Genomic DNA, 71562 nt, shown 5'->3' on the forward strand with positions numbered 1-71562 from the left:
CACTTTCGATCAATTTAATGATCCTTGTTGAATAAAAATATTAATTTCATTAAACAAATCTTACTGACGTCAAAATTTTTAACCGTTATGTAAACTTTTAATTTGTTTATTGCAAAATAACTCTCGATTGTTTCTCTGTCATCAAGGCTTCGTTTCCCAGAGACAGAAGAATTTTTCAACTTAGAAGGTTTTTTTACACACTGAATTGCGTTCTAAATTAATAAAAATTACTGGTAAAAAACACACACACATTTGGATCGATATTTTTATGTGAGGATCGATCCTTTTCGATACCACGTCAGTATCGAAAGTATCGATACTTCAGGATTGATCCGCCCACCTCTAACGCACACACATATACTTTACTGGTCGGTTTCCAGTCCTCCGCGAAGGTACAGCAACCATGGCGACGAGACGACACATCTCCGTTCCCTCCTCAGGAGGGAATTGCAGTTGAAATTCTGCAGCAGAGCGATGACATCTCAGATCATTATCTAGTCTCCTGTAAATTACATTTAGCCAAGGCTGCAAAGCCGACTCCGTGTTATAAGTATGTTAGACCTATCACTTCTGCCACTAAAGATTGCTTTATCAATAATCTTCCTGATCAGTTTCATCGTCTCAGCATCCCGGATAGCTTTGAAGAACTTGATATTGCAACAGAAACTTTTAACTCTCTATCTTTTCAGCACTTTAGACAGAGTTGCTCCGTTGCGCTTCAAGAAGATTAAAGAAAACAGTCCAACGCCGTGGTACAACGAGCACACCCGGGCCCTTAAGAGAACAGCCAGAAAAATGGAGCGCAACTGGAAGAAAACAAAAATGAGAGGTATTTCGGATTTCATGGAAAGAGAGCTCGATTGCTTACAAAAGCTTTAAAAGCTTTAAAAGCTGCTAGATCTTCTTATTTTTCAACCCTGTTAGAAGAAAATAAACATAATCGTAGGTATTATTTGAAACAGTGGCTAATCTAACGAAAAAGAAAGCTTCAAACACAGAAGTTTCCAAGCAACACAGCAGTAATGACTTTATGAACTTCTTCACTTATAAGATTGATAATATCACCGACAAAATTATAACTATGCAACCGTCTACTACAGTATCGCATCAGGAAGTGCACTGTGGTCTTCCTGAGGAAAAATTTTATTCATTTATTGCTATAGTAGAGGAAGAATTGTGAAAATTCGTTAAATCATCTAAATCGACAACTTGTAGGTTAGACCCTATGCCGACTAAGCTATTGAAAGAGATGCTTCCAGATGTCATAGATCCTCTTCTTAATATCATTAATTCATCTTTGTCTCTAGGATACGTACCAAAAACCTTTAAGCTGGCAATGATTAAACCGCTTGTTAAAAAAAAAAACGCAACTTGATCCTACAGAATTAGTCAATTACAGGCCGATCTCGAATCTGCCTTTTCTGTCAAAGATATTAGAAAAGGCAGTATCCTAACAACTGTGTTCCTTTCTTGAAAGAAATTATATCTGCGAGGATTTTCAGTCAGGATTTAGACCGTATCATAGTACCGAGACAGCTCTCATCAGAGTCACAAATGATTTGCTCTTATCATCCGATCATGGTTGTATCTCGCTATTAGTGTTACTCGATCTTAGTGCTGCATTTGACACCATTGACCACAACATTCTATTAAATAGACTAGAAAACTATGTTGGCATTAGTGGAATTGCACTAGCATGGTTTAAATCATACTTATCTGACCGCTATCAGTTTGTAGCAGTAAATGAAGAGATGTCTTATCGATCACAAGTTCAGTATGGCGTACCACAAGGTTCAGTACTAGGACCGCTGCTGTTCACTCTGTACATGCTACCCTTAGGAGATATCATTAGGAAACATGGAATTAGCTTTCACTGTTATGCTGATGATACTCAGCTCTATATTTCTTCAAAACCTAACGAAACTTACCAATTCACAAAATTAACTGAATGCATGGCTGATATAAAAAACTGGATGACTAGTAATTTACTACTAAATTCTGAAAAAACAGAGATTCTAATTATTGGACAAAAACTTCCACACATAATAACCTAGAATACTCTCTAACACTTGATGGCTGCTCTGTTAAGTCCTCGTCGTCAGTTAGGAACCTGGGTGGGGTCTTTGATACCAATCTCTCATTTGAAAGTCACGTGTCTAGTATCTGGAAAAGCGAATTTTTCCATCTTAAACATATATCTAAATTACGTCATATGCGCTCATTGTCAAATGCGGAACAATTAGTTAATGCGTTCATGACCTCAAGGCTAGATTATTGTAATGCTCTACTGGGTGGTTGCCCTGCACGCTTAATAAACAAACTACAGCTAGTTCAAAACGCAGCAGCTCGAGTTCTTACCAGAACCAGGAAATATGACCATATTTGCCCGGTTCTGTCAACACTGCCTTGGCCCCCTATTAAACATCGTACACATTTTAAAATATTGCTGATTACTTACAAATCACTAAATGGTTTAGCTCTGCAGTACTTGAGCGATCTCTTAACGCATTATAGTCCTTCACGTCTATTGCGATCTCAAGATTCCGGCCATTTGATAATGCCTAGAATATCAAAATCGACTGCTGGCGGTAGATCCTTTTCCTATTTAGCAGCAAAACTTCCTAACATTGTCCGGGAAGCAGACACACTCAAAGCTAGACTAAAAAAAACATCTCTTTGACCTAGCATTCACATAATACATGATCGACTTCTATAACTCAATGTTAGGCTGCATAGATTAGGTCAGCCGGAACTGGGAACACTTCCCTTAAATCCTGATGTACTCGTTACATCATAAGATGAATGGCATCTACTGTGCACACTATACATACTACATACTGCAGAATTAGTAGGCCACGCTCCCTGCTGCCCCTTGTACTGCTGTTGTTTGTCTTCACAGTCGAGCGGTTTGGCCTCAGCTTTGATCGCTGGCATTATTAGAGGTTTGCCCACAAACACATCCTTGCACTCGGCCAATTCCCTACTTTATACTACTCGTGACTTCTTTCATAGGTTTTTTCTCAATTATGGCTCAGACACGTGAGCTGAACTGAAGTGGAATTGGCAGAAAGGAAAAAAACAAAAAGCCCTTGTGCTTCCCACCATTAATCTAAGGGGCTGAACAAATTGTTTTTTAAGCTCGCAAGGCATTGCTTCCACATTACGCAGAACTGCTGTGTATACTCTACAAGTATACTGAACTATCCAGCAAACCAGATTCACCCATTCAAACCCTGCTGCTGGAGATCTAAGATGGTTTTGAAAGTGTGTGAAATTCAATTGTTGTTCAATTATTGTCTTTTGAGTGATTGCTAGGCAGTTGATTGAGTGTTTTGGCTGGTTGTTAGGCAGTTTCTAAAGTGCTTTAACTGGTTACCAGGCAGTTGCTAGAGTGCTTTGGCTGGTTGCTAGGTTATTCTACGTAATTTCATGAGTGTTTTGTTGCTTGGCAGTTGCTAGAGTGTTTTGGATGGTTGCTGGGCAGTTACAAGACTGTTTGACCTGTTGCCAGGCAGTTGCTAGAGTGTTTTGGCTGGTTGTTAAGGCTGGTTGTAAGGAAGTTCTTAGAGTGTTTTGGCTGGTTGTTAGGCAGTTGCTAGAGTGTTTTGGATGGTTGCTGGGCAGTTACAAGACTGTTTGGCCTGTTGCCAGGCAGTTGCTAGAGTGTTTTGGCTGGTTGTTAAGGCTGGTTGTAAGGCAGTTCTTAGAGTGTTTTGGCTGGTTGTTAGGCAGTTGCTAGAGTGTTTTGGCTGGTTGCCAAGCAGTTGCTAGTGTTTTTGGTTGGTTGTTAGGCAGCTTATAGAGTATTTTGGCTGGTTGTTAGGCAGTCTCTAGAATATTTTGGCTGGTTGCCAGGCAGTAGCTAGTGTTTTTTGGTTGGTTGTTAGGCAGCTTATAGAGCGTTTTGGCTGGTTGTTAGGCAGTCTCTAGAGTGTTTTGGCTGGTTGCTATAGGCAGTTGCTAGAGAGGTTGGCAGGTTTCTATTTAAATTACATTGATAAATTACATTGAAGTTATTTAATTAGTTTAAAAAGCAGAGAGAATGTGATTTGCATTATGAAGCCAAATTCGGCTGGCATTATGGAAACAGTGAATACATTATGTACAACATTATGGCCTTCCATAATATTTTTGATGTTTACATTGGCTTTTAGCCACATGTTAATGCCCTGCAGTCTGGGAAAATATGCATATTAAAAGCCAAATAAAGCAATCCACTTTACAGGACTGTCATTAGATGGAACAAATGACCTGTGCAAACCAATGTTGTGTGTGTGTGTGCTGTTGACAATATGCTTAAGAGATGTTTTCAACAATTAATGAACATAATGTTGTTTTCCTCCTTTTGGAATCCCCTCTGCTATGAAAACAGACAGTAGATGGATTGTAAGGAGCGAGACAGACAATGACGGACATTCCTCTCTTAATTGACACTGTTTTTGAGAGTTTCTAAACACCCGTCAGTCATTTTCTTGGCAGAAACACTAAACAGGAAAAGGGAAAAAATATGTGCCAATGAGACTTTGGATTTCAGCAAAACCATGACATTGCTTGATCTTTAGAAAATTCTCACAGTCAACACACACAACTAGATAGTGTCGGATATTCATCTAATCGTCGGTAGGGGGAGTCTATACTGGTGTTAGTGCAAAGCAAAAGCACCTTACATTCAGCATGATGTTTCCTTTCCTCCCTGATGGAGAGAAAGACGGGGGAGACGCTGCTTCTGCTGCTGAAATCTCCCGTTTCTCTGGCGTTTTCATGGATTCTCGCGACTCTGGGATAATTTCTTGAATGCAGGACCAGTTTTATTCGTGGACGCTCCTAACAGACTAAAAAACAGAGGTCGATGTTGTGGATGAGAGTTGATGTCGTCGATACGGTCGCGCGCATTCCTACGAATTCGCCGGAAGAATCTGCGCGAGGGATTGTTTTTATTTCGATGTAGCGCGATCATGACGATGGATGCTGTTTATATCGAAGAAAGGGAATACTATTATTAATAACAACTAAAAAAAACGTATAAAGACGCTTTGAAGAGGCCTGTGTCCTGCCTTAACCGATATCTATCATCACCTCTCATCATTGAAGCATGTAGGCTACTGTAATGACTTAAAAAAATATTATAATAACCAATAAGGACAACTTTCTTCATTGTTTTCTTTATAACATATAGCCTACTGAACGTCCTTATAGTGTCTTATAATATGAAAGAGCCGAAACGTCTGTCAAGTGCAGTCAGTGCAGACCTTTTTTGTATTTCTTTTTAATATTACAGTAATAAATCGCAAATAATTAATGATTTTGTCGAATTTACCGTATTTTTTAAATTAATAACCCAGTTGATAGATTTACATTTTTTTACGATTAATATGTGGTAGCTATAGTTTATTGCGATTTAGTCTGATTTGTTGTAAATATTCGGCCCGAAAACTATGATCGACTAATCTTTTTGGAATCGTGACTTCATAGAGGCCGTTTAATCCCCTCGCAGGGCTAAAATAAAATGTAGAAAATACGTTTCTCATAACATATTTGATCTATTTTATTTAAACCCAGCTGTCAGAGTGATGCATTCATCACATAGCAATCGCTCAAAATTGACATTTTAAAGCACTTAAAGCAAAAAAAAACAAAAAAAAAACTATTCTGGCATTATTAATTATATAGAGTTTGTGAAAAGTATTTTCCCAGCTACTGCTGACTGAATTATCTGTGTCATCGGTAGATGGTTTATCTGCTGTAGCCTAATAATTTAGCAGCCTTTTATGACTTTCTCCTCATACTGTGTCAATAGGGTAGAGGAACTTGTTAATCAGTGGATTTGGCGGCAGGACTTCTGGCTTCCTCCTGGAGTCACATGGAAAGATATCTCAGACGGGACATCAGATGGAAGTCGACATCCCGTACCCCGTGACCTGCTCATCTGCCTGCCCTTGGCCCTGGGTTTCATCGCCCTGCGCTTTGTTTTTGAAAGGTCGATATCAATATCATGTCTTCACTGAATTATGTTTAAATTTATTACATTACTGTAGAACATAGTGCTCTGTAGCTTTAAATCCAAGCAGACTTAAAGCTTGCTTCTACGCATACGCAAGTATGTGTTATGGTGATGAAGTTTCATGCTTTTGCATGTTGAACTCCTGCATCTCCACCAGTAAAGATATAAGTTGTTAAACGAATCTTTGCCTTGCCGCTCGTCATTCAACAATTACATTAATGCAGAGTATTGTCTAAATAGGCACAAACTCTGATTGGTCCTTCATAAATACATTATTTATTTATCTATCTATTGTTAATGAGAATTAAGCACATTTCCCACCCAATACTCATCAAAGTAATGCAAAAAAATATTACTACACAACAATTATAAAATAATACTGTCCATAATAATATATAATTTTTAATAATATAACATTTTTAACCAGACGCAATGTGACGCATTGACGCAATGTCAACCAATCAGATGATATTTCATGTTAAATGCATATTTATGAGAAGCAATATTTTGGACCAATGAGTTTTGCCGTGGGCGGGGCAAACAAGCATTATGCAAATCAACAAAATGTTGCTTGTCTACACAAAATTGAATTGAACAAAATATGCTAGACACATTTTTTTAATTGATTTCCTTTGATTATGAGGTGAAGGACTCATGTATGCTCAAGGACAGTTACATTCACAATTACGATAGAGTTGTCAAGTTTGTTTGCCAGTATGTCTGGATGAGCGGCTCAAGTGTAGACGTGTAGAAAGGGTGCGACTCTTTCCAGGTTACAAAGACAGCTGTTCCTTACGTCTTCCTGAAACGAAATCTTCACCTTTATTTATCAGATCGTCCCCAATATCTGGGTCTACACCATCTTGAGTTTGAGTAAAGATCTTGAGTTACAGACAGCATCAGCTGTCAAAAGTGTATCTTTTGCGTTTGCTGTGAACCGCGTCGCTCTCTTAAAAAAAGCCATTGTGTGTGTGTCTCGTATAGGGTTGTGGCGTTGCCGCTCAGCCGATGGTTGGGAGTCAGTGACAGGGTTTGGGCTCATGTCACGCCTGTCCCGAAGCTGGAGGCGTTTTACCTGCAGAAGAAGAAGCAGCCGTCACAGGTTAGTGAGTCACATGTGCACCTGTGTGTGCCAAGAATGATATTTAATTCTGTTTATCAACATCAGAGGCTCTGATGTCACTGTTACATCATACATAGGCAGCTGATGAAGAGCATAAGCACAAGCATTTTTAATTTTTAAAAATTTTATTTTTAATTAAATATAATATCTGTTTTATCAATATTTTCAGTATTAAACAAAAAATATTAAAATTCTTTTTTTATTTTATTTTTTTGCATTTTCGTTTTTGCATTTTGTTGCATTTTGAATTAGACATTCATTGCTGACTTAGATTTTGGCCAAAATGATGTGCAGGCAGCAAAACAGTAGAATGTAATATTAAACATTTATAAATTATTAATAATTTATAAATAAAAATATAAATAAGTTTTTAGTCATTGTTAATGATTATAAAGCATGTGTAATAAGATAATTAATAATCTAAGATAATTATATTATAGTATATTAACAAAATAATCAAAAATATTTCATTAAATAGATTTTTAAATAAATCATTAATTACACTAAATAGTTAATAAAAAACATCGAAAATCATTACATTTTAATAATTTTTAAATCAAACAGATTAATACATGTCTGTGGTATATTGTATATATTATATACAGTATTTCTTTGAATAGTTCCTTTAATTTTAGGGTAAAAAATTAGCAAGGTTTGGGGGAGGGCCCTTTTAGTTTTACTGTGTCTGTGTTTTTCTTCAGAATGATTTGTTGGTTCTGGAGAAACACTGTGGACTCACTCAGCGCCAAATCCAGAGCTGGCTGCGTCAGCGCCGGAACCAGGACAGACCCAGCAACACCAGGAAGTTCTGCGAAGCTTCGTACGCTCACATATTTTCTGCCTAAAAATAGGCCACATCATAATTTGTGATTGGTTTGCATTTGATTAGCGTGGTCTTTTTTTTGTCTGGTTTCTCAGGTGGAGATTTGTCTTTTATCTCATTGCGTTCTCAGCTGGTCTCATTTCCCTGATTAATGTGAGTATCTCCAATGACTTTCACTGTTGTGATTTCTAAAGCATCTTACCAATTCTTTCCTCAGAATCGATCGACCCCCTCATGATCACCTTTGCAAGTAAATATAATGAAATATCGAGATGTTCTCGGAAACAATGTGCCATTTGTGCCTGACTATTTTAGAAAATGTTTTTATTTTTAGCATTTCATTTGAAAACCTTTTTCTTCACTTCCAAGAATTTTCCCATCATTTGTGAAATAATTTTGTAGTATTTTTTGTTATTATGAAAAATGTTTTCTTTAAATTAAGACACTACATGCACTATTGTGCTTCCATAAGTTGTTTTCTTTTAGACTTGTGGAAAGAAAACATCCCAAATACACATTTAAGTGTTTATTTTACTGCACTGTATCTATTTGCGTCTGTAGATTCCGGTTACAATACATATCTTTAAAGGCCGTTATCTCATAATGAGTTTTTTCTCCACTTCAGTAGCACTTATACACACCAAACTTTACAGTTTTATTCCCTTCTATATTCTGAAGGGTTTTACTGAGGGGTTTGTTGATACAGTATAATTCACCCGATTTATATAACATTTAACCCCCCAAAATATGGAGAAAATGTATTTTTTCTGGCTGTTGACAGTATTTTCTGATTTCTGGACTGATAAAAGGAGAAATCCAAAATCTCTTCTATAAAAACCTTTACATGTCAACATAATCAAACAATAATTTTGAACCTGGCTTTATCCAGTGTTTAGATTAATGTTCTGGAAATGTATGCAAATTAGTCCATATTGAATTATATAATTCATCATTTGCATATTTAAACAAAAAATAAAACCTTGAATTAAAAAAAATCTTAATGTACTCTGATTAATAAACTGGGGAAAGTATGGTGGTATCTAATAGTTAAAATAGTTACCCTATTTGGGATGTCTTTCCTTGAGAATATCTATCTATCTATCTATCTATCTATCTATCTATCTATCTATCTATCTATCTATCTATCTATCTATCTATCTATCTATCTATCTATCTATCTATCTATCTATCTATCTACAGTATCTATCTATCTATATTAAAAATTTAGTACAGCTAATTAAAATAATTTTATTTCTTGATAATCTCTAAATTGGTGATCCCTTTATGAACAATAAATTGGTGCATGTTACTCCAAAAAGTGTTTTTGTAATCAAAACTTTGCTTTTGCACATTTTCATTTAATAATTTTTGTCAAATTTTGTTCTTCAGACCCCATGGTTTTGGGATCATCGGGAATGCTGGCACGGATACCCAAGACAGGTCCGTAACAAACGGCTCTCAACACACGCTCACTTCCTGTGAACAATCCCAGGAACTTTATTCACGCCTCTTTGAAGGAGATTAGGCAGAAATCAGAGGAACTAGTCAGCACCGCACCCTACAATACCATAAAAACAATCATGATTCATCTTACAAGAGCCAGAAATATATTGAATCTCCTTAATGAACATAAAAATCTATCGTTTTCAGAAATGAAGGATAAAATGTTTCTGTTAACTTGCAACTTTTTACCTTTCACTTGTTTGTGTTAATCTAAAACTAGATAAAACATTTTTTTGTCAAGACAAACTTTGATGTTGGCTTGATAAAGGCTGGCGAAAAATTTAAGTAGTTTTAAAATTTTTAAGTTTAAATCTTTTAATTCCGAAATAGTTTTATGTTCGAAGTAGGCAAGGCAAGGCAAGGCAAGTTTATTTATATAGCACATTTCATACACAATGGTAATTCAAAGTGCTTTACATAGCAGAAATTAAAATAATCAAAAGAAATCAGAATAATTAAAACAGTTTAGAATAAAAGATAAAATACAGAAATAATCAAATGAAATCAGAATAATTAAAACATAAAATAAAACACAGTACAAACAGTCGGACGAACAGTGGCACAGTGCTCATTCAGTAAATGCACAGTTAAACAGATGTGTTTTGAGTCTGGATTTGAATGTGACTACTGTAGGAGCACATCTGATCTCTTCTGGAAGCTGGTTCCAGCTGCGGCTGGCATAGTAGCTAAAAGCAGACTCGCCATGCTTAGAGTGAACCCTTGGTATTTCTAGCCGATGTGATCCTAATGTTCTGAGTGATCTGTTGGGTTTGTATTCAGTGAGCATATCTGCAATGTATTGAGGTCCTAGGCCATTGAATGATTTATATACCAGTAGTAATACTTTAAAATCAATCCTAAATGTAACTGGCAGCCAGTGTAAAGACCTGAGGACTGGTGTGATGTGTTCATATTTTCTGGTTCTGCTCAGAATCCTAGCAGCAGCGTTCTGTATGAGCTGCAACTGTCTTATGGTCTTTTTGGGAAGGCCAGTGAGAAGTCCATTACAATAATCCACCCTGCTGGTGATGAAAGCATGCACAAGTTTTTCTAAGTCTTGACTGGAAACAAAGCATCTAATTCTTGCAATATTTTTCAGGTGATAATATGCTGATTTAGTTATTGTTTTGACATGACTACTGAAACTAAGGTCTGACTCTAGAGACACACCCAGATTCCTGACTTGATTTTTAGTTGTTTGACCCCTAGACTGAAGGTATGCGTTCACCTTGAGAACTTCATCTTTGTTTCCAAACGCAATGACTTCAGTTTTGTCTTTGTTTAACTGAAGAAAGTTTTGGCACATCCAATTGTTTACTTCATCAATGCATTGGCAAAGGGAGTCAATGGGGCTGTAATCGTTAGGCGATAGGGATAAGTAGAGCTGTGTGTCGTCTGCATAGCTATGGTAAGCGATTTGGTTCTTTCTCATTATTTGGCTCATTGGGAGCATGTACAGGTTGAATAGGAGTGGCGCAAGAATTGAGCCTTGCGGGACTCCGCATGTCATGGATGTCCACTCAGACTTATGGTCTCCTATACTCACATAATAACCTCTGCCTCCTAAGTATGACCTGAACCATTTTAGGACTATCCCAGAAAGCCAGACCCAGTTTTCCAGCCTGTCAAGAAGTATTTTGTGATCGACAGTGTCAAATGCGGCACTGAGGTCGAGTAGTACCAGCACTGATAATTTGCCTGTATCAGTATTTAAGCGAATATCATTTATTATCTTTATGAGTGCGGTCTCTGTACTGTGGTGCGGTCGGAAACCAGATTGAAAATGGTCAAAGTATCCATTCGAGCTTAAGAATTTGTTCAGCTGATTGAAGACAACTTTTTCAATGATCTTGCCTATGAAAGGAAGATTTGAGATCGGTCTATAGTTGTTTAATATGGTCTTATCCAGATTGCTCTTTTTCAGGAGGGGCTTGACAACAGCAGTTTTCAGGGAGGTCGGAAAACTCCCAGAGAGAAGTGAGGCATTTACCACTTCTAGGAGATCTGCTTCTAAGCTGTGTAACACATTTTTGAAAAAAGATGTGGGAAGTGCATCAAGGGCGCAGGTTGATGTTTTTAGGTGCTGTACGGTTTCTTCCAAAATTTTGCCATCAATTTCTTCGAAATCAGACATAGTGGCTACTTTCTCGTGCTGTTGTCTGATCTGCCTGACCCCAGCGCAACTCAAGGATGAGCTGATCACCTTTCTGATATTATTGATTTTCTCAGAGAAGAAAGAAGCAAACTCACTGCACTTTCTCACTGAGAGCATTTCACTGGGAATCTGGCTTGGGGGGTTTGTCAGTCTCTCTACAGTAGCAAAAAGAGTGCGCGTGTTGTTTATATTGCTGTTTATAATATTCGAGAAAAAAGTCTGTCTAGCTTTGCTTAGTTCCTTATTGAAAGCATGGATGCTGTCTTTGTAGATGTTATAATGGACTACAAGTTTTGTCTTCCGCCACATGCGCTCTGCTTTTCTGCATTGTCTTTTCATATTTTGCACTGCTGTTGAGTTTCTCCAAGGTGCTTTTTGTCTGCCACTCTTCTTCCTGACTTTCACAGGAGCAATATCATCAATTACACTCTTAACTTTTGAGTTAAAAGAATCAAGGAGAAAATCAACAGAGTCAGCAGATATGCTTGGTGTTAAAGTAGATTTAAAAAGTAGGCTTTAAGGCCAGAAAGAAAGATTTTATACATAGATGATGGATGGATGGATGGATGGATGGATAGATAGATAGATAGATAGATAGATAGATAGATAGATAGATAGATAGATAGACATCTTTTTTATTATGTTAAGCCAACATAATAAGTTGAATAAAATTCATAGTTATGCTTTTCCAGATCATATTGTCATATTATTTCTGATTTATTCTGTAGGCCGTAGCAGAAGCTCAGTACTGGTATTACATTATGGAGTTGTCCTTCTACCTCTCGCTTCTGCTCTGCGTGTCTGTGGACATAAAGCGCAAAGTAAGTTTGACTCCTTCAACATAAACTTATAAGGATCTTATAACAGATAAATTGTGTTTATGTGTTTTTTTTCTGGTTGTGTAGGACTTCAAAGAGCAAATCATTCACCACATTGCCACCATTTTCCTCATCGCATTCTCGTACTGTGCGAATTATGTACGAGTAGGAACCCTGGTGATGCTCGTCCACGACTCCTCGGACTTCCTGCTGGAGGTAAATCGCTGAATTTGATTGGCTGATCTGTGAGTCTCAGTCTTAGGATACATTGGTGAATAGTGATACAATTGACCTTTCGCCGGCCCCTCCCCCAAAACGGCCATTGTCCAATCATACATCATAGTAACCGTTACTATGTGAGTAGGTCCGTCAAAAATTGACTCCAAGCAAGATGGTGAAGCGGTGCGCCCACGGCGTTTGTAAATCGGACACTAGGTACCCCGAGAGATTGTCTGGAGGAGTTGTGTTCTTTCCGTTTCCAAAGCCGAAAACACAACGTGAGCGGTGGACAATGGACAAAAACAGTGTGGATGGCCCCACTGCCAGTTAAATGTGAGACTGAGACACTGAGATTAGTCAAAGAAACATGGTGAAAGCAGATCAAGAGGATCCACAAAAGAATTACGTTTTCTAAAGGGTTGTTGTTAACATGTAGCAGTGCAGCAACCGTAGACTACAGTTTTGAGTGCACGTTCGCAACGGGGAAAGCATGAAGCTTACTTGACAACATCAGTTCATATATCAATATCGTAACCAATAGAAATAACCTTAAATAATGTATGGTTATCTGCATCTTTCCGTCATGTATAGTTACTTTTAAAACACGAAAATCGCATTCAGCATGACACGCAAGCGGTTGGCGTGGTAATGAACAACCTGCTTGTTAAAGCGAATGTATAATCCTGTATCTGAGGCAAAATTACTAAATATGCAGTGCGAGTTATATATTTCTAACTCAAAACAATTAGCCACTGAACCAGCTTATAAAATCTTCTTCAAGGCTGTTCTGGTTGCATTTGAGGTACAGGTCATGGGGTTTCTCAGATTTCGCTTGAGACCGGTATAAGCATTAGCCTCGATAGTAGTCGTGTCTCCTTCATTGCGTATTTTTATATTTTTAATATATCCCTCCACTGCATACTGTAACCCCTTTTGCCTCGATCTGGAGGATATCGCGGAGGTATTGCTCCAAAAAAGGTCATTGACACGCACGTGTATACCTCTTCCCGTCATGGCAATCTGTGGCGCTGGTCGTGTTTGACCATTTGTTTGACGGGCGTAGTGACAATAACTAGGGGGCTTTTGCGAACGGTCAATTGAAACAATAGTTTTATGGTCCCAACTGGCACTTAATTCGGACTTGTGTTCATTCAAATGTCCACAAATTTCATCGCAGAAGTTTTTAAAATATCGCCAAGGCTGATAATATCGGCCGATATTTGGCATTTTTTAAATATCGGCCATGGCCGATAAGTTTTTCTGATTGGCTGATGTGTTGGAAGCGGGACTTTTATTTTGTCGGCGATCTGGACTTTTATTTTGATGGGCGGCGCTGAGAACACCAGCGCCTGAGAAGAGAACGGCAGCGTCTGATCACACAGCGCTCACTCACATTCTCCATCTTCATTAGTTTACGATCTCCGTCAGTCATATCTAATACTTTCTTAGACAGAACTGGTAAACAAAGAAAGTAAATGATATGCGAAAAAGTAAAGGCTAAAATCATACATGAAAATCACTCACCTTTCGGCGAAATTCGCCGTTTTGAAACCAAAATAGGTGACCTACGTGAATCGTGTAGATTCGATGAGAAAATGTTTAGAGGGGGAGGGGGGGTTGAGGGGGAAGGTATACTATACTATATGAAGCCATACTATAGTATAATGTGAGATAGAAATAAATATTTAAGTCGTTAAATTCAAGTTCACGTAAACTTTAACCTCCGCTGCGGCTGTCAATCATTCTCCATTCAGCATTCAAACAGCGCGTCGCGTTCGTTACGACAGTCAACGATGAAACTCTCTCCAAGATGATTCAATGTTACTGTTATTATGCTTTATCTGTAGATAAAGCTCTATGGTTTCGCATAAAATGACTTTATCTTGCTGTACCTTAATCATGTTCCTTTCTACCGTGTGTCTGTTAGATCGCAACACTGGAGAGCACTATAATTGTTCTTCACGCGCACAGTAACTGAAATTTAAAACTGTTAAAAGAAAAGGCTCAATAAACTATTGCATAGATAGATAGATACTGTATAATACACTATGCATTGATATGTCTTTCCTTTGTGCTTTGAACTTTTCTGCGCGCTGTGACTCCGCGTTGCTTCAAGCGCATCATTCTGCGCTCGGGATGCACATAAGCGCTTTGAGCCGCACTGTATTGGAGTCTTTCATAATCATATCATAATACTTTTGCGCAATGAAAGATTATTAATAGCCTTTTTTGTTCTGTTCTGTCCTATCTATCACATGTTGCTGGCTCATTAAACAGCTGTGCTATACATTTAAAAAATGTCTTAATTTTAAGGTAGACTATATATATAATAATTGATCTTTCTGATTTTTATCTTGTTTTTCATGAATGTATTTTACAACAATACAAAGAGCAATGTGTAACGTTTTACCAGACTTAGTGCTACACTTATTGTCTCTTTGTTCCCCAATAAATAATGTTTTTTTCACTAAATGTTCAGATTTTATGCAATTATTGTTTTTCTAGACTAAATTTTACTGAGTTATCCACTAATCTAGTTTATAATATAATTTTTGTCATAGATTATGATCATATTTTTTTTGATTTGTTGTTTTTCTTTATAATGAAGTTGTCTGTATTAAGTATATTGTGTTTAACACACAAAAGAGTGATTATCAGTTCAACACACAGAGTTATAGAAATTCTACTTGATTTAAAAAAAACTGCGCTGGTATTGTATCGGTATCGGTCGATACTCCGAATTCTTGGTATCGGATTGGATGGGTTCAGAAAAAATGGTATCGGGACATCCCTGATATTTTCTCGTAGGCTATATCTAAGTTACCCAGGAGCTCTGTTGACATAGGCTTAGCTTGATGAATTGAGTCGTTGAACACAGCAGGAGAGAACGCAACGTTAGCCAGCTAGCTAAAGCTCCGGTGGAAAATTATTAGCTAACGCTACGGAGGCCATAATATTTTTGACTCATGGCTGAAGTTAAGTTTCTCCAGCTCTCCCCAGGTTGGCAAAAAATGCATCTCAAAATGCATCAGATTGATGCTTTAAAATATGGAATATTTAAAATTGTCTTCCGGGGGTGCATGTCCCCGAACCCCCCTAGAGGGGTAATATCCTTCTCACCTTTTTCACCCCTGACCCGTTTTCATGCCTGTAAAATACTTTCTCATTTACCGGCGTCAACATTCAGCAAATGCGCATCTACATCATTTAAACAAATATCTGAATATCTAATAAACATTTAATTTCACAAACCTTGCAGATGTAATCGATCACAATTATATCTTGTGAAGTGTGCATTTGTAGCCGGCATAAACGTGTTAATGCGAGTGACGGTCGGTCCGTGTGAAGTGAGTGAATGCGAACAGTTACAGTGTTTACTTCCTTTTTATTAACATATTTATATATTTTTAAACAATTAATTTATTTGTGAAAAATAGTGTTATAGGATTGCAGATTCAAGAAGTTGCCATCTAAATTATAAGCATGTTTATTTTAAAGATTTGTTTTCTAATTTATTAAATATTGATTAAAATACATATAAAGTATATATATATACTGTATATATATATATAAAAATATCGGCTTTATATCGGCCATCGGCCACCTGCTCTCTAAGATATCGACATCGGCCATCAAAAAAACAATATCGGTCAACCACTAGTTTTACTGTAAAAATATGATGTTTTGATCTTGTCAGATGTATTTTAGTTCCCTTTCGTTGTCACTCCGAGTTACGTCGGATGACGACGAATGGGGTTTCGCTTAGAAAGCCTATCAACTTCGAGTATTACAAAACGAGCCAATGGCAAAGAAATGCCATGGGTCTGCGGAATTTGCATGACGTAACTCCGCCCCACCTCGTGGGTATAAAAGGAGGACGCCAGCAACAGGCAGATATGTTTTCGCTTCGGAGCCAAGTGTAATTCTTCACTCCTTAAGCTATCTCTGATTGTCAGCTTCTTACGAGACGAGCAACTCTCCAGTGTTGGTGTGACGGCGATCTCCCGGCGAGTGCACACTTCCTGCTTATCTGAGCGTGGTTTGCCAGCGAGTGTGTTCTCCGCGGGCGCTTCAGCACTGAGTTTCTCTCACAAAAAGAGCTTGCACGCGGCACGTCTTTTTAAAGATGCCTCGCCCGTGCACTTCTGGTTGCGGTCGACTGGTGTCTGACTCTGATGGGCACGAGCGCTGCTTGGTGTGTTTGGGCTTTGATCACGCTAAAGCAGCGCTCGTGGATGAGTCATGTTCTTTCTGTGGGAACATGACCATCGCAACACTTAGATCGAGACTCAAGGATCTCGCAAGAGTGAGAGTCCCCTCATCCACACCCCGATCTAGCGCCTCCTCGAGAGGCTCTACTTCGGCTGGTGGCCAGGGTGATCTTAGGGTGACTGTGTGGAACAAAGCGCCGACTATGTGTCCGTGCCCCGCAGCACCTTCTCCAGTGTTGCAACCCGCGAGTGTTCAGGGGATCATCGCGGGACCGTCCTTTGAGGTCCCGCGAGTGTCCTTTGGCGCTCCAGAGGAAGATGCGATGTCGATCGCAGCATCACTAGGCGGGTCTGATTCGTCTGGAAGTGACGACTCGTCACAGCTGCCACCCTCGGGTGTGAATACGGCTGTGGCTCAGTCTGATCCATAGATGACGGCCATGCTTTCCCGGGCGGCCGCGAGCATCGGTTTGGAGTGGAACCCTCCACCCTGTCCTGAGCGCTCGCGGCTGGACGATTGGTTTTTGGGTGCAGCTGCGGCTTCCCGTCCTCAGCCTGCCCCAATACCTTTCTTCCCGGACGTGCATGATGAAATCTCGAAGTCCTGGAAGACTCCCATGTCTTCCCGCGACCGCTCGTTGATTTCATCCGCCTTTCCTCCCCTCGATGGGGCAGCTGCCCGTGGGTACTCTGGGCTCCCCCCGGTTGAGCGTTCTGTTGCGATGCAGTTGTGTCCTCAGAGTGCCTCTTCTCGCGGCGAGCCTAAGCACCCATCCAAGGCCTGTAGGTTCTCGTCTACCCTAGTGGCGAAGTCCTACAGAGCGGCGGGACAGGCGGCTGCCTCTTTGCATGCCATGGCCACTCTGCAGGTCTATCAGGCGCAGATGCTAAGGGACATGCACGAGGGTAGGACGGACCCAGGGCTCTTCGATGAGCTGCGCGCCGCCACCGACCTCGCCCTCCGGGCGACGAAGGTGACCGCACGCTCCCTGGGTCTGGTGATGTCCACAGCTGTGGTCCAGGAGAGACACTTGTGGCTGAACCTGGCTGACATGCGGGACGCTGAGCGCTCTCGCCTGCTCGACTCCCCCATGTCCCAGGCCGGCCTATTCGGCGGTGCGGTGGAGGATTTCGCCCAACAGTTCTCCACCGCCCAGAAACAGACTGAGGCCATTAGGCACATTCTGCCCCGACGGCCCGCTGCTGCCTCCACCCAGCCGACCGGGCAGATCCCTCAGTCTGTTCGCCGCCGAGGGCGCCCTCCTGCGGCTCCCGCCCCTCCCGCCCGGCCAAAGCAGCAGCCTCCACCCAGGCCCGGTCGCGGAGGAAGCCGTAAGAAGGCGCCCCAGCCCTCTCCAGCCCCGCCCCCCGCTAAACGCCGGGCCAAGCGGCGCTCCTGAGACGGGCTGCTCAGGGATGTTGAAAATTACTTCTCAGGAGATGGTAGCAGGACCACTCCTTCCCCCGGTGGAGGGCCGGGGGAGAATCTTTTGTTCTCCACTCCCCGCTGCTCACCCACGGGTGGGCAGCACCCTAATGTGGTTAAAGAAAGAAGTAACATTTCCATCCCTGAGCACACAGAGTTCTCGGACGACACGGTGCGCCGCCTCCGAGCCGTGCACCCCTCGTCCCCCTCTGTCCCAGAGCCGGCTGGCAGTGCGCGCCGTCCCCGGACCGTGCCGCTCCCTTCCGCCTCTGTCGCCAGCCCCCGGGCAGAGCAGACCCCCGTGGAACGTTCTTCCTTCCCTGGTCTCCTCTGTCAGGGCGCGGTTAATGACTGTGCCCCCACACCGGGCCGCTATGCCGTCCACGTCCGGGCCAGTCATTCCGCCCTGCTGCACCATCGGTGGGAAGTCTGTGGTCCGTATGACCCCGCTGGTACAGTTTTTGGGAGCCTGGCTAGAGCTCCCCCTCCTGTCCCGCTGGGTCGCACGGACGATCAGGCTCGGCTACGCGATTCAGTTCGCGCGGTCTCCTCCCCGCTTCAGGGGAGTCCGCTCCACTTTGGTCGGTGGCAACGCCCCTATCATGAGAGCCGAGATCGCCACCCTGCTGGCGAAGGGTGCGATCGAGACCGTCCCTCCGGCCGAGATGAGGACCGGCTTCTACAGCCCGTACTTCATTGTCCCCAAGAAAACCGGTGGGTTACGACCAATCCTGGACCTGCGTGTGCTGAACCGTTCCCTTCACAGGCTGCCGTTCAAGATGCTCACTGCCAAACACATTCTCGGATGTGTGCGGCCCCAGGATTGGTTTGCAGCAATCGACCTGAAGGACGCCTACTTTCATGTCTCCATTCTCCCTCGACACAGACCGTTCCTTCGGTTTGCCTTCGAGGGGCAGGCATACCAGTACGCGGTTCTCCCTTTCGGGCTAGCCCTGTCTCCTCGCGTCTTCACGAAGGTCGTCGAGGCTGCCCTTGTTCCCCTTCGGGAACACGGGGTTCGTATCCTGAACTACATCGACGACTGGCTGATCCTAGCTCACTCTCGAGACCAGGTATGCGAACACTGGGACCTAGTGCTCCGGCACCTAGCTCGTCTGGGCCTTCGGGTCAACTGGGAAAAGAGCAAACTTTGCCCAGTGCAGAGGATCTCTTTTCTCGGTATGGACATCGACTCGGTCGCCATGTCCGCGCAGCTTACGAGCGAGCGCGCGCAGTCACTGCTGACTTGCCTGAGACAGTTCAAGGGCAAGAGTGCGGTTCCACTGAAACTCTTTCAGAGGCTCCTGGGGCATATGGCATCTGCAGCCGTGGCAACACCGCTCGGATTGCTTCATATGAGACCGCTTCAGCTTTGGCTTCGCGACCGAGTCCCGAGGTGGGCATGGCAACACGGCACCTTCCGAGTAACTGTTACTCCGTCCTGCCGTCAGACCTTCACCCCGTGGTCGGACCTCAGTTTTCTACGGGCCGGAGTGCCCCTGGAACGAGCTTCGCGGCATGTTGTTGTAACGACAGATGCCTCCTCCACGGGCTGGGGTGCCATGTGCAATGGACGTGCCGCCGCGGGCTCCTGGACAGGACCCCGCCGCCTCTGGCACATCAATTGCCTCGAGTTGCTGGCCGTACGTCTTGCTCTGCGCCGCTTCCGGGCCGTGCTCAAGAACCAACACGTACTAGTCCGTTCAGACAATACCGCCACTGTAGCGTACATCAACCATCAAGGTGGTCTACGCTCCCGCCGTATGTCGCAACTCGCCCGCCACCTCCTCATATGGAGTCAGAAGCATCTGAGGTCGCTTCATGCCATTTACATCCCCGGAGCCCTGAACTGTGCAGCCGACGAGCTCTCACGGCTTCAGCCCCTCCCGGGAGATTGGCGACTCCATCCCCAGTCGGTTCAGCTGATTTGGGACCAGTTCGGGGACGCACAGATAGATCTGTTTGCCTCTCACGACTCGACCCATTGCGCCCTGTACTATTCCCTGACCGAGGGCACGCTCGGCACGGATGCACTGGCGCACAGCTGGCCGCGGGGCCGCAAATATGCGTTTCCCCCAGTGAGCCTTCTTGCGCAGACCCTGCGCAAGGTCAGGGAGGACGAGGAGCAGGTCATTCTGGTCGCGCCATACTGGCCCGCCCGGACCTGGTTCTCCGAACTAGTACTCCTCGCGACAGCACCTCCCTGGCCGATTCCCCTGAGGAAGGACCTCCTTTCTCAGGGACGGGGCACCCTATGGCACCCTCGTCCCGATCTTTGGAACCTCCACGTGTGGCTCCTGGACGGGACGAAGCAGGTTTGAGTACCCTTCCACCTACGGTGGCGGCTACCATCACTTCCGCTAGAGCGTCGTCCACGAGACACGTCTACGCGTTGAAGTGGAACCTCTTCGTCAACTGGTGCTCTTCTCTTCTAGAAGACCCCCGGAGATGTTCGATTAGTGTCGTGCTTTCCTTCCTTCAAGATAGGCTGGAGCGAAGGCTGTCTCCCTCCACCCTGAAAGTCTATGTTGCCGCCATTGCCGCACACCATGACCCAGTCGAAGGTAAGTCTGTTGGAAGGCACGACCTGATCATCAGGTTCCTGAGAGGAGCGAGGAGACTGAATCCTCCTCGTCCTCCTCTCGTTCCCTCTTGGGACCTCTCAGTGGTTCTAACTGCCCTGCGGAGTGCTCCCTTTGAGCCTTTGCAATCAGTGGAGCTTAAGTTCCTGTCTATGAAGACAGCGCTCCTGGTTGCATTGGCCTCCATCAAGAGGGTGGGGGACTTGCATGCATTCTCCGTTGACGAAGCGTGCCTGGAATTTGGGCCGGCTTACTCTCACGTGATCCTGAGACCCCGGCCTGGATATGTGCCCAAGGTTCCTACCACTCCCTTCCGGGACCAGGTGGTGAACCTGCAAGCGCTGCCCCCGGAGGAGGCAGACCCAGCCTTGGCACTGCTCTGTCCAGTACGCGCCCTCCGCGCCTATGTAGACAGGACGCAGTGTTTCAGGACCTCAGACCAGCTCTTTGTCTGTTATGGTGGGAAGCTGAAGGGAAAGGCTCTCTCCAAGCAAAGGTTGTCTCACTGGATAGTGGACGCCATTGCCTTGGCATACCAGCAGCAAGGTCGACCGTGCCCCCTTGGTGTGACCGCCCACTCCACCCGGAGTGTGGCATCCTCTTGGGCTCTAGCGCATGGCGCCTCGCTAACAGACATCTGCAGAGCTGCAGGCTGGGCGACACCTAACACATTCGCCAGATTCTACAATCTCCGAGTGGAGCCAGTGTCCTCTCATGTACTCGCTTCAACCAGCTAGTACTGGACCCGCTCAGGTGTCTTCGCTTGCTCGCCATTCCACTCCACGGACTGGATACGTGCGATATTCTCCTCAGGTGAGCCCCCCCCAAAAAGCCCTGAGTTCCTCCAGCACTCCTGACGTTGGCGCCAGTGTCTATTGCCTGTGCGTCGGCTAGGTGCCTCCCGTGTGCATGGTCCCTCCTCTGAGCGACCCCCACATGTGTATTTCCACTGTAAGCCTCTCTGAGCGTGTGTCTTTCCCTTGGCAAGCCACCTTGCCACCCCTGGGGTTGAAATATTCCACCTGCGGCTGGACACCCCAGTGTTCTCCATATGTCTCCTTCGGGTCATATGTGTATTCTCTAAGTCCCCCCCCCCTCTGGGTTGGCAGTAATTGCATATTTCCCCTGAACTTTGGGATATGCTCCCCAGTGTACCTTGGTATTCCTGTGCTAAATAGGAGTCCTTCGTCCGTGCCAGTCTCACGACAGGGATCTCAGATTTACGCAGGGCACTGGAAGACAGCTGAGAAGGTGGCGTGATTAGACTGGTAACCCCATTCGTCGTCATCCGACGTAACTCGGAGTGACAACGAAAGGGAACGTCTCGGTTACGTATGTAACCCTCGTTCCCTGAGTAGGGAACGGAGACGTTACGTCTGCCTGCCACTTTCCGCTGTACCGCGGGGATCGCCTGAGCTCAGTCTTGGCTCCTCAGCGAAGAAACATATCTGCCTGTTGCTGGCGTCCTCCTTTTATACCCACGAGGTGGGGCGGAGTTACGTCATGCAAATTCCGCAGACCCATGGCATTTCTTTGCCATTGGCTCGTTTTGTAATACTCGAAGTTGATAGGCTTTCTAAGCGAAACCCCATTCGTCGTCATCCGACGTAACGTCTCCGTTCCCTACTCAGGGAACGAGGGTTACATACGTAACCGAGACGTTTCAGGTTCTTATTGCTTCAGGGGTAAATAAATACCAGGAAATACATTATAGATTAACAAATTGCCCTTATTGAAAATATTATGTTTTCCTTAATAGTAACAGAATGAAGCACATAAACGACCTGGACTTCCATCAGTTTATCGCTCACATAAATAACCAATGTTAATTGTTGATTTGCAGTCTGCCAAAATGTTCAATTACGCTGGATGGAGGAAGACCTGCGATGCCCTGTTTGTCATTTTCGCCGCGGTTTTCCTGCTAACTCGCCTCGTGGTTTTCCCGTGCAGGTAATAACTTCATTGCATCATGTATGAAGGCACATTTAATTTGAAACGCTGATTTTGAATACATTCTTCTCAAGTATAAGATGTCCAGATGGCTTAAAATATTACTTATAAACGTCATTTCCAGAGTTATCTATACAGCTGTGGTGGATTCATTGGACGTCTTTCTTCCGTACTCTGGTTATTATTTCTTAAACGGCCTATTGCTGGTTCTTCAAGCACTGCACATCTTCTGGGCTTGGTTGATTCTTCGAATGCTTCATAAATTTGTCTTTTTAGGCAAAGTAAGTATCAAAGTTGCTATCTCTTTAACTTTTTTCTAAGTGTTACGGAATAGTCATTTAAAAAACGTCAACGTGTTTTTAAGGTGGAGCGCGATGAACGGAGTGATGAAGAGAGTGAGGTGGATGAAGATGAAGTTGGAGAAGAAGAGTGCAGCAGGGAGCAGAAAAAGGGTGCATTTAACTCAAAATTGGCATCATTGGCCAATAACTGTGTTTTAAACAATTTGACCAATCAAAGACAAAAAATTAATAGTAGAACGCCAAAAGCCAGATAGTAAAGCTACTTTATGTATTTTTTGTTTAAACATGTTAAATCATCTCCACTCCTCTTGGCTTATCTTGTTTGTCAAGGTCTAGCTTTGATTTCAGATTAACAATGTTTTGGTTGTGTGATATGGAGAACCTAATGCACTGATTGCGTAGAACAAATACTACTAGTTTTTTGTATTATTACATTACCATTAGAGTATATTTGATATGGGTTCAAAGCGCTGTCTTTAGATTGGGTTCATAAACACTTATTGAACTGTTGTTTAAATTAGGTTGCTAATGTGCTGCAACTGTTCGTTATGGAACAGTGATAAGTAAACACAAGTCAGCTCTTCTGATGAGAGATACCTACAATATTTAGGGGCATTCTTTTTAAGTACTTTTCATAGAACAAAACATGGATATTTCAGTCTTCTAAGTTCTCTGAAAGTGTGAGCTTTCAGCAGTGGCTCTTGTTTTTCTAAATGGGCATTTGTGGACCACTTAGAAAAGACTTAGAGCGCCATCTATTGGTTAAATATCCAATTGTCTTTGTGATTTTGCTACTGTTGCAAGGAACTACTGTGGCTTGTTGTTTTGTAAGATAGTACTTTTTGTTGTGCATTGCCTAACCAAACAAGAAATGCGATGATTTGTGCATAGAAATCTTAAAAGTAAAAGTGGGTAGTGGGATTTGAGGACTCCTATGTAGACCCCTTAATTTCTTGATTATTGAATCTGCTCCAAGGGCTAAATGTTTTTGTTGTTCTGCATAGGGCTGGAAATGTATTCATGTTTAGAATACATTCACACACCTAGCATAAGTTGTTTATTTGCACCATAGCCATAAACTTAGCCTTTGTCCTAAATCTGTGCATGTGTCCTACACTGTTTCACTTTTGTTTTAAAATGACCTGTGATTTTTTTTGTATGTTTAGTTATTTGGATTTTACTGTGCACTGATTTCATTAATACTAACATACTGCACATGTTATTTAACTTGTAACGGTGACAGAAGAGGGATATATTATGAAATAAAAACTTCATCTTCGATACTGTGTTATAATTGCATACTTGTTTCTCACTCCACCATTTTCTCTGTGACCTTTTGTGTTAAGATCTAAAAATGTTAAGAACAATGATATTCCTCATATAATTAATTATCCCCAACCTTGCTCAACAAAATGTTTCTGTATTTGGTTAATTGTATGTCATTTGGCTGAAAGAAAGAACCGTGTTAACATGGCTTCAGAAGGGATTCACATGCATTGTGACACAACCTCTTATGGGAAGAGGACAGGGTATTTTATCATCAATTTCTAAGCAAGTGTCAATGTAAGGGTCCAGTAGGATCATGTTTGGTAATGTTTTGTTAATCTTCCTCTCGCTCAGTATGTAAATCTGCCCGTTTACTGTGGCACAGCCTGTAAAGAATTTGTTGTCCAGACAGTCCTCTTGAAGAATGGTCCACTCGTCTGTGTCGATGTCTAAGCGCAGAGCCTGTCCTCCCAGCAGATAGAGAGCACCATTGAGCTCTGTTGCAAGAAGGTCGTAACTGGAAAAGAAGTACATGTGTACAGAACTGATACAGGACTGGTTGAAGTGGCATCTGTGCATTGCCTTAAAACAGGAGTGGGAAACTCTGGCCCTCGAGGTCCATTGTACTGCTAAGTTTAGCTTCAATCCTAATCAAGCACACCTGCCAGTAGTTTTCAAGTAATCATGATTTTTCAGACTTGTTTGATTTGTGTTGGAGCTCAACTCTGCAGGGCAGTGGACCGTGAGAGCCAGAGTTGCCCAACTCTTCCCTAAAACAAGTTGGAGACAATTCGTTAACTCACCGTGGGAATGGAGAATATGACACCACGTCCCATTGGTCAACCTCTGGCCTGTACCTCTGAATCCCACTGTAAACTTCTCCATTCTCATCCAGACCACAGGCCACGTAAATACAAGTCCCCAAACTGACAATAGCCGCCCTTTCCACAGCCCTCACCATGGGACTGACGGTGTCCCATTCTTCTGCACCCAGAACCAACCTCTCAACGTCAGCCACAGGTCCCTCATCCGTGCTGCCGCCAAATACAAACAGCTTGAACTCCAGAGCCGTTGAGCAGTGGCAGTGTCTGGACTTCTGCATCACCGGGCCATCCACCCACTGCTCATTGGCACATTGATAAATGCTCACCCAATCCACGTTGAACCACAACACATCCCGGAAGTAGCCTCCAGTCACTACTATGCTGTCCCCTTAGAGAAAAAAATAGCATTTTAGATGGTGAGGACAGTAAGATGCAAAAGATGCTTTCCAACAGGTTTTATCTTAGTTTTTGGAAGAATGTCCGGTTGTGAGGCGTTGGAAAAATAGGTCCACAGTTTTACAACGAATGGTAAAACACCTGTTGGAAAGCATCTTTTGCAGCGAATTTTGCGTGAGCATATCAGTGAACACCCGAGACCACTCGGTGAGTTTCACGCCTTTGTAAACTAAAGTTTAATGCGTTTATATGAATGATTGTTCCAGTGCCCCTATGAAACCATTGTATAGGTGAGGGGGTGCTAACACAAAAACCTAAAATTCTCCGGACAGCAGCATGTGTCCAAATTTTAATCTTAACCGTTCGATTTCATCAGAAAAGATCTTAAAACAGGGCTTTACTTGTAAAACACCAAACTTACCCTTTAATGCAAAGTTCCCAAATCAAACACCTAAACAAGCTCATTAAGATCAGGAACACTCCATAGTTACAAAACAGGGGTACTGGAGCAGGGTTGCAACTGAACTCTTCTGAAAGAAAGTCTTCTTTTGTAGGGATGGATGGGATTGGCACCATCCACTGTAGGGGTAAAACTGATACTACAACTGCATTTCTTTCTTATGCGGTCCACAGAGAACAAATAAAGTTGTTTAACTTCAAGTATGACTGCACAATAATTGGTAATAGTTCTGGTTGGCTATTCATATCACAAAGCATTTTGGTTATATGCTGTTCTTTGCTCACCCTCTTGCACAAGTGTAGCACTTTAAATTCGATAGATCTACAAGAACAGGTTTGGGCACTCTTGACATAAAAAGCTTATAGGCTATTGGGAAAGGCATGCAATACTTGATCAACCAATATTCAGATAGGTCATTATGCTAACAACTTGTGGCAGGTTAAAATGTATAGGGCCAGATGAGGTTGTTACCTATTGCAGCCACGGAGTACTGTGTGAGACACTTCTTTTGCAGGGGTGGATGAGATTGCCACCTTCCACTGTAGGGATGGAACTGGTACAGCAATTGCTCTTCTTGCTCATGCGGCCCACCAAGAACAAACAGAGTTTCCCTTGAACGAGTTCTAGGCATAGACCTGCCCCTAGTCCAACTACTGGGCAAGTTATCATTCAGTCTACAAATGAGCTTAGCACGTGGGTCTGAACTGTTTATCTTGGTCAGAAGATCAGTAATGTAGGGAAGACTTAAGCACTCAGGCCTAACCAGGCCCACTAGTTCCATGAAGTCTTCTTCCCGACTTGGGGCAAAAGCTGCCCAGCGAAGGGCCACGTCAAGGACCAGGTCTTCCCTGGGAATGCTTAAGTTGTCACTAGCAAGGAGGTCGGCAATGCTTTCCTTTGAAAGGAACATAAAGTCCTGCTCGGAAGCTATAGCAGGTAGATGGGTCAGGGCTACTTCCCTTGCTGCGGCGTAGAGGTCCAGACAGCCAAGCTGCCAAGCATATGCCATCATTCCCAAACAGTTACTAAGATGCAATTGCCTTTCCAAGAACTTACAGCAGAGTAGCCGAGCCCTGTCCAACTGAAGGAAGTCGGCGGCCTCCAGAATATCAAGGACGTTCTTTCTGTCAAGGGTCAGCTTTAAGTTCTTTGTGAACTCCATTAGGGTGTGAAACTGTCGCAGTCCAACTCCCTTAATCTCAATGTGCTTCCTTGTGCTCTCCCGACCGCCGCCGAAGAACAAGGCTCGGAAGTAGGGACTCAGCTGGGCCAAATGCTTGCGGTTCACAAAGAATAACTCTCCCTCCACCTGGAGCACTACATCAGGAGCGACAATGACAGCATGCTGGTCCTCCTCAATGAAATCTTTCTCAGTTTCTGGGCTCCGAACATTGGTACCTACTTCTTGGTTTCCACAAGCCATGATTGTGCACTCACCCTCCCACCACTTGCTTCTCTGCTGAAGCCAATCATGTGACATTTATAGCCTTGCCCTAGCCTGTCACATACTCTCCATGGGAATGGGGTCAGCAAGCAAAGGAATACAAGGGCTAAATATATCTTGGGTACAGTGCTAGCAATGCCTGATTTCAAAAAGCACACAAAATGCTTTTGTGAATATATTAAAGGACATCTTTTTCGAGGATTATTATACACTGCAAGGCTGAAGTCAGTCTCCACATCAAGGTTTGAAATGTGTACTATGCAAGATTTTAGTCAATACCACAAGGGGTAGATTTTGGACCAAACGGCTCTAACCCATATGAGGATTTTACTTTGGGAAATATTGATGAATTTTATAATTGTTTTTGTTTTAAATATCTATATAGGTCAAGAAATAAATGCCTTTAGAGAATACACTACATGGAGGGTTTCATGTATTTTCAATAAGTATGCATTAAACTTTTAGCATTTTGAGATATGATCTTGTCACCATTTTATAGCGTCAACGGACTCTTAAAAGCATAAAGTCATTTAAACAACTGCACAATTGTAGCCAACCCTAAATCTTGGATACATCCTAACATTTATTCGTTTGATTTCACTGCAATGTTTCAATACAAGAATAATGCAATTCAATGTTCATACATTAAACTTCAAGTATAATTGCACAAGAACTGTACAAAGAGTACAAATCACAAGCGTAATTTAGTTTTTTGAAACTCAAATTTTCCTTACCTGATAAAAATGAAATAGATTGTCAAAAGTTTGCCATCTCCCCGTCGGGGAATCGAACCCCGGTCTCCCGCGTGACAGGCGGGGATACTTACCACTATACTAACGAGGAGCAAGCCACTATTACATAACATTTGAACTATGACTTAAATACTATATATGAACTCCCAATACCATAGTATCAACCAAAGTATTGTAGTTCATTGTGTAAGGGTTTTAAACCATATTGTCAGTTTGATTATGGATCATTTCTAATGAACGAGCAGTATCCAACTGGAAACTCCAATGAAGCTTTTTAAAAGCAATTTATTTCACACACCACTAAAACAATACATTCATAAACCACTCAGCAAACCATTTTGTGCTTAAGACCAAACTCTTCCATGTTTTAGTTCAACACACATCAGATCCTTTGAGAAAAAAAAAGGAATACAAAACGCTGAAATAAAAACTCAAAACTGCATCTCATAGTGTAAACAGGACTCTTGCCTGTACCTGCTAGAACACACATTTTTCAACCAACTAAATAAAAATAACACCCTTCCAGCACTTTAAACTCTATACAAAGCAAACCCATAGGAGCAAAGCAGGACACATCATTCATATAAAAATATATGCATTCTGCATCCACTTCAAGCACTGCACTGTAATTTCTTCCATTTTCAGTTTCTAATTTCGTTTGGCACTGTCTTAAGTGTACAACAGAGACCAAGACAACACTCTTTTTTCTCCTTCACTCAAATATGTACAAATATTTAAATTACATGTATGCATATTTTCATGAGGTTTTAGAGACGCGCTGAGACACTCGATCACATTCAGTTGCTTCACTACATAAAATACCTACGATTGTTGCAGCATTTCGGGCTCCGATCAAAACCACTGCACGCGTTTGTACTGCACACCGGACTGGTTTTATGTTGGAACTTTACACTGTAAACATAACAGAAATAAAAATCTAGTTAAGTAGCCGACTGAATTCTCAACCATCAATGCTGTTTTTTAACATGGGTTTAAAAACACCAACATCCCCATACAGTGGGTTTATTTCTAATATAAACGTAGGAGAACTGCAAAGCAGTTTGGTGGCATCCATTGAATGAAAGCTGGACAGGAATTTAAACCTTAAAAATTATATAAAATGGCAGTTAGAGAAGTTAGAGTAGACGCCATATTTAATTTGACAGACTGTGAGGTGGACTAGAAAATATCTTCCAGTAGAGAAACTCAACAAAAATGGCCTCAAAGCCTTGTTTTCATTGCCGACAAACTAAATTTGGCATCTACCCTGACTGAATCGCCTATTTATTAATACTGCAATTGAAAAACTCTGATGTCAAAAAATGAAGCTTAAGAGAGTTTTTTGGCTGGGTTTTAACGCACACAGCAGTGATAGCAGCAGAAACCAGACAGACAACAGACACCCCATCGTGGAGGATCGGCTATATCTATCAAAATAAAACGCTGTGCTGATATATAACCTCACATCATGGCTTCAGTTTAAACTCCATGAAAATCATCATGGAAGATCAGTCGACTTCCTATTCGCTTCAGCGCACACATTCACACACAACGCACAACATGCGCACGCTAGCATCCTCTCCGCCGTCGTCCTCAACGGTCACTCATCGTCAAAGTTCTGCTGGAGCAGGAAGTTTGCGGCGAGGTTCTCGTTCTTCTCGCAGGCGAAGTAGGCTTGGATGACGAGTCCCTCGGGAAAACCCAGAGCTTTTAACTACAAAACAGAACGAGATTTTAAGATTCTGCAAAAAATGTATAACTATTATAAATGAAAAGCACGTGGATTATGATACATTTTTAAAATACATTATTTTAATTGTTTTAGTTCTGCTTTTTCACAAAAGAACTCCATGACCATTAGTATATATGGATACATGCATTTTTAGTAATAATAATCTCATGTTTATTTACATAATCTTAAATTTAATTTTAGTATTAGTTAATTAGTAATAGTTACTCATTATCATTAGTATTGTTATACAAAATATATATATAGTGCTATCAAATCAATTAATTGCATATAAGTTTAAAATAAATGTGTGTGTATATATATACACACACATTGGAAATCTTTTGGAAGTTGATCTTAATGCCTTAAATAAAAAAATGAGGAAAAATCCAACCTTTAAGGACACCAGTTTTCTTTGTGAATGAATAATGTATCGTAAGTAAATAAATGTTCTTCTTTAAAATACAGCGTGCGTAAGTCAGTACACTTTTATATATATACAATTATTATATATATAGTGCTGTCAAATCGTATTAATGTTAATTTCATTTTCGATTTAGAAGTATTGCTGTAACTAGTGTAGTTAACTAATGTTTTTAACTAATGTTAACATAAGGGACCTTACTGTAAAGTGTTAAACCAAAAACTTAATTTATTTCAGCTAGTTGCCAAAGTAACATTTCAAAAAAAAAATTTTTTTGGTGAAAATTCCACGACACCAGCCGAACCAAATGTTTAACTAGTCACATAAATGTGACAATTTCCCTATTGGTGTCAGTAGTACGGCAGACAAGAAAAGCGCTGGTAGTGTTGTTAGCGCACCCTCTCGATGGCTTCCTTCTCCTGCGGCGTGACCTGGATGTAGTTCCTATGTGGTTCGCTGGGCGCTTCGGCGGCTCCGGCGGCTCCGGCCTCGACAGCGTGCGGCTCGTTCAACATCTGCACGAACCGCTCCTGATGCTGCGTGATTTGCTGCAAACACACATGAAAAATGCTACAGTCTGAGCACAACAGTCTGTTTCCGGACATAAAAACTTAAATAGTTCAACTGATTTTTAACAATAACTTATAAACCTTTCATTATTAATTATTTCTAACCCTCTGGTGCTCCTTGTTCAGGGTCACGCTCATACACCTCAAAGGTAACTTTTTTCCAGTAAAATCAATGTAATATATGTTCGTTCAATAATATTTTTTATTTAATATTTTTGTATTTCGAGGGAATATTATGGTACTAAGTAATATTTAAGCAACAATCCATTTGTTTCCACAATTTTTACGGTAGAATACAATTAATGAATTAATGAATTAATTAAAAAATTATGCATTTGTTTAAATAATTTTTCAATGATACCCAGCATCATGGCTTTGTAGACTTTTTTTAAATTTCACATTAAATTTTATGGTGGCCATTTTTTTTATTTGTATTGTTACATTTCTAGTATTTTTTAAAGGACCTTTTAACCTTTTCAAATCATGGCCATGATTTAAAAAAACTTTTTATATATTTTTTTATTTTGTGTTCACATTGCAAGTGCCACAAAAGTCACTACCTGTAAGTGTTATACAATTCAGATTAATTAAAAAATATATCTAAAAAATAGCAAACAAATAGCTATCCATTTCCCCCACAATTTTTACAATAGAATACAACTAATTAATCCTTACATAAAAAAAAAAAATAAAAAAAAAATAATATATATATATATATATATATATATATATATATATATAAATACATTTTCAATTAACTCCATATACATATGTGCCATAAACGTAATGTATATTGTTTATATAGACATAATCAACAACTTTAAGTACATTTTTAATTCGAACTGTCTTTTTTGACTAAGACATTTAGAACTCCTGAAACTAAGCACACTGTAACATCTAGTATGTTATGCTAAGCTCAGGCTATGTTGTAGTCGTTGCATGTCATTTGCAAAGCTTCATGGGAAAGCTTCCCTCACTGCAGCAGTTAAAAATTTTGTCCGATTTTCGAATACTTTTTTTGTGCCTCAAATAAAAGTTTGTAATGGCAAATTTCATGGTTTAAAACTCTTCAACGGAAACTTTTTTAAAAACCCTTTGGGAAAAAGTGAAAGGAAAAAATACTTCTGAAACTTATGCCGCTCTAAAAGTCGCCACTGGTACCCTCAAGATTTTCTTATGAATTTTTATAATAGGGTTGTTCAATTTAAGAGTAAAATAAGGTATGTGGTAAATGTAAGTTGACAATACTTGGACATTTTGTTCCACAGCACGACGTCACAATTTTTATTTATATATATATATATATATATATATATATATATATATATATGTGGGTGTATAAATATAATAATATATACACACACATATATTTACTAACTTTCATTTTAGATGCGATTATTTACTTTCAAATCGATTAATCACATATAACATAAAAGTTTGTTTATATAATGTGATATAACATAAAACATAAACATAAAAAAAATAAATGTAAAATTCAAATTCAAATTATCAACATATTTCATATATCCACATATCAAATATAATATTTATTTTCTCTAGTTTTTAGGCCTGATAACATCTGGAAAAGGGACTACCAATGAAAACTAGCCTTCAGGCTAATTTGGATACATTTACATTTATGAATGTTGATTAATGTACACTGTCCCTTTTTGAAATAAATAAACAAATAAATACATAAATAAAAACTATAAAAGTATATCAATGCTACAAAAATGACTGTAGCTTATCAGATACTAAAAATATATATGAAATATGGGAAATGATGAACTCCTACTCTACTGTTAAAAAAAACCCTTCCGTTTATGTTGTCAAATTGTTGTTCAAAATTAGCTGTTCTGTCGTAACAAAAAAACATCAAAGAAATGTTTTTATTTTTCTCCAACTAGGTTTAGAGACTGATTGTACTCTGAGGTGCAAATAACTACAAGTATAAATAGTATCTAACATTATTTGTACTAGATACTAAATAGCATTTATCGCTATTTGTACTTATTGTAAATGGACTCTGACTTTTTGTTATATTATTTTCAGTGCTGTAATTGTGATCCGTTCAGAAAACTAACAACCAAAAACATTTTTTTTTTACTGTGAAACAGCAAAGTCTTCAGTTTCAAGTAAACTTGGAGACTAAAAAGGTCTTACATATTTCATATTTTAAGTCTATAATAAAGGTTTTCTATTTTTGCTGTTTTTCAAAGTGTTGACTCTTGGCGAAGTGAATGAAAACCAATGGGGTCCAACACAATCGCAGACACCAAAACTTGTACAGCTTTTCCGAAACACATCTATGTCTCAAGATTTTGTGTTTATATGTATCTATATATATGTGTGTGTGTGTGAATATATATACATATACACACACATACACTCACCTAAAGGATTATTAGGAACACCATACTAATACTGTGTTTGACCCCCTTTCGCCTTCAGAACTGCCTTAATTCTATGTGTCATTGATTCAACAAGGTGCTGAAAGCATTCTTTAGAAATGTTGGCCCATATTGATTGGATAGCATCTTGCAGTTGATGGAGATTTGTGGGATGCACATCCAGGGCACGAAGCTCCTGTTCCACCACATCCCAAAGATGCTCTATTGGGTTGAGATCTGGTGACTGTGGGGGCCATTTTAGTACAGGGAATTCATTGTCATGTTCAAGAAACCAATTTGAAATGATTCGAGCTTTGTGACATGGTGCATTATCCTGCTGGAAGTAGCCATCAGAGGATGGGTACATGGTGGCCATAAAGGGATGGACATGGTCAGAAACAATGCTCAGGTAGGCCGTGGCATTTAACGATGCCCAATTGGCACTAAGGGGCCTAAAGTGTGCCAAGAAAACATCCCCCACACCATTACACCACCACCACCAGCCTGCACAGTGGTAACAAGGCATGATGGATCCATGTTCTCATTCTGTTTACGCCAAATTCTGACTCTACCATCTGAATGTCTCAACAGAAATCGAGACTCATCAGACCAGGCAACATTTTTCCAGTCTTCAACTGTCCAATTTTGGTGAGCTCTTGCAAATTGTAGCCTCTCTTTCCTATTTGTAGTGGAGATGAGTGGTACCCGGTGGGGTCTTCTGCTGTTGTAGCCCATCCGCCTCAAGGTTGTGCGTGTTGTGGCTTCACAAATGCTTTGCTGCATACCTCGGTTGTAACGAGTGGTTATTTCAGTCAAAGTTGCTCTTCTATCAGCTTGAATCAGTCGGCCCATTCTCCTCTGACCTCTAGCATCAACAAGGCATTTTCGCCCACAGGACTGCCGCATACTGGATGTTTTTCCCTTTTCACACCATTCTAGAAACCCTAGAAATGGTTGTGCATGAAAATCCCAGTAACTGAGCAGATTGTGAAATACTCAGACCGGCCCGTCTGGCACCAACAACCATGCCACGCTCAAAATTGCTTAAATCACCTTTCTTTCCCATTCTGACATTCAGTTTGGAGTTCAGGAGATTGTCTTGACCAGGACCACACCCCTAAATGCATTGAAGCAACTGCCATGTGATTGGTTGATTAGATAATTGCATTAATGAGAAATTGAACAGGTGTTCCTAATAATCCTTTAGGTGGGTGTATATATATATATATATATATATATATATATATATATATATATATATGCATATAGTTTTATATAAACAAACTTTTATGTTAGATACGATTAAACACGATTAATCGATTTATATATGGCGCTGTCAAATCGTATTAATTTTAATTTCATTTTTGGTTTAGAAGTATCATTCATTATTATCATGTTAACTAATGTAGTTAACTAATTGTAATATATTACTTATTGTAAAATGTTAAACCAAAAACTTTATTTATTTCAGCTAGTTGCCAAAGTAACATTTCTATTTTTTACTTTTTCTTTTTGAAAATTCCACGACACCAGCAGCACCAATGTTTAACTAGTCAAGACGAATCTGAAAATTTCCCAATGGTCACCGCAGCACTCTATTGGACGGGACTCGGCTAAGCTCCGCCCACCTGCAGGAGTTGCGGGTTGTCTCGGCCCAGTTGCTGCAGAAGCGCCGGCAGGAGCGTTGGGTTCTGCTGGATGATCTGCCGCATCTGCTGGAACTGCGGCTGGTTCCTCAGGAACTCCAGCGGGTTTGCCGTCACCGGCACGGATCCGGACTCCGCACCTGCTCACAGTATAGAAAAGGCTGTACAGGAGTCTGGCCCGAGACCAAAAATCAAGGAAAAGTGAAAAAAAAACAAAACAACGCATTTTCTTTGTTTTGTACTTTGTTTTCTGCAACAATGTGTAATTTATGTAAAGTAAAAATAATGTCAGTGTGTGTTTACACTTCGACGTTTACTTATTGTTAATGCTGTATGAGTTGATAATATGGATACGTGTTCACGTTACAATCCGGCGTAAATCAAAACTACGAAAAACACTAAAAAGTAACACATAAAACTTGTTACTAAAAACTAAAATCAGAACAAACATTTTTAACAACTTTAAATAAAATAAAAATTTACTAAAACAAAACAAATTTATATAAATATTTTTTTTATATTAAACTTATTTCAGCTAGTTGCTAAGGCAACATTTCAAATGTTTGTTTAATTATAGTTTAAGCACTACTAGAATAACTGAAACTAAATAAAAACTTAATTAAAATCATATAGACATTTAAACAAAAAATCTAAACATAACAAAATGACTAAAACTTTTACTTTTTATTTAATTTAATTACTAAATTAGTTTAAAACATAAAAAAAATAAATGTAAAATTCAAATTCAAATTATCAACATATTTCATATATCCACATATCAAATATAATATTTATTTTCTCTAGTTTTTAGGCCTGATAACATCTGGAAAAGGGACTACCAATGAAAACTAGCCTTCAGGCTAATTTGGATACATTTACATTTATGAATGTTGATTAATGTACACTGTCCCTTTTTGAAATAAATAAACAAATAAATACATAAATAAAAACTATAAAAGTATATCAATGCTACAAAAATGACTGTAGCTTATCAGATACTAAAAATATATATGAAATATGGGAAATGATGAACTCCTACTCTACTGTTAAAAAAAACCCTTCCGTTTATGTTGTCAAATTGTTGTTCAAAATTAGCTGTTCTGTCGTAACAAAAAAACATCAAAGAAATGTTTTTATTTTTCTCCAACTAGGTTTAGAGACTGATTGTACTCTGAGGTGCAAATAACTACAAGTATAAATAGTATCTAACATTATTTGTACTAGATACTAAATAGCATTTATCGCTATTTGTACTTATTGTAAATGGACTCTGACTTTTTGTTATATTATTTTCAGTGCTGTAATTGTGATCCGTTCAGAAAACTAACAACCAAAAACATTTTTTTTTTACTGTGAAACAGCAAAGTCTTCAGTTTCAAGTAAACTTGGAGACTAAAAAGGTCTTACATATTTCATATTTTAAGTCTATAATAAAGGTTTTCTATTTTTGCTGTTTTTCAAAGTGTTGACTCTTGGCGAAGTGAATGAAAACCAATGGGGTCCAACACAATCGCAGACACCAAAACTTGTACAGCTTTTCCGAAACACATCTATGTCTCAAGATTTTGCATGAACATTCATGACCCTAAATGAGAACAAATCACCAAATTTCAAGAAGTAAATAGTTTAACCAGTGACACTTCAACTTTAACATTTTACTGAACAGCTTGATTTAAAAAACGCCAGTACATCCATGAGCAGAAATAGTCAAGACTCCTCCAGCTGTGCTACCGAAATAACATATTAAGGAATTAGCAAGAACGCGGCAGCTGCAGGGCAAACTAGCATCCATTTCCATGAGTCCTGAACAAATGGCCACTCACCGGCTCCGGCGGCGGTAGCGGCGGCGGCTGCGGCGGGTGGAGGCTGAGGTCGCTGTGGGGCGGGGGGGGTGGGGTTGGACACGGGACTGGACTGAACTACTTCTTCTGGCGGCTGCTCGGGTTCTGTGGGAATACCCTTGAGGAACGGACATTAGCAACTCGTGAATTTGTGTGGTTTAAAACGGAATTACACTGAAATGTGAAGTCAAACAAGGTGCTATAAGTCAACATGAAATGTCTTGACCCCAAAAATAAAATTACTTCTCGATGTTTCAAATAACACTTAAATGCATGAATGTTTCACTAATCATTATAACATAGGTCTTTAGCAACCCGGATCTATCTCTGACACAGATGGATCTCTAACTGCAGCAATGGTATAAAACACTCCTGATATTTTAATAACAATCACAAAAGAATATATAAGACATATCTTGTTACTTTCTGGAACTTGGAAGGGTTCAATTTGAGCAGTTGCTTTTTACCATCATCATTGTCATCGCCAGAGCTCATTAATATTTATTTAAATAATTTTAAATAATTTATCTATTTAATATTACAATTAATTTTAGTATTAATATGAATAATTATCATAATTACCTTTGTTATGTATGCCATTGATTATTATAACGTTTTTTGGTGATCTAAATGGTTGCAAATGTATTAATTTATTTTATTATCCCTTTTTTGCATGTATTAATGTTAATATTAATAATTTAATATGTATTTAAATACATTTTAAATCATGTAAATAATTTATCTATTCAATATTATATTTTAGTTTTAGTATTAATCATTGTAATTATCATTACTCTTTTTGTTATTTATGCCACATATATATGTATGATTTTGTGTGTGTGTGTTTGTGTGTGTGTGTGTGTGTGTGTGTGTGTGTGTGTGTGTGTGTGTGTGTGTGTGTGTGTGTGTGTGTGTGTGTGTGTGTGTGTGTGTGTGTGTGTGTGTATGTGTGTGTGTATGTGTGTGTGTATGTGTATGTGTGTGTGTGTGTTAAAAACATGCATAAAGTTGTTTGGTGGTCTGAATGGTTTGCATGGATGTAAGATACACATTTAAAAAGTTGTTTTTTTAAAAGTTGAGTAATTATCAAAACAATATTAAATAAGCTACTAAACCAACCAAATGGACCCAATCTTGAAAAGTTGAATTTATTTTCTAGCAGAATGTCCCGTTTCACTCAGAAATGTGTAGCATTCCAAAATAAAACGAGATGCAAATGTCATTTCATGTTGCCTTTAAGCAAAAATATGCAGTTTTTACAACATTTTCTGGTAATAAAACAACTCTTACCATAAGCAGGTACTCCACGGCTCTGTCTGGATTGTTGAAACTTGCTCGTAAGGCGGCGATAACCTGTTCCCTCTCATAACCCATTGACATGATTTCCATCACCAAATTCTCATACGCTTGACCCGTAACTAAAAAAATGACAGATGTTAAGGTCAAGTTCTTGTCTCCTCTATAACAAAACAAATAACCCATACTTACCTAGTATGGATGCAGCTGCTTCTAAAAGACCCAACTCATCTATGATGCTATACAAAATAGAAAAATCAAGAGATTTTCATTCTTTTTAGTAATAAAAAATGGTTTATTTTTTTTTGGCTTGGCCATACCTGGGCTCTGATTGGGCGATGGCCTGCTCTTCTTGGGCGGCCTGGTTCTCCTCTTCTGAGATCGGGGCAGGAGTGACGCAAACAGTGTCGGGCGTTTCGGCTGCAGCCTCCGAGGCAGCAGGGGGCGCTGTGACGGGCTCTGGCTCTACAGGAGCGGGAGCAGGGGTTGATACAGGCACTGTGGAGGCGGCAGGAGTCGTGGGCAGATGGACAGGGGTTTCGGCGAGAGATGTGCTAACTGGAGCAGGAGCTTGTGGCGGTGTAGCAGATTTAGGCTGTAGAAAGAGAAACAGGACTGCACAGAGAACTACTAGCTATGTTTGCATTCAAAGTTGCAAATTGAACTTTCACGAAATATTGGAACATCTGCGAATGAAGCACCGTTTCCATCCCATGTGTTCGAGAGAACGAAATCGCCATTTCCTGAGAAACTTGCGCAAAGTATCAATAATAAAAAATGAAAGTTGCGGCAGCCGGCGAACCCACTGTGGCTCTTTTTTTCCCCTTCATAATATATGTTGTTTTTCCAGTCGCGACGTCACAGAAATAGAAACCGTTTACAAAAGTTAGGAGGAAATATCTTTATCAAGTATCGCGCCTGGTTTGTGCACAGACGAAACACAATAATAATCGCTGTCATGTTTTCTTGCATTCGGATGCCTGATGTTAGCAATTGTGAACGCAATTATGTGAGACACTTCTGGGAGGGATTGATACCAAATCATTTTGATGACAGAACAACTAAAATAAAATTTGAGATGCTCTGCGATGCAATTGGTCCACTAGTTAGTCCAGTTATCCAATCAGATCATCTGTTGAGCTTTTTGTCGGCCGTCGTGGATTTTATTCTGTAAATGTGTTTCCATCGTAGTTTATGCACGTTTTCTTATCGGATAAAAAAAAATATTCGACTCAATTAAGCATAAATATTTTATTTTTTTATGCGCATACATTTTAAAGATTTTATGCACATCTTGATATTTCCATCAAGCGTTTTATATGGAGTATCCCAAACTTCAAAAGGAAAATACGTGGATTGAAACATAGCTACCTTACGAGTTTAAAGAAAGAATTCTGATTAGGTTTTTACTGGAGATGAAGTATTTCATAACATACATGTTAAAAACGCTGTAAAAATGCAAAGAGCTGAAATCGCAAGAAATAAAACAGCCTTACCTTTGTAACCATAACCACGACAAAGTTCTTCTCATCTATTTTGTATTCTTTTAGAGGTATATCATCATTCAAAATTTTGCCTGCGTTTTATGGACAAAAACACAAATGTCATTAAAAAAAAAAATTAAGAAGCATCTTATAAGAGATCCACACAAACCAGAATATGATGCATGGAAAAGCAAAACATGGTATATAATATTTAAGCTTTGCAATACCAGAAATAAAGATATAGAAAAAGACATAGAAAATTAAGAAACAGACCTGCATAGATTAGTTTTTGACCGACAGATGGAAAAGCATCTTGCCCCTTTTCTTCCTCTATCTTTTCTTTAAGAGCCTTTACCTGTATTTACAATATACAAGGACATTATTTCATCAGATACTTATTTATGCATGTCAATAATATACTAATATACAGTGATGTTTAAATACTTGAGGTTTGTTTGAGGTTTAATTAAGGTATTTTAAGGTTTTATAAGTTGTTACTTTTACTGTAATATGACGAATTATATTGCATTATTATGTTTGGCAATATATTTGTATTCTGCAGGACAAATGTCACTCTAATATCTTCCAGTACAATTCAATATTGTGGTTTAAAGGACAAATATGACTCATGAACTGTTTGCTTATGAAATCAGGCAATGAATGATCATGTGCTTCCCAAACTATCTTAAATGTCCAAAGTAATGGATTCATAAGATCACAAGACAGGCTATATACATGGGCACTTGCTGAATTAGGAAATAATTTCATCTAATTTCTTTGCTCAAACACTGTCAGAATGATATGGCATTTTGTTCATTAGCTGATTATTTTCACCACAAAGTATTTCAAATACTCATTGCAAAGTCGCACAATTATAAAAAATGACCGAGACACATTAATCTGACTCCATTTAAAAAGTTTTAAATAATATTTTATAAAATAATACAGTTCATATCCGTAATCAATAAACCTAGTCATTCTAGGAAATTCAGAAGCATGGCAAGCTGTTTTAATGTTTATTCCTAAAATCAAACTAACATCTATATGGCTATTTTTCATTAGACACTTGTGTGTGTTTCAGTCAAGTCAAGTCAAGTCATCCTCATTTATATAGCGCTTTTAACAATGTAGATTGTTTCAAAGCAGCTTTACCGAGATAAAGATATAATTTAAGGTAACAGAGATTGGTTTGGTTTTATAGTGGCTCTTGAAAAATGTTTTTTCCAGCTAAAGTTAGTTTTGATTGATTCACTTCCGTCTAAATGATAGTTTGTTATTAAATTAGGGGCCGCTAAGACGACACCGTTCTCTCTAAACAGACTTTAAACGTGAACCTGTGATAGACGCTGATGGCGTTCACATGCGCATTAAGAATTGATTCTATAGTTATGTGCGTTTGAATATATGTGCGCAGGTTTATAATTCCTTACAGACCATGCCTAAACAAACTACTTGTCTATAAATTTTGATGCCGAATTTTTATTTTATCTATCTATCTATTTAGAATTTAGATTTCAGGTGCTAGTTAGTAGCATACTTTGCATTTCTAGTAGTAAGATTTATTGAATATTAAGTATAAATAGCTATTTTTACTAGTTATCACTTATGGCAAGTAAAAGAAAATATAGTGAGAAAATAAATGTTACTAGTCACAGTTGGGATACATACGAATGTCAATAAATACTAGTATCTAATAAATAAGGACTAATAAAACTAGAATAATTCATATAAATATTTTATTTAACGTAATAGTAAAACTAGAAGATGTACAGTACAGGCAATAATACTAGTTGGTGTATAGTTAACAGTGAGATCAATGGGAAAAAATAACAATTTGTGTGACAATTAAATAGTTACTGATCGGAATAGTAGTAAGTGGCAAAAGAAAAAGTACAAGTAGTGTAATAAATAAGCATTAGTGACCCACTTCTGGGATAACTACCAGAGTTCTAGTATCTAATGAATAGTTACCAATGAAATACAAAATTATATGTGACTAGTAATTAAAATAAGTAACATAAAATGCTAGTTAGTTTAATAGAATAGGTGTTAAACCTGCTTGCCATAGACGAGAGTGTAAACAGACCGTTGAAGTGAACAACGCGACCGTTATTTTCAAATTAATAGCCGTTAGAATGTGCAGCTCTGTGACGTCACCTATTCTAGTGTATTATTCTACAATGACAGCGACTGTCCGTGCGCGCGACCCACATGTATCAGCCGCCGGAGGCCGCGGCGTTTCCCAGCGCGTTATGCCCGCGCACTGGCATGTTTACACGGGCACAAACACGCACACTCACCGTCAGCTCCTCGTCTATCTGCACTTTAAATGTCTGCTGCTGGAGCGTCTTCAGAGTGATCGTCAGCATTGTGTTCGAGCGCGAGACCCCGCAAAAAACAGCCTCGGAAGTATCCTGAATGAGCGCGTGTGGAGATGTGACTCAGCTATCTTTTCGGTAGGGATGAGCGGGTGTGTTAGTGTTACGGGAAGACGCCATCTACTTGCTGAATAGGACAAGACACGTGGACGTACAGTGACCCCAAAGAGTCTTTAGACGTTTAGAAATAACGGAATAAATACCGACATGTTTCTGGAACTCTCCTCAGAACTATCTTCACGGGGTCAGTGACAAACAGGAATGTTGGAGACGACGAAAAAGATAGATTTATCTTAAACACACATTCCCATTTCTTAAATTAAATATAATCTATTCATGTGGGCTATTAAAAAACAACGTTATTTTACATAATTTTCAACAAAGCTTTCGAAAAGTATCAATGCAATGTACACATCGATTATAGTAATTCAATACGTGTTTTTTGTTTATCCAATATGGGCTCATATGACAAATTATTTGATCAATCTTAATCATGACATAAAAGGTCAAAATTATGAGTTTAAATTATGACAAGATGAGAAAGTCAAAATGATCACAAAAAAGTCCAAGTTATAACACGTTCTACGTCAAAATTACGAGATTAAAAAGTCAAAATGATGATTTAAAATGGGCAAAAAGTCAACATTAAAAAAGGTCATAATGACACATACTAAGTCTTAATTATGGGATAAAAAAAAACAAAATTAAAAAAGTAAATTTTAATGGGTCATTATGATGTCAGGAAAGTTATACATTTACTTAAATCCACAACAATAAATATATAAATCATGTAAATTCTGAACCAAACGGAAGAACATATGCTTTGTTTTCCTTTAAGTTTTTTTTTTTGAGAAATGAAATGTAATTATTACTAGCGTTGCACTTAAATAAATTTACACCCAAAAATGAGGACAATTTAAAATCCACATACTAAGGAAAAATGAGCCAGACGAGGATTTAAAAATAAATCATTTATTTAAAAAAGTGCAAATCCAACATATGATCAACATCAGAATTTTCCCCTTGCACGACTCAAGACGGAACAGAAAACCCAAACATCTATTAGTCTAAAGTTTAACAGGTCGTACAATGAACATATTGGGGTGGGGCTTCTAGCAGCAAAACCAAAAGAAATCTGAGTTTAGGGATGCGACATGTGACTAGAAGGGGCGGGGCCAAGAATTCACACCACATTTAAAGAAAAAGACAACAGAAACACATCAGATCTGCTCATTCAGGAAGGGAGTCTTCTTCACAACTCGTCTTTGGGGAGCGTATCGTCGTCACCCTCCTCTTCCTCCTCAGGAGGTTCTTCTGTGTGCTCTTCCTCCTCTGGCTCATCATCCTCATTTTCGTCCTCGTCGTCTTCCTCATTATCATCCTTCTTGCTCTTTTCCTCATCTTCACGCTTTTTACGTTCTTCCTCTTCCTGTTGGTCCTTCATATTTTTTTCTGGCCCCTGATACAAAAACACAACACCGGTAAGACGCCCATCATCAGAATTTACGTATTAACACATTGCTGTGGAAATAAACCCAATTTATTACCTTCGTTGCGCCCCATGTTTCTGTACCAAATTTCTCAGCCTCCTCAACATCATCGGTGATCAGGAAGTTGTCAAAGATGGTTCCAGATTTCACCTGTAAGAAAGGTAAACTAGTTATAAACAGTGATTTTTGTGAATCTGAGATCAAATTTCCTGATTCATTCACCATTTAACCACAAAATCATTACAACAAGTGCAGTACTATATAATTTGACAAAATGTATTTAGCGATGAAACTAAAAAAAGCACTGGATGTTCTTGATGTATTATGACACGAAAAATATCTCAATGGGGTACTTGCACACTTTAAGTTTGTTTCACTTCTCTTAATTTTGTTAACGTGACAAAATGTCCATAAATTTGACGGGGGGAAAAAACTTGATGCTGTACTCGCGTGATTCGTTGTAAAATGCTTCGTTTTTCTTTTTAATAGCAAAAATAAAATATGCCAAACATAATGATAACATGTTTAACAGTTGTGTGTCAGAATTTGGTAAGACAAAGGCAGAAAGCTTGTTTGTTTTTGCAGATAAAACCCCCCTAAAATTATTAATACAACTATAATAGTAAATCAATGATACAAAAATAACACTGGTAAAATATTGTACCTCTAAAATCAGACCTAATATGGTAAATGTGACCAATTTGCCACATTTTCGGAAATTACCACCACAAAATCAGCCATTTTGATCGCAAAAATCCCCTAAAAAAAAAAGTTGTCAAATGTCTGGTTTAATTTCATCAGTGAAAATTAAACCTGTTGAAAACCTGCAACCGAACATTATGATGTTGATTCAACAGCACACCAATCTAAAACATACCTGCCAAAGATCCAGTCCCAGAATGCCAATCTTCTCGAATTTGTAAATGGCGTCGTCTGCCGTGTACTCTGGGTTGTCGATTTCGGGGTGAATCCAGGTGCCTTTGTAGTTGGGGTTGTCAATCTGTTTTGGTTTCCACTCACCCTACATCAACAAAACTTAGTTAGATCAGTTGGTGAAACTGGTTCCTGCATAATAAACAACCACTCAGGTGCGTTCCCCAAAAAGCATCGTTAGCCAACTATGGCCGCAAGTTCCGTTAAATCGTGTTGGTAATGACAGAACTTGCAATTATATTTGGCTTCGGGAAATGCACCCCTGATAGAGAAGATCAACCTTTTACCTTTAAGATCACTTAAAATACAGCAAATTGCAGAAACAGTCCATGTGATGTTGATCAAGAGCATTAATCGCTCTCAAAAACTCCTAAAAAGACCAAACCTACTTTGAATTGAACCCAAAACCTTCTGCAGGCTGCCTACCCTTCCGGAAAGACCAGTCTAAACTGGTTTTAGCTGGTCTCCCAATTGTCCAAAACTATTCAACTAGACCAATTCAACCACTTTGTGCCTTGTTTGGTTGAGCTTAATATTAGGATCTTCTACGTGAGGACTGTGGTTTTGTACCTTGTACTCTGGGTTGGGGATCATCGCAGGTTCCCATTCTCCGTCCATGTCTTCATCCCAATCGTCTGGTTTCTTGGCATCAGGGTCGGGAATGTTCTCAGGTTTATCCCAGTCCTGAACCGCAGGGATATAAAGTTTTAATGCACAGTTGGATTCATGTCTGAGAACAACTATTTTGAAATATTACACAGATTTCTTGCGGATCAGGTTATGGTGACCATCGATTGAAAACGTGCCTCAGGTTTCGCGTCTTCAGGATCGTCAATTTTCGCCCGGTCGTCCCAATCCTCGGGCTTCTTGGCCTCTGGATCCTTGATCTTTTTGGGAGGAAGTAAGTCCCAGTCTTCCTCCAGAGAGCCAGACTCAACCTTCTCGTTGTCGATTTTCACTTCGTACGTCTGGTCCGGTCGCAGGATCAGCGTGTACAGGTGTGTGAGTTCATCGTCCTGACGGGTGCAAATGGAGCAACTGAATTATAACAGCCATGATGTCATTTTGAAACATTTTAACTGCCATTAGGCAAACATTTTTCCTCTTCCACATATCAATTAGGTATCATTCGAAAGCTTAAAATTCATCCTGTAAAAAAACAGACATTGTACTACCATAAAAACCTTTTGACAGGCTCCTCCCACTAGTGGGCGGTGCCATGTTTCATATTATACTGCACTGTTTTATAATCAAAATCTTTCTATAATCTTGACAAAACACATATCGTCAGGAATGTCTGAGACTCAAGGTTCGATATTTGTCTACTGTTTTGTGATATTGTTGATTTGTCACCCGGTGGCTATTTTTGGTACAGCACCTAAACAAAACCTCAATTTTTGTGATACCAACTTCAAATTTGGAACACATCTAGTTTATAATTATGACTTTGATTTTCAGAGTCCAAATAATTTTTATAAAATATTTATTTTGTATATAATAAAAATAGTTTAGTACATTATATTTGCTTTGCAGTGAACATAAAACTCTATAACTTTTTTACACTTTACCTAAGGTCTGCAAAAAGTTTGGATAGTGCATTTTCACATATATGTTCAAACAGTTTAATAACATTTTGTTTTAAAACATACTTTGCATTTGATGTCCTTCTTGATTAGGTGATTTTGGCCTTTGTAGTTGAAAATGACATGGACTTTCTTGGTGCTGTAGCCACAGATGTCGGGTCCTACGAGGAAGATCATAAGTGTAAATGGCACAAATATAGTAAAAGTATATGCCATCAGTGTTGGCTATGTCATTTTTTTCCACCTAGAAAACCGACAAAACGTCATCCACACCATCCATGACTTACCGAACATGATGTAGTACTGTGAATCGCCGTGCATATCGGTCTGGTCCAGGTCGGCGGGGAAGATTTTCACATACCCACCACCGCAGTCGATCTTCTGCTCGTGTTTCACAGTGAACTGGATCACTACTGGTTTACCCTCATTACTAAACGAGTCAAAGCGACTGGATAGAGCGTAAAACCGGGCGTCTTGACTTGTCTGCAAACCTTGAAAGGGGGAAAAAAAACCATTGCATTATAAGTCTGACATTGACTTTTTAAAATTTTCTTTAAAGATGAAGACATTTGCATAAGCCATCGAGCTCCGGTGAAAGAAGCCGTGACTTCTGACCTTTATCAAGCTCAGCATCGCCGTAGAATTTCCCCGAGGTCAGTTTCCACTGGCCGTAGTCGGATTTGTGTTTGGATACGACCCATCGGCTTTTCCAACCATCTGGAGAGACAAAATTTAATTAGCTGTTTGCGAAAATAGCAAGAATGCTCAACATATCAGTTATCAATATTACCGTTTTAATTTACATCACATAAACCGATATTGGATATTTAGTTGTGGCTGCGTATTTCTTCCTATTTTTAAATAACTTTTTGCTTTCATCAAGCAATAACTTAAAATAGTACAGTAAAAAAGCACTAATTCTATCAGATACCTCTACCTCTGTTATAAGAGATATACATTTAAAAATATTTATAAAAAAACAAAATAGTTGTCTATATTGGCTATGTATTGTTCATCATCAGCCATTACACGAAAATATTTTCAGGCAGGAATTTTAACATGGGTGCTTTTCAATTATGCAAATAATTTTAAGTTAAAAACATAGATACGAAACTCTAGTGTCTTAAATTTATTTTTAAGACGACAACTACTGTTTTAATAGTCTAAAAAGTGAACTGAAACCAAAACCTAAAACTTCGATTAATAAAACATATTTGTCGTTCGTCATAATACACGAATAAGTATGCATCTGAATCATTTTCACAAATCATGTATTCTTAGCATGATATGCAAGTTGTAAAACACGGTATAATATGCAAATACAGTAAATGAAAGTGACACTGGTGAAATAATACAAATGGCTTTGATCACAGAAATGCATGATCACAGAAATGCATGAAAGTAAACTTGCTCAATAGACTCCTACATCATAAAAATACATTATTTTGACATTATTTCAAGAAACTTATCTCCGAGAAATAGTGACTGTGACTGGTGTAATGCACGAAGATAAATTTACCTCCATCCAGAAATTGTTCTTTAAAATAGACATCTGCATGTACAGTGAAAGCCAGTGCCGATATAAAGCACACTGCTGCAGCGACCCGCATCTCTGCACTGTTAAAGGATCTATATTAAGATTAAGATCCTGATTTAATAATGAATGCTGCTCGAGCTAATGCTCAGTGAAATATGGCTCGGTTGTGTTCCTGCACAGATGGCTGAGACTCATTGGCCGGACACGCAGCCAATCAGAGGAGACCACGAGTGAAGAGTCAGCGCTGTGGGCGGGGCTTCTGCGAAGCACGTGATTGGAACACGGAGGAAGTACAAGCATTACTTTCATGGACTCTTATGTTGTCATAATAAAGTCACTTCTGGTATAGCGTTTTAAAGTGAACATGGAAGATTTGTGTTTTTTGTAAAAAAAAATTCCCTGAGACTATTAATCTATTTTAGAAGTGTCCCAAGACCCAAATATTTTGGAGAGAACTCAGTAATTACTTACAAAGAAAAGCTAAGATTCCTGTTAACTCTGAAGTTGATGTTATACTAAAATGTTTTTCATTTGATAGTGATCAAACATCTTTTGTTTATATTTGATTTAATTATTATGATTGCCCGTTACTATATTCATAAAGTCAAATGCCAAATTTTGAACAATTTAAAATTGATATTAAAATATATTTAGAAACAATATCCAAATATAACTGCAGCTGTTTAATTGGTACAAGTAAAATGGCTCTCTTTTCCCCCTTTCGTTTACCCCTCACATGTATAGTATGTACTCCTGTATGTAAATTAGGTTTTGTTGTTATTACAATGTGTAAAAAAATGAAAAAAATAAGTATTGCGAGTTCCTTGACGTGATAATAAACAAGAAAAATATATGTGATGCTGCATGTGATCTGTAACATGAACTTAACACGGTATTGTATATATATATTTTTTACTCTTATATACTAAGAGTTAGTTTTAATACAATTAAAAAAAGTAATAATAATATTTTAGCTGTATATGTTGTTTCTACCGGAATATATTGCAAAAAAAACCCGAAAAACTAATTGGTAATATTAAAAATAAATAAATAATGTCTTTACAGATAGACTATAAGAAGCACCTGTGGAAAAAAAAGGTACAAATAAATCTGTGTATATACACTGCTGAAATATTTAAAATATACATAAAGTTTGCATTCCTCTGAATAAATCATGGAGAGACTCTTGAACCTCAGAGTGAGAAACTTTATTGATAAAGGCAAGCAAATACGTACAGCAAATATACAGCAGTAGTAAAGTGAGATCTGTGTCTCTATTCATTTTTTTTTTGTATCTGAGAGAAATATAAACAATAAAGTGACACTGTTAAAATCTGACACTGAAAGAGAGCACAAACTCAAATAATCATCAGTATTTATTATGAAAAAAAACACTAGAAGAACAAAAACACAATTGAAGAACCTTTAAAGTTCAGCGTTCTGCTTTAGATTTCAATACTTCCTAAAAATAAAATAAAATATTTAGCCATAAATTAATCAACAACACAAACATTAATATATGCAAAATCAGTTTGTGAGAAATGACGTCATCAATCATGTACCTGATGTGTGAATATGTGCTTGATATCGTTCAGCTCTTCTGGATCTGATGTCATAAACCAGAATGATGACAGTAGCCACGCCCACCAGAGCAGAGAGGACCAATCGGATCACAGCTTCAGTAGGACCACAACAGTTTACAGAGTCTGAGGAATAAACACATCAAACTGAGATCAGATCAGTCAATAAACACTAATATCAGCGCTGACATCAACTAATATTTCTGAATAAACAGTCAACAATCTAATCAACAATCTTATATTCGGTTCCAAGTGAGTTTTTATACGGTCTGTGATCTCAAACTATAAACGATTTAAAGGGATAGTTCACCCAAAAATGAAAATTCTGTCATAATTACTCTCCCTCATGTTGTTCAACCTCGTAAGACCTTCGTTCATCTTCAGAACACGAATTAAGATATTTTTGATGAAATCTGAGAGCTGGATCACTCCTCCATAGGCTTCTTCAGGGATTGAAACTTGCCAGATCCGAAAAGTTATTAAAGATATCGTTAAAATAGTCCAAGTGACTACAGTGGCTCAATCGTAAGTTTATCAAGCGACGAGAATACTTTTTGTGCGCAAAAACAAACAAAAATAACGACTTTATTTCAACTATTCATTTCCTTCTCTGTGGGCCCGTTTATTGATTTCAGCTATTAATGAGTTTTCCTTTCCAAACCTCCACTGAATCACATCATCATCCTTCATTTCAGTAAGATCAGAATCTAATCAAATCTCCCTCCATCACTGACACAAACTCTGTCACTTCATCATCATAAAACACTCCTGAAGAACAGAGTTTTTCACAGATTAAAGCTTTAAATCACTTGATGTTGGTTTGATGAAGCTTCACTAAAATACTTTTAATCATTTAAATGTGAAATTAATTATATTCTGCAGCAGTACAATAATTACAGAAAGTAAGACTGTAAATTTGTTTTAAATAGAGGGAATGCGTGTGACGTCACCGTCAGCTGGAGTGATTGAGGCCACGCCCACTGAGTGGCAAAAAGCATTGGTTTTCAGCGTGAATGCCGTGAAAAACACAAAAAACACATCTAAAACGGGAACGAGCTTTGCGATTGACTGTACAACTACATTTGACAAGAAATCTGAGGTATATTTTTACAGACTGCCGAAAGCTACAGAACAGAGAAGCAAATAGATCGCTGCAATACATAGAAACAATTGGACTCCAGGCAGCGAAAGGTGGATTTGCAGTTATCATTTTTGTGTCAATATGCTGAATTTAGTGGTAAAATCATTTTCTATATATTGTATTGTTATATATTGCAGTGACAACTCATCAATCAAATATTTACCACTGTATATTCTGTATAATTTGACATTTTTAAATAAACACTGACAAAAACTATACAAGTTTTAAGTCTAGACGATATGATGATATATATAACATTGATATAAGTGATAACCTGGATTTAGACCTGCCTATATTGTATTTATATAAAGCGTTCACAGGCAAATTTGCTGTATGTATTTCCCCGGTGTCAAAATCAGGCACATATAAATGTCAGGAAACATGATTCCTGGCTGCATGTCAATATCCATGGATCACTGGATCTTTAGTAAGTTGTAAGGAACACTATATTGAGTCCAATCTTTAGTTTAAACTGATAATCGTTTGTTTTACTTGCGTTTTCGCAGTTTCTCCTATTAAATCCATTCACGCAGCTGCTCTTCTGCCACTCAGTCCGGCTGAGGGGGCGTGTTCCAACGGGAAAGTGACGTTAATGCATTCCCTCTATATGCAGTATTTGCCGGCTGTAATCTTAAGCGTTACCAAGCAAACTCCAGCAGCTCGAGTTCTTACTAGAACCAGGAAGTGTGATCATATTAGCCGGTTCTGTCAACACTGCGTTTGCTCTCTATTAAACATCACATACATTTCCAAATCCTGATGATTACGATTAACTACTATTACTATCAGAGTTTAGAGTGACTGAAATAAACAATATCATAAAACAACGAAAAGAAAAAATTGAGTTTATTTTTTGTCATTAAAAACAGGTGAAACCAATAGACTATTTAACCCTTTCACGCGCGATTCTGATTGGGTGAGTTTTTTCAAAGCGACATTATTTTAGAACGTTATTGTTTCCATGGCGACCCGTCATGTTCTTGATTTAAATTGTGAGATGGCGCCGCCATGTTTGTTTGCACCGCAGTTCAAAATGTCTGAACAGTTTAAATCTGACAGTTATGAGACATCACTGAACATTGCAAATCCCATATGTGGGACTGAATCACTCAAAAGGTTTACTCACTGTAGACATAGTCACTGTAGTCATAGTTACTGAAGTAATAGTCGAAGTGTTCATAGTTACTGTAGACAGAGAGATAGAAACTCTTGATCTCACTGTTGATCTGTAGTTTAAAATCTCCATCATGTTCAGTTGTGGTGTTTGTGATGGTCAGAGATCCAGTTTGATTGTCCAGCTTCAGTCTGTCTCTGAATCTCCCATCAAGAACATCATCATATACAGTGATTCTGTCGAACCGTTTATTGATTTCAGCTATTAATGTGTTTTCATCTCCAAACCTCCACTGAATCAAATCATCATCCTTCATTTCAGTAAGACCAGAGTTTAGAGAGACTGAATCTCCCTCCATCACTGACACTGACTCACCAAACACTCCTGAAGAACAGAGTTTTTCACAGATTAAAGCTTTAAAATCACTTGATGTTTGTTTGATGAAGGTTCACTAAAATACTTTTAATAATTTAAATGTGAAATTAATAATATTCTGTAGTTGTTCAAAGGCAAAAGATGATGAATGAAAAGAGAAATATATTTCTATATGGAACAATAACTAAAAAAGACACTTTTACTTTGTTTAACGTCACACTAAAACTAATGCTGTTGATTATCTGAGCTTTATATTTATATTATTTTATTTAATCATAATGAGTTTAGAGCTGAATTCAAACTTGATCTGACAGTAAAATCACAGTTGAATTATTTCTATATGAGAATAACAGTGAATGTTGATCCTCTCAAACTAATTTAACCAGTAATGTATCACATGGTATCAGAACAGAAACAACTGACGTCATAAAAACACATTTAAAACTCACCAACCAAACGCCACAAACACAAACAGAGCAAAACAGGGAGAAACATCTTCAATGGTTTCAGTCCACAAGAAAAGATAAACTCTTCAAAACTGGTTCAGTAATAAAATGACAGACGCGCTGATGTGAAGCTGCTCTGTAGTAAAGTGAAGTGAAACTCTACAATCAGCTAAAATATCTGCCTATTTATTCAGTGTTAAAAAATGTGATCCTCAAATTCCTGTAAGTCAATTACATAATTTTCAACAGAAATAAACTGACCCATGACCTGTTAAAAACATCTTAAAGCAACAGTTTGATCTTGTCATGAGATCCTGAGAGTGTTTGTCTCTGCTCTCTCCTGTAACTCTCTTCAGGACGTTTGTTGTTCATTTCTTATCAAATGTCTGGATTGTTTCTCCTCTCAGACTGATCTCAGAGTTTCTCTAATGGTTTTATGGAGCAGGAACAGATCGCCTGCTATAACTGTGTGTGTGAAAGTGTCCTCTGATATCTTCAAATGGTTAATATTCAACAGCTATAGATTATGATCCTGATGTGACGCTCTAAATGCTAACTTTGTTCAGAGTGAACACAGCAATAGTGAGACGAACAGAGAGAGACAGTTTCTCACACGGCTCAGACACGCTGCTAAAGACTGTGACGTCAGAGTTGACAAAGATAATCAGTTACGAGATGCTATTTTGAGCAAATGTTTGGATGAGACATGCAAATAAAGCAATAATTCGGGGCCAGTGCCCAATTCAACTCTGGAAATACTGATGTATGGAGGTGCTCTTCCAACGCTAGTTCTCAAAGCATTAACACCTTCAATTTGATCATTGTCACTTTTGAGCTCCAGTAGGCCTCAATTTCCTGTAAGTCAAAATACACACATTACCGCGGGATGGCGAGTGTTCAGCTCATAAACTGTGGACAATGTTAGCTTATTTAATGTAGCCTATACTATCATGGCGTAATAATCTGTCTGGTTGTAAATTTTATCACCTCAAAGAAAAGAATAATTCATTCACAGACAGCATACGAAGATGTTCAACTAATAAAGATCTTCATCGCTGGCAAAAATATGATGCATTTGCAGATTTGCTTTCACTAGACTGTAGGTCCACGGCCACTTCATCCAACGCTCTTGATGTGCTTAAATCTTCCTGTTACGACTCTGAGTCGAGTGTGAATTGTTCATAACGGTACATATCGATACAAGAGAGTGTGTCGTCGGCCAGCGAGAAAAAAATCAACATGAAGTCGCATCATCACTTGCAGGTATTGAGGGAGTGGAGAATATCTCTGATGATATTATTATACTTGCTCCAAACCAAGAGACACATGATCAGAGACGACATGCAGTCTAGCGGAGGCTTGTAGACTGTGCACTGACACTCAACATAATACACTGTGAACAAGCTAGTGTTCATGGGAATGTTGCTTTCTGAAAATGGGATTGACCCGAAAGCTGAAAGGGTTCATGCTGTGGTTGAGGCCAGAGAAAAACAGAAGTTTAAGTGCCTTAAAACAGAAGTTGGCTTAAGCTGGAATACTGATGTATGGAGGTGCTCTTCCAACGCTAGTTCTCAAAGCAAGCATTAACACCTTCAATTTGATCACTGTCACGTTGAGCTCCAGTAGGCCTCAACTTCCTGTAAGTCAATCGTGTGACATTAAACAGAAATATCGACCTGACCAATAACGTGTTAAAAATATCTCAAAGCAACAGTTTGATCTTGTCATGAGATCCTGCAAGTGTTTGGCTCTGCTCTCTACTCTCTCTCTGCTCTGCTAAAGACTGTGACGTCAGAGTTGACAAAGATAATCAGTTACAAGATGCTGTTTTGAGCAAATGTTTGGATATGAGGGAGAAGTTGGCTTAAGCTGGAATACTGAGGTATGGAGATGATGCTAGTTCTCAAAGCAAGCATTAACACCTTCAATCTGAATCTGGCAACAAATGTGAGCCAGTTGAGTGAGATCAGGAGTGGTGTGATTGGTTCTCTTCGGCTGGTTGAAGACCAGATTTGCTGCTGTGTTCTGGATCATCTGCCAGTAGACACTGCATCAGACTTCTCTGATGTTCAATTTTTTGAGCGCAAACCTGCACGATCGAGCTGCTGTCGAAATATGACTGGAAACAAAGACTTGCTCATCAAACACAACCCTCAGGTTCCTTTCTGTCCTGGCTGGTGTTAGTGTTGTGGACCCTAGTTACACAGTGAGGCTGTGGTCAACTGATGGGTCTGTAGGAGAAACAAGGATCTCCATCTTTGCCAGGCTGACCTGTAGATGATGCTTCTTCATCCAGGCAGAAATGTCTGAATACAAGCTGAGACAGTGGGATCATCAGGTTGAGATTACAGATAGAGCTTGATGTCTTCTGCATAGCAGTGGTAGGAGAAGCCATGCGCATTTATGATCATTCCCAGTGAAGCTGTGTAAATGGAGAAAAGAAGAGGAGCGAGCACTGAACCTTGAGGCACTCCAGTGACTAGATGATACCCCTCCTCTCCATGAAACCTTTAAAGATCTTTCTGTGATGTAAGACTGAAGCCACTGATAAACTGTACCAGTGATGCCCAAGTCAGAGAGGGCGGACTCGTTACATCATAAGAAGAATGGCATCTACGCTAATGTTAGTCTGTCTGTTTATTCCGAGGTTTACTATAATCAGCCGGATCCGGGCCGTATCCAGATCAGATGGTGGACCTGAGCCTAGACACGGCCACAACGCATCCCTGAAGTGTCAGCAGAGATTGTGTCAACTAGACTCTCCTCTGTGAAGACCTCATCGACACGACAGCCGACACTGATCCTCAACAAACTCGACTCCATACCGGCGTGACTCCGATCTTCAACCAGATGAACTGGATAATATTCTGATTGTTCCAATCAAATCTGACTTCTGACCTATAATGCTGCCTGAATCATAATCATACACTGTAACACTAACGTTAAGGGTCACATAAATAAATGAGGAGGGATCAGTCACCATTTACCAACAGTTATATTTCCCTTAAGTAAAGTATACATTCTTTCACCATTTAACATGTCTTGACAAAATTACATGATGCAGAGCATTTGGAAGCAAAACCTTATAAATGTGCATCCAATATCAAAGTCCAGAGTTACCACAATTGTCCTTGGTCCATCACACCATTGTAGATGTTTAAGATGTTAGAAGAACATCATCCAAGGAAAAAAGTGTCTTTTCATTCAGGAGTCCGGTTATACTTCCACGTTGAAGATAACACAAAGAACTTGAATCAGTTGAGAAGCCCTCAAAATCAAGCAGATACCAAAAACCCTCTGGTCAAAATAAAACAAACAATACAATATGAGGTTCAGCAAGCAAAATACTTTGCACTGTAAACCCTTGTTAATGATAAATAACCAAAAATAAATCAACTCACATTGAGATGTTGAACACAAATGTTCCTCAACAGGGTTTTCCAAATGAAAGCATGGACAGAGCATGTGCTTTCAGCTAACAGGTATATCTAACTCTTCTTCTTCTTCTTCTTCTTCTTGTTTAATAGCGATTAACTCCTAAGGAGCATTATCGACACCTACTGTGCTGGATGGCAAATTAACCTTGGGTTATATCTAACTCACACTTCCCTCTTCCTTTTACTCTCTGGCCCGAAGAGATCTCCCGGATAATGGCTCCCTAGTGATCTCTACTGGCCAGGAGTGAAATTGCAACTTGCATTTAAAGGGTCATGAAACCCCCCTCTTTCAGCTCAAGTCTAGCTCACAATCTTTTTGAAAAATGCAACTTAAATGGGCGTGGATGGCTGTGAGAAAAAGGGAGGGAGTGGGTGTGGCACGGCAGGGGAGAGGGGGAGCTGTCATCGCCAGTGGCCCATACATATCGACTGTCACTAAAAATCAATGGTAAAACGTGAGGAAATGCTAGATTTTTGTATAGCTGTCAAAGTTAAAGTCTAATGAAATACACTGACACTTTATTATTGTCCTTTCAAAAGTAACTGAATGCCCAGCTACATATATTAGCCTACAGTAATCGTAATTCTATTTAAAACATATTAAGGTACATGTATAATTATAATGTCATTATAAAATATATAGTTGTTTATATACACATTATATTTAAAAATAATTAATTTTCAGCTTAAAAAAAAAACGTTCCGTGCATAGCCTAGATCTACGCGCGACCCCAAGACGTAACTTGCAGTGGTCGTCAACAAGGCCGAAGTCCACCATGCTCCAGTTCTCGAAGCTCGTGTTTGAATGTTTGTTGTTTGCTGCACACATATCATTTAGATGTGTCTATGGTTGAAGGCCAACCGACCGCCCGGAGCCAGAGTCTAGCCATGGCGCACCGCGGGGAAACATATTCAACGCACTTGAACTTCTGCACCACGAAAACAAACAATTGTGTCCCATGATTGGCTCTCTCATCTACTACGCAATATCATTGTTTGACATGTCTGTCACTGGAAAGATCCACATGGTGTCATGAATAATTAAGAGACAGTGTCTTCTCATAGGATATGAAAACTCAGTCTCATTAATAATTATGAGACACCGATGAGTCATCAAAGCACTAACAGTGCTCTGCCACGTCACAGGCTGTGACGTGGACACGATGAAGATTTTAAACCCGGAAGACGAAAATAGCTGGAAAAAGCGAAAATGTTACCATTTTCACTCTACTATTAAATCTAACAGATGCTAACATTGTCTTCAATGGTGTTCAACACGCATACCTCTGTTAAAATCTCAAAAAAATTGGTTTAGGGTTACATGACCTTTTAAAGGGATTGTTCACCCAAAAATGAAAATTCTGTCAGTATTGACTCTCCCTCATGTTGTTCAACCCCGTAAGACCTTCGTTCATCTTCGGAACACGAATTAAGATATTTTTGATGAAATCTGAGAGCTGGATCACTCCTCCATAGGCTTCTTCAGGGATTGAACTTGCCGGCCTTGAAAAGTTATTAAAGATCTTAACTCTTCTTAACACAGATCTCAATCTTAAGTTTATCAAGCGACGAGAATACTTTTTTTGCGCAAAAACAAACAAAAATAACGACTTTATTTCAACTATTCATTTCCTTCTCTATGGCCTCTAGTCAGTTAACTTAGTGTGATTGCGTAGTGTTACGTCACACGTAGGCTCACTATTGGCCGACGCTGGTCATGTGTGTGATGCGTGTGACGTACAACAACAGAAGCGCTGCACTGTTACACTAGTGAACTCACTAGAGGCCCACAGAGAAGGAAATGAATAGTTGAAATAAAGTTGTTATTTTAGTTTTTTTTTTGCGCACAAAAAGTATTCTCGTTGTTTGATAAACTTAAGATTGAGCCACTGTTGTAACGGTTATCAGCTGGAGTGCCCTTGAGAGCCAGCTGAGGGCACTCCACATCAGACTATCATTGTTCACTCACAACTACATTTCCCATAATTCACTGCCTGGACTCATCTCTGATTATCACATTCACCTGTGTCTCATTATATTGTTTAGTTCACCCCATATAAGCCTGGTTCACCTCATCATTCCCTGTGAAGTCTTGTACGTTATCCCACTGCATTTCTGAGCGTTTCCCTTGTTTTCTTTGTTCCTGGTTTTTGATCTCTGCCCGTGTCCTGGTTTTCCCATTCCTGCCTCACCCTCTGGATTTGTCTGTTTGTTTGGATTGCCTGCCTGTGTATGACCGTTGCCTGGATTCTGATTACGATTTGGATTAACTTTAATAAACTGCATTTGGATCCTCAAGCTTCTTGTCTCTGAGCAGTTCGTAACAGAAGACTTCACCAACATGGATCCAGCAGTTTGTCTCTTCCACCTTCGCCAAGGTAACCGTTCCATTGAGGATTTTATCAATGAGTTTTGTGAGCTTAGCCATGGGGTGAACTTTAAAGATTCTGTCTTAAAGGACATTTTTCGCCATGGACTTAATGAGCTTCTTAACTACCTCATGCCTGACAATACCCCTCACTACACTCTAGCTCAATATCTTGACATTGCCATTCGGTTAAGCTCTGCCCTTCACAACATGCCAGAACTTCCAGCCATCTCCACCACGCCTACCATCAAACCAGCCACCGGATCGGTATATGGACGTCCTGGACTGATTTCGAGCATAGCCGATTCCCTGCTGATATCAGCGCGTGCTGCCGGGAAGGCCATAGTCCAGCCAGAGACCGTCCAGCCAGAGACCGTCCAGCCAGAGACCGTCCAGCCAGAGACCGTCCTGCCAGAGCTTCACGTCAACCACGTCAAGCCAGAGCCGAGGCCCTCTTCGCCGCTGGTCCTGCCCAGCTCAAGGCCCTCTTCGCCGCTGGTCCTGCCCAGCGCTCAGTCCTCTTCGCCGCTGGTCCTGCCCAGCTCAAGGCCCTCTTCGCCGCTGGTCCTGGCCAACGCTCAGTCTTCTTCGCCGCTGGTCCTGCCCAGCGCTCAGTCCTCTTCGCCGCTGGTCCCATCCAGCCCAGAGCCCTCGCCGCTGGTCCCGTCCAGCCCAGAGCCTTCGCCGCTGGCCCCGTCCAGCCCAAAAACCTCGCCGCTGGCCCCGTCCAGCACAGAGCCCTCGCCGCTGGCCCCGTCCAGCACAGAGACTGTTCAAGTCACGTCTGCCGATCCAGAGACTGTTCAAGTCACGTCTGCCGATCCAGAGACTGTTCAAGTCACGTCTGCCGATCCAGAGACTGTTCAAGTCACGTCTGCCGATCCAGAGACTGTTCAAGTCACGTCTGCCGATCCAGAGACTGTTCAAGTCACGTCTGCCGATCCAGAGACTGTTCAAGTCACGTCTGCCGATCCAGAGACTGTTCAAGTCACGTCTGCCGAACCAGAGACTGTTCACATCACTTCCCCCGAGCCAGTGTCTACGGACAAGATGGCCGCCTCCGAGCCAGTGTCTACGGACAAGATGGCCGAACCAGAGACTGTTCACATCACTTCTGCTGATCCAGAGACTGTTCACGTCACTTCCTCCGAGCCAGTGTCTACGGACAAGATGGCCGAACCAGAGACTGTTCACATCACTTCTGCTGATCCAGAAACTGTTCACATCACTACCTCCGAGCCAGTGTCTACGGACAAGATGGCCGCTTCCGAACCAGTGTCTACGGACAAGATGGCCGCCTCCGAGCCAGAGTCTGTTCCTGTTCCCAAGCCAGTGTGTGTGTTATCTGTTCCGGAGCCAGTGTGGGTGTTGTCTGTTCCGGAGCCCCCAGTGTGTGTGTTGTCTGTTCCCGAGCCAGAGCCAGTGTGTGTGTTGTCTGTTCCTGAACCAGTGTCTGTTCCCGAGCCGGGTTCTGTTCCTGTGCCATGGCCGCCCGAGGGCTCTTCACCGCCCTGGCCGCCCGATGGGTCGTCTGCTTCGCCCTGGCCGCCCGATGGGTCGTCTGCTTCGCCCTGGCCGCCCGAACTGCCTGCTCCACCCTGGTCGTCTGCACAGCCTGCTCCACCCTGGTCGCCTGCACATCCTGCTCCACCCTGGCCTTCCGTCCTGCCGCAGTCTCCAGGCCCTCTTCCGCTCCACGGGCCTGGCCCTCCATCCCACCCCCGGGTCCGCCTCCGCTCCACCTCCCTCCTGGAGAATTTTAGGAGCATCTGGAAGCTGCTCCTTTGAGGGGGGGCTATGTAACGGTTATCAGCTGGAGTGCCCTTGAGAGCCAGCTGAGGGCACTCCACATCAGACTATCATTGTTCACTCACAACTACATTTCCCATAATTCACTGCCTGGACTCATCTCTGATTATCACATTCACCTGTGTCTCATTATATTGTTTAGTTCACCCCATATAAGCCTGGTTCACCTCATCATTCCCTGTGAAGTCTTGTACGTTATCCCACTGCATTTCTGAGCGTTTCCCTTGTTTTCTTTGTTCCTGGTTTTTGATCTCTGCCCGTGTCCTGGTTTTCCCATTCCTGCCTCACCCTCTGGATTTGTCTGTTTGTTTGGATTGCCTGCCTGTGTATGACCGTTGCCTGGATTCTGATTACGATTTGGATTAACTTTAATAAACTGCATTTGGATCCTCAAGCTTCTTGTCTCTGAGCAGTTCGTAACAACTGTAGTCACTTGGACTATTTTAACGATGTCTTTAGTAACTTTTCGGGGCTGCAAATCTGCAAAAAAATTTCAATCCCTGAAGAAGCCTATGGAGGAGTGATCCAGCTCTCAGATTTCAATAAAAATATCTTTATTCGTGTTCCGAAGATGAACGAAGGTCTTACGGGTTGAACAACATGAGGGAGAGTAAATACTGACAGAATTTACCTTTTTAGGTGAACTATCCCTGTAACATAGGAGACAGGTAACAGTTTACTAGAACTGTTACACACTGTTCGTTCGTTAGCCAGAGGAGAACTGCCCCCCCGACTGAGCCTGTTTTTTTTTCTGTCACTGATGGAGTTTTTGTTCCCTGCCACTGTCACCTTTTTCACCATTGGCTTGCTTAGTAGGGGACATTTAATTGGTACTCAACAATATTATTGATCTGTTTTCCAAACAGGAAACAGGTGAAGTGACACAGTGGTAAACATGTCTCTGTTCCAACTTTTGTGGGGTGTGTTGCAGCCATCAAAATAAAAATTTGTTCATATTTACAAAATACAATTATGTTGGTCAGTGAAAACATTGGAAAACTTTTCTTTGTACTTTTGTCAGTTAAAAAAAGTTTAAATAGAAATAACAAATCACAGATTCTTGATTTTAATGCATTTTACAAAATGTCCCAACTTTTTCTGATTTGGGGTTGTAAATGTAATAAAACATTTTTGACCCTTGAACCTCAGAGTGAGAAACTTTATTGATAAAGACAAGAAAATACATACAGAAAATATACTCTAAACTCTGATAGTAATTGTAGTTTACAGTAATCATCAGGATTTTGAAATGTATGCAATGTTTAATAGAGAGCAAACGCAGTGTTGACAGAACCGGCTAATATGATCACACTTCCTGGTTCTAGTAAGAACTCGAGCTGCTGGAGTTTGCTTGGTAACGCTTTAGATTACAGCCCGCAAATACTGCGTATTTAAAACAAATTTACAGTGTTACTTTCGGTAATTATAGTGTACCTACAACATGTAAAGTTTTAGGAATAAAGGGGTAGTAACCAGAAGAATTAAAAAAATATTTTAAAACTAAGGGATACGAAAAACTTAAGTTTAGACTTCCGGTTGGGCAGTGAAGCACGATGGCAGGTTAAGCTGTGAGCTCCCTTAAGTCAGTTTAAAAACTCAGCTAAACTCGATATATATTTGTTGAGAATTTTTGTGTGCTGAGAGATGAGCCGAGGTAACAAATCTAAAGCTAAAAGAAACCTCGAAAAGGTAAAGACCCCAAACGAACAGAGACAGATAGCATGCAAGAAAAAGCAGAAAATGGCGACCGAGAAACTTCAGACGCTCTGCGCACGGGCTTAAATGCTATAACTAAGCAAATACAGGAATTTCGCAACGAGCTGAAAGTGGAGCTCGGTTCATTTAAAGATGAACTCAAAACCCAGATGAAACGCGAGCTAGAGGAGTTTAAAGAGGACATAAATAAAAAAATCGTGGCAACAACACAAGAAATAAAGGAACAAAATGCAAAAGCTGAGGCCACCTTGTCGCGTGTTGAAGAAATGGAGTGCTGGAGCACCGAGACTGATGGTCTACTACACGATTTCATACAAGAACACAAAAAGATGACGGAAAAATTGACGGACCTCGAGTCGCGGTCCAGAAGAAATAACCTGCGGATTTTCGGAGTGCCAGAAGAGGCCGAGAAGGGGTCTGCTACTCAGTTCGTCGAAGAAATTATCCGGAGTAAACTTGACATTGAAACCGACTGTCAAATTCAGCGGGCGCACAGAGCTCTGGCGCCGAAACCTAAAACAGATCAACCACCGAGGGCCATCGTGGTGAATTTCCTACAGTATAATACGAAGGAGAAAGTCCTGAGAAGAGCCTGGGAAAAGAAAATAATCACACTTGGAGAGCGGAGGATTTTCTTCGACCATGATTACACCTCGGCTGTGGTGCAGCAACGCAAGTCGTATGTTAAAGCCAAGAAAATTTTGAAAGAAGCGGGGATTCGATTTCAGACTCCATTTACAAAGATGAGAGTTCACTGGGATAGTGGAGTAAAAACATACAACGAAGCGGGAGAAGTGGAGAAAGACTTGCGTGATAGAGGATATAAAGTGACGGATTCCGAAGATGCAGCCGGCCCAATAACATTACTTGAACGACTCGAGGCACGGAAAAGTTTAGCATGGCAACGGGTCGGCAGAGAACGGAGAGCGGATGCAAGCAGAAGAGCACGGAAACGGCTGGAGGATTTTCGGTGGACAAACACGGTGAATTTGTAAGAATCCCTCTATATGACGACGTGAACAAGGGACTAATACATAAGGGGTTAAGGGGAGCAATGTTGCGCGATGACCGTAATTTAGAACAATTCAATAGTACAGTGAGAGGCGTTTGTGAACATGCATTGACTTAGGGGAGACATGGTCAAGGAAGAAAATATTATCTAGTATGGGTGCAAAAACATCTTACAGACTGCATCTCATATCTAGAAGGGGGCCCTCAGTTCAGCTGAGGCTTTCCCTCTCGATGGAGACAGTGACTCAAAACCCTGTTCTGGGTAAACATTCCCATCTGGAGGTCAGTTGACATCCTTTCAGTTAATCTAATATGTTTTGGTTTATGTAAAAGTTGTTTAGTAGTTTGTACTTGTTCAAATGTTTGCCAGTGGGGTTATCATTATACAATGATTGACATAGAGATAGTTGAATGCAGGAGAGAGACATTAAGATAATGTCTTTGAATGTTAATGGATTAGGGAACCCAGCCAAAAGAGCTAAAGTTATAGCCAAATTGAAAAAGGAAAAGAAACATATTTATTTTCTGCAAGAAACAAAATTTATCGAATGAGGAACATGAAAAACTGAAAAAATTTGGTTTTAAAAATATATTTTATAGTTCATGTCCAAACCATCGTAAGAGAGGGGTCATTATCTTAATTCCAAAAGGTGTTAACTTTGATTGTCACAAAGAAGTAAAGGATAAAGAAGGGAGATATGTTATTGTTAAAGGAACAATTAATAATAGTATGGTAACTTTGATAAATGTTTATGCCCCACCGGAAAGCAATAAACAATATTTCTAAGTACTATTTGATATTGTGGTGGAGGAGATGGAGGGGGTTGGTATATGTGGAGGGGACCTAAACATAGCGCTTAATACTGGATACTACAAGCCATAAAAGAAACAAAAAACATATAACAAAATTCATGAATCACATATGTTCAGAAATGGGCCTAATTGATGTCTGGAGGGAATTACACCCATTAGAGAAGGATTATAGTCACTACTCTGCCACGCATTCTGTGTATTCTAGAATAGATTACTTTCTCTTACAAGAAGAAAACAGACACCGGATACAGAATTGTGATATCGGGGTAGCTGACGTATCGGACCATAATGCTATTTATATCTCTCTGGGAGAGGAAAAAAGGAACACATTGTGGAGATTAAATCTAGGAATATTAAATAAAAAATCAGTAGTTGAGCAAATCCGAATAGAAATAAAAAGATACTTAGAGGAAAATAACAATGGAGAGGTAGACCCCTCTATACTATGGGATGCACTAAAAGCAGTGATTCGAGGAAAATTAATAGCTATTACAAGCACTCTTAAAAAAGAAAGGATAGCTCATTATGAGAAACTTATTTCAGAATTAAAACAATTGGAGTTAAAACATAAACATAAATCAAACAAAGAGGTGGTGGCTCAAATGGGAGAATTGAGAAAGGAAGTTAACAGCTTGCTGCAGTCAGAAGTGGAGAAAAAGGCTAGATTCGTGAAACAAACTTACTTTGAATCAGGACCGAGAGCACTTAAATTATTAGCAAGACGAATGCGGAAGCAACAATCTGATAATTTAATCTCCAAAATACGAGACCCCAAAACGAATCAAATTAAATATGAACCAACAGATATTAGAAATATATTTAAGAAGTACTATGAAGAATTATACAAACAGACCTCTGGTATGAATGGAACCAAAACACAAGAATTCCTTAATACATTAGATATGCCCTCTATTGGTGAAGTACAAAATAAAAGCCTAACTGCAGAAATAACCACTGAGGAACTACAACAGGTCATGGGCAAATTAAAATCAGGCAAATCACCAGGGAGCAGGCGCGCTGGAAGCTGTTTCATGCGAGGGGGGCTGAGGGCTGGTTTGGAAAATATGTGACGTCATCATGGGCGGCGCTAAGGAGGGGGCGGGGCTAGCAGGTGCTTCAGCACCCCCAATAAAGACCAAAGCACCCCCCATAATAATTTCTGGAAGCAATTTATCTTGTTATTTCGACATATCTCGTTATTTCGACATATGATGGGACATTCTAATCTGTATTAAACCAAGTGTTCTTATAATGGTTTTCTATGGGAGGAAAATGCTTAATGTGTAGGCTAATTAAACGTCTTGCGTTTATATTCTGGGCTCATCTGATTTTTTGTTGTATAACCTACTTTATGATTTTAGTATCATAATGATTAATAAATGCACGCACAATTATTCGTGAACTTGATACATTTTTCAAACGAAAAGAAATAGGCTACTCTCAGATTATGTTGCACACACACATGTCGAAATAATGAGATATTATGTTGAAATAACATAAATAATAGGCCTACATCTTTAAATATATTTCATTGAATGTTGTGCTTATTCAATTTAGTAAAATTAAAACTTTAGTTGTGATAATTAAAATGATTGAATATTAAATATTGAAGTTTTGCTCATTTTATAATAGTATTTATACGCGCAGCTCCCCCTGTCAATGATAGCACCCCCTCAGCACCTGCGTTAAAAATTATCTGGCGCCGCCCCAGGACGTCATTATGTTGTGGCTGACTGACGACAAGACATGAAATTTCTCTGTACAGTATACTTGTTGTAGCCATTAAAGTAAACATATTTTGTATCATATTTATGTTTAAATATTATAGGCTAATGTTATTTTTTAATTTAATCAATGTTGATTATGAAAATGAGCATGCAGCATGATAAAGATATGATACATCATGAGATGCGCAATATGTCTGGACTGGAGACATGATTTTGACCAATTCATTGAGTTTTGTTATGTAGAAAGACTCTTTTTAAAAGATTTTCGTTTTATATAAATTGTATCTTAATTTTGATCAATGTTTTATCAACCAATTGAATTGCCTGTATTTAATAAATAAGCAGCAAATATAGCAGACAATGTAATAAGGCGCCGGCACAACTTGCATCGCACGTGAACTTGGAGGGCACCGAAACTCAGCTTGTGCCTAACGCTGTCCATTGATACCCACTTCAACAATCACGTAAAATGAGAGGCCAAGTCACAAGTCAAATAAAATGTTTTATTAACAATAGTGATTGTCGGACGAGATAGGGGATGCCTGGCTTCCCTTGGCTTCCGGTAGAAAACGCTGAGAACTGGGATGATAATTTCTGAAAAATAAAAATAAACTAATGTCATATTTAATCACTATAATACATGCATATTATTCAGTGATGTGCTGCCCAATGCTAGGGCTTCTTCAGCCACAGGATACAGAAACAAATAACGCTAAACTGCTTGGCGGCAGTATAAGGGATTTAAAACAATTTCTTACCTCGATTTAAAGTGCACCAAACATGGCCTTGCGTTCAGGTGTGTTGCTGATAAATCTCCGAATAAGAGATAGTATATCCAGCCTGTCCAGAATGTCACTATGTATGTGCATTAACGCCAGATGTGTCAACCTCTTCTGGCTTGTGGTACTTCGGGTCCAGGTTTTCAGTCGTCTGAGTGCTGAGAATGATCTTTCTGATGGAGCAGCTGACACAGGTAGACATAAACAAAGCTCAACGAATGCCTCAACTTCTTTAAATAGCTCTCTAGTTTGGGGATGCAATGATGAAATGAATTCAGCTATCTCTTTCACTGCAGTGAATCGTCTCTCCTTAGTTAGGCCACCCAGTAGAGTTAGTTGCATTTGTAGGCGTGATCGATCAAACCGTTCCGGGAGTTGCATTTCTTCATTTAGTCCAGACAGGTTTTGGTTTGCAGCTTCGATAAGAGTCGTTTCTCTTTGTGCAGCCACTTTCATTCCATTTTGATCAAATCTTCTTTTAAGCTCAGTTTGGATTAAGTCTACTGCTTCAAAGAACTGACGTCGCCACTGTGCTTCTCCAGATTTGCACACCAGAGCCTCTGGTTCTGAAGTGTTGCGGATGCGAGCTGGGGTTTTGCTCAATCTGGAGAGATTTGGCAATTTCAAATTGTTGCATCTTGCAGCGGTGTTAACCTTCTCCATCAGCTCTTTGAAAGAGTCATCCCCCGAAGTCTCTGCATTTGTTGCTGGAGGACTGTGACACACTCGAGGGCTGCGCGTGCAGTTGATTTTTCACTCTGCAGACTTCGGGCCACTGCCTCAGAAGGCTCAAAAATTGCCTGGCTGCACACTAATCCAAAATATGTCCTTGCTTGTTTAGCTTGAGTGCACAATCCGGATATCTTAGACCGAATCTCAGCCCTAACTGACTTGTCTTGCTCCAGAGTCTTTAGGGTCTCCAGTAGTGTAGCATATGCAGAGGTGACTCTTGAAATCGCAGTGCTGCGGATGCACCATCGAGTTGGGCAAAGCCCCAGAAGATTGCAGACTCCACATCTTCACAGCCAAAAAGAGACCTGAACAACTGCTTACGTTTGGCTGATTCTGAAATGACCACAGACACTCCCTGAACAAAATTCCATGTGTCTGCAATGAGTCTCACTTCCCTTGCTACCTCTTGCAGAACGAGGTCCAAAGCATGGTTACTGCAATGTACATATAGGGACCCTGGACACTCTGCTTTTAGCTTTGCCTGAACACCATTTATACGGCCAGACATGTTGGACGCACCATCAAAACAATATCCTGCCAAACGTTCCAGAGGTAAGTTTAAACGGATAAATATGTCTTTGATGCATGAAAACAATGTTTCTGCCGATGAGACACTAGCGTTATAAAATCCAAGAAAGATGTTTTGTGCCCTTAAATCATCTGAATCCACAAACTGCAAACAACATGAAAATTGCTCGCTCGCGCTGATATCGGTTGTTCCGTCTGCTGTGAGTCCAAAGAAAGAACAATGGCTAGTTTGAGACATGATTTCACGTTGTATGGCATGAGCAAACATCCCGAGAATTTCGTTTTGAATTGTATCGGACATCCAATTGTCTCTCCGTAACATCCATTCTCTTTCTTTCGGGAGAGCGTGTGTCCTCTCCAGCATTAACTGCCAGAGTACTCCATCTCGGTGAGCGTGCCCTCTGAGTGGCAACCCTTCGCGGCCCAGGAGCTTGATTGAGCGGAAAAAAAGCTCCAGCACAGCCCTACCCGTAGCCTGGTCTCGAGTGGCAATATCCGAGATCACAGCGTTGATTGGTGTTAATTTTAAGGATTCCAAAGCACGCACTGAATCCGAGTGCAATTCGGATAACTCATGTTGAGCAAATTTATCACGAGCTTTCTTCCAGTTACTATATCCAACACCAGCCTTTACAAAGGAGCTTTGATTGTCGTTGTGGAGGCACAGTAATCCTTTATCCATGGCTTTAGCACATATAAAACAAATCACAGAGTCAGATTCTCTAATGTAATGCAGCCATCTCCATTTGTCAAACCATCCACATTGAAATGAACGCTCGAACGTTTCCCCACCAAATCTCCTGCCTGGAAATTTCATCCTGGGTTGGTAGGGCTTGTCATCTTCCCTGGCAGCCATCCGATTATGTGTCCCGACCTCAGCAGAGTCCATAGTAGGAGTAGGCGTATATCAACGATTCACGAAATATTAAAATAAATCATTAGTTTATATCTTACTGCCCATAATTTTTATCCCATACACAGTATGTTATGTATATTTTACATTTTTTCCTCACGTTTTTAAGTATAATATTGTAACAACCGCACGGTGTTGACGAGAGGCAGAGATCAGCACACTAGGATGGCAGTTAACACACAACTCTTTATTAATGGTTAAAACACAATGTCAACTCATAAAACACATTACCCCCCTTGCTCAGTATGTTGATCCACAAGCAGACGAGCTCACGTCCTGGCGAGAAGGATACACAGGAAAGCTCTATTCAGTCCATTGGTCAGCAGGCAGACTCAAGAGGATGTAAGAGGTTCAGTAAAGAGGATAGGCTACCCAGTAACCTTTCAGTTGCGTCACTCGGCTGACAGTATCAGTTTCTCCAAAACTCTCTATTGCTTGAAATTATCTCACCGATTAGGAGCCCTCCTAACCCGAAGTCGCGTCCCTGACTATCTGGCACATTTACCCCCCACTGACTGTCTATCTTCACCGCCGGAGACACTAATCATCCCGAGCGGCCGTCTGGCGTTTCCCCACAAGTGAGAGCTCCCCCGAATCTCTCTCGAGCAGTACTCACAACATCCTTAAATGATCATCAACCCCTCCCACATCACCTGTACCTGTAAGTCAATTACGCAACACTCATTCGTTTAGATTAAGAGGGGCGTGTACATTAATCCCACCTAAATTCCAATCATTTCCTTATTCATCACAATATTATAGTCCACCACAGCCCCCCACCAGGGGGGGCTGATGCTATGACGAGGGGGGCTGCAGCCCCCGCAGCACCCCCCTTCCCGCGCTACTGCCAGGGAGCGATGGTTTCCCTTCAGAGTGGTATAGAACTTACTACAAAGAACTGATGCCATTACGAAGGGACACGTTCAATTGGGTCATAAAAGAAGGGAAAACTCCTCCATCGTGGAAAGAGGCTATCATTTCTGTTATCCCCAAGGAGAAAAAAGACAGGGAACATTGTCAAAACTATAGACCCATATCACTTCTTAATACAGACTATAAAATTTTTAGTTCTATCTTGGCATCCAGAATACAATTATTTTTACCAGACTTGATAGATGAAGACCAAACAGGTTTTGTTAAAGGTCGACAAACATACGACAATATAAGAAGGACTCTCCATATAATAGATAGGGCTCATCAAAATAAATTACCTATAGGCCTAATCAGTCTTGATGCCGAGAAGGCCTTCGACAGGGTCAACTGGGAATTTCTTTATTTAGCATTAGAAAAGTTGGGTTTTAATGACAAATCTGTCCAGTGTATCAAGTCATTATATCAGAATCCAACAGCTAGAGTAAGACTAAATGGGTCTCTATCAGAGCGATTCCTCCTGGAAAGAGGAACTAGACAGGGTTGCTGTCTTAGTCCCTCTCTATTTGCCATCTATATAGAGCCACTGGCACAATTAATCAGACAGCACCTGTTGATTCCAGGGGTCGAAATTAACGGCATGGAACATAAAATTAGTCTATTTGCAGATGATGTTATGATCTATTTAGCTGAACCCAAAAACATTTCATAAACCTTATGCAAGTATTAGAGAAATTTAATGAATATTAATTAATATTTTAATTAATTAATATTAATTTAATTAATTAATAAATTAGTAATTAATTAATAAATTAGTTTTTGATACAAATTAAATGTAACAAAAACTCAAATTCTTATGCTTAATTGTAAACCAAACACACAACTCAAACAAAATTATGACATTAATTGGGACGCAAAATGTATAAAATACCTAGGTATAAATATAATGTCTCAGGTTATGACTATAACCCTTGTTCCCTGAGAAGGGAACGAGACACTGCGTCGAGAATCGACACTTTGGGCACGCTCCCTTAGCGTGCGCCTCTGAAGTAAGAATGAAGCTAATCCAATCCTGATTGGTGTTGCGTCGTGACGTAACATGTGACGGCATAACTGGATGCATAAAAGTGACGCTGATACACACACACATCAGCTCCGCGATGAAGCAAGACACTCTAAGGCCTCGAGGGGCGTGGCAGGACGACGAAGTGTCTCGTTCCCTTCTCAGGGAACAAGGGTTATAGTCATAACCCGAGACGTTCCCTTTCGACGGAACTCAACACTGCGTCGAGAATCGACACTTTGGGGAACGAATGCCCACTAGGCCACGCACCGAAAACAGGCCTGCCCCGGAGTGAAACTGATTCAGGCACTCAACTAGGACGAGAGCACATGTGCGCCAGGAGTACTAGGGAGGTGCAGACTATAGAACCTAACAAAAGTGTGTGGGGTAGCCCAACCGGCTGCCTCACAGATCTCCTTGATGGGAACTCCCGAAAGGAGGGCCCTAGAGGACGCCATGCCTCTAGTAGAATGAGCCCTAACGGCCAAAGGTGAAGGCAAATTCCGCACCTTGTAGGCCTACTTATGGTTTGTATAGCCGGGAGCCCCTAATAGGTGATCCAAAACACACTACAGTAGGTCCGACCTCCTCCAAGAAGAGGACCTCTCAAGGTAATACTCGGAACTCTGACTGGCAGAGCAAGGAACCTCTCCTTTTCTGCCGACACATGAGGTGGAGGATGAAATACTTGCAGGACCATGGACCTAGCCATGATAAATTGCACTTAAGGCACATAGCTGGGTCTCGGATGCAGGATGGCCTTAACTCTGCCGGGGGCACACCCCAAGCAAGCTGGCGATAATGCCAGGGCTTGGAGATCTCCCAGTCTCTTTAAAGAAATAGCTAAGAGAAAGGCTATCTTGAACGTGAGGTCCTAGGCGAAGCCGACTGGAGGTATTCGAAGGGAGCCAGGGATAGCCCTTCGAGAACCACCGCCAGGTCCCAGGAAGGAACCCTGGACCTGACTGTCAGTCTCATCCTCCAATACCATGGAGAAATAGTATGACCAGTTGGTGCCTCCCTAAAGGCCCAACATTTACTGGTGCATGAAACGCCGCAATGGCAGCCACGTACACCCTACTTGTGGATGGGGAGAGATTCGCAGAGAAACGATCTTGAAGAAACTCCAGAACTGAAGCCATTGGGCAGTTAACTGGGCCTAACTCAAGTTCTCTACACCAAGTAGAAAAATATTCCACTTGAGGCCATATAATCTCCTAGAAGACGGAGCCCTAGAGATAAGTATGGTTTCGACCACCCCAGATGATAGACCAGCATCTAGGTACTGAGCCCCCTCAGAGGCCAGACCCACAATTTCCACAGCTCTGGATGAGGATGGAATATAGTGCCCTCCGCCTGAGACAACAGACCCCTCCTCAGAGGAATCTGCCATGGCGGAGCTATCAGGAGTGAAATTAAGACTGAAAACCATACTTGGGCTGGCCAAAACAGGGCTATCAGAAGAAGACTGATGCCCTCCTGACGGACCCTCTCCAGGACTCCCGGGAGCAGAGCGATCGGGGGAAAAAGCGTACAGGCGAAGCCTCGGCCAGGCCTGTACCATGGCATCCAGCCCTGAACACAG

General features: G+C 40.3%; 4 protein-coding genes and 1 non-coding gene across 6 annotated transcripts; 1 reads left to right on the plus strand and 4 right to left on the minus strand.

The window, feature by feature from the left end:
- The first annotated feature begins 4627 nt into the window (after positions 1 to 4627).
- Positions 4628 to 24394, plus strand: cers4a (ceramide synthase 4a). 2 transcript variants are annotated; one of them, XM_077226009.1, is made up of 11 exons: positions 4628 to 5094; positions 5798 to 5977; positions 6986 to 7103; positions 7826 to 7944; positions 8043 to 8100; positions 9337 to 9387; positions 12334 to 12426; positions 12511 to 12639; positions 22705 to 22811; positions 22936 to 23092; positions 23176 to 24394. In XM_077226009.1, coding segments are annotated over exons 1-11 (1206 nt in total). In that variant the 5' UTR covers positions 4628 to 5092; the 3' UTR covers positions 23368 to 24394. The 2 variants fall into 2 exon arrangements, with proteins under 2 accessions (XP_077082124.1, XP_077082123.1); XM_077226008.1 differs by lacking the exon at positions 4628 to 5094 and having other exon boundaries at positions 5654 to 5977.
- Positions 24395 to 24517: 123 nt separating this feature from the next.
- On the minus strand, positions 24518 to 27484 carry LOC143735764 (kelch-like protein 23). The gene is made up of 3 exons (XM_077226005.1): positions 26531 to 27484; positions 25183 to 25591; positions 24518 to 24896 (listed from the first exon to the last, which is right to left on the minus strand). The coding sequence occupies exons 1-3, from the start codon at positions 27480 to 27482 to the stop codon at positions 24590 to 24592; spliced, it is 1668 nt and encodes a 555-aa protein (XP_077082120.1). The 5' UTR covers positions 27483 to 27484; the 3' UTR covers positions 24518 to 24589.
- Positions 27485 to 28274: 790 nt separating this feature from the next.
- On the minus strand, positions 28275 to 28346 carry trnad-guc (transfer RNA aspartic acid (anticodon GUC)). Its single transcript has one exon. It is a non-coding gene; the product is annotated as a tRNA-Asp (tRNA).
- Positions 28347 to 28520: 174 nt separating this feature from the next.
- Positions 28521 to 42242, minus strand: rad23ab (RAD23 homolog A, nucleotide excision repair protein b). The gene is made up of 10 exons (XM_077226007.1): positions 41935 to 42242; positions 39908 to 39989; positions 39647 to 39726; positions 38471 to 38745; positions 38343 to 38389; positions 38145 to 38272; positions 36837 to 36972; positions 34996 to 35153; positions 30807 to 30956; positions 28521 to 29969 (listed from the first exon to the last, which is right to left on the minus strand). Exons 1-10 carry the CDS (start codon positions 42001 to 42003, stop codon positions 29856 to 29858), a joined length of 1239 nt encoding a protein of 412 aa, XP_077082122.1. The 5' UTR covers positions 42004 to 42242; the 3' UTR covers positions 28521 to 29855.
- Positions 42243 to 42968: 726 nt separating this feature from the next.
- Positions 42969 to 47761, minus strand: calr3a (calreticulin 3a). Its single transcript, XM_077226006.1, has 9 exons — positions 47538 to 47761; positions 46634 to 46735; positions 46306 to 46509; positions 46085 to 46179; positions 45242 to 45451; positions 45006 to 45119; positions 44380 to 44523; positions 43560 to 43652; positions 42969 to 43471 (listed from the first exon to the last, which is right to left on the minus strand). Exons 1-9 carry the CDS (start codon positions 47626 to 47628, stop codon positions 43265 to 43267), a joined length of 1260 nt encoding a protein of 419 aa, XP_077082121.1. The 5' UTR covers positions 47629 to 47761; the 3' UTR covers positions 42969 to 43264.
- Between the last annotated feature and the right edge of the window lie 23801 nt (positions 47762 to 71562).

This window comes from Siphateles boraxobius, unplaced genomic scaffold (genome assembly GCF_051911475.1).
Source record: "Siphateles boraxobius isolate OS27281-9 unplaced genomic scaffold, OSU_SipBor_1 13, whole genome shotgun sequence".
Lineage (NCBI taxonomy): Eukaryota > Metazoa > Chordata > Actinopteri > Cypriniformes > Leuciscidae > Siphateles > Siphateles boraxobius.

What these genes read in the sequence shown, in the direction of transcription:
- LOC143735764 (XM_077226005.1), bottom strand. Translation starts at nt 27,482, where the DNA reads ATGGCTTGTGGAAACCAAGAAGTAGGTACCAATGTTCGGAGCCCAGAA. An exon ending in GTACTCCGTGGCTGCAATAG is followed by an intron (nt 25,592 to 26,530) that starts GTAACAACCTCA and finishes TTTTTCTCTAAG; the next exon opens with GGGACAGCATAGTAGTGACT. An exon ending in TCATATTCTCCATTCCCACG is followed by an intron (nt 24,897 to 25,182) that starts GTGAGTTAACGA and finishes CTTCTTTTCCAG; the next exon opens with TTACGACCTTCTTGCAACAG.
- calr3a (XM_077226006.1), bottom strand. Translation starts at nt 47,628, where the DNA reads ATGCGGGTCGCTGCAGCAGTGTGCTTTATATCGGCACTGGCTTTCACT. An exon ending in TGGGACTGGATCTTTGGCAG is followed by an intron (nt 43,653 to 44,379) that starts GTATGTTTTAGA and finishes CCTTTCTTACAG; the next exon opens with GTGAAATCTGGAACCATCTT. An exon ending in AAACATGGGGCGCAACGAAG is followed by an intron (nt 43,472 to 43,559) that starts GTAATAAATTGG and finishes TTTTTGTATCAG; the next exon opens with GGGCCAGAAAAAAATATGAA.
- rad23ab (XM_077226007.1), bottom strand. Translation starts at nt 42,003, where the DNA reads ATGCTGACGATCACTCTGAAGACGCTCCAGCAGCAGACATTTAAAGTG. An exon ending in ATCGCCCAATCAGAGCCCAG is followed by an intron (nt 38,390 to 38,470) that starts GTATGGCCAAGC and finishes TATTTTGTATAG; the next exon opens with CATCATAGATGAGTTGGGTC. An exon ending in CCGTGGAGTACCTGCTTATG is followed by an intron (nt 36,973 to 38,144) that starts GTAAGAGTTGTT and finishes CCGTTCCTCAAG; the next exon opens with GGTATTCCCACAGAACCCGA.
- cers4a (XM_077226008.1), top strand. Translation starts at nt 5,769, where the DNA reads ATGACTTTCTCCTCATACTGTGTCAATAGGGTAGAGGAACTTGTTAAT. An exon ending in CTGCGCTTTGTTTTTGAAAG is followed by an intron (nt 5,978 to 6,985) that starts GTCGATATCAAT and finishes TGTCTCGTATAG; the next exon opens with GGTTGTGGCGTTGCCGCTCA. An exon ending in CCTCGGACTTCCTGCTGGAG is followed by an intron (nt 12,640 to 22,704) that starts GTAAATCGCTGA and finishes GTTGATTTGCAG; the next exon opens with TCTGCCAAAATGTTCAATTA.